Here is a 63158-nt window from a genome sequence, read left to right as displayed (position 1 = left end):
TTTCTGATCCTTGTTCCCCACATCTAGCAGGGGGTTAACCCCTCTGAGAGGGGTTAAGCCTCGGGATGGGTTTGTGGGATGAGCAGGTAAAACTTAGGGATGGGTTTCTGGGATAGAGGATAAAGCTTGGGAATTGGGGCAGATGTGGGGCTGAGGCAGGTAAAGCCTGGAGATGGGGTGGGTTTGCGGGGCCTAGGGGGAGACCGCAAGGGAATGAGGGGAGGGGGTGGCATGGAGGGTTGATATGAACATTGCTCCTTCCTGCTTAAGAGCCTATCCCCAGGTGCAGTGTTTTCCTTGTCCTCATTTGCTCTCCACTCTAGGGGTGAAAGTAACAAACTTTCTAACTCATACAAGTCATTGTGTGTGTGCTGTTCTTAAAACGGGTTACAGAAAGTACGGTTTGATGTTATTTATTAAGGACCGTCTTGCATTCACATGCATTGCGGCTCTTGAAGTCTTGATTTTGTAACTGCATTTGAACAAATGGCTCTTCTTGCTATTTTGGTTGCAGACCACTTCCCCTGACTGATGCCTTTGCTTAAAAGCTTTTGTTGAGAGACCCTGTCAAAGACATCTCTGAAAGTGCAAGGACGCTGAACCAACTGGCTCACCCTTTCTGTTCACATTCTTTCTCCCAACTGATGTGGTTCAGAATCATTTTCAGCTTTGTGAAATTGGGCATTTTAAAAGTACCAAGTATCTATACTACTGTTTTCCACTTTATTCTGTCATCACATAATATAAGCCAGTTACGATCACACATACTTATGCAATCACCAATTTTTTTTTCTGTGACCAATTCCTCTGTCATGATGAAATCTAATACAGAGTTCCCCCATGATGAATGCAACAATTTTTAACTTACAAAATTGTCATCTGTAATTTTTAGAATTTCTGAGGCTATTGTAATATGACAGCACATAAACCCTCCAGCATATGTCACTGGGATTGATGTCCGCCATAATAAGGCAGCATTGTTTCCTGTACACGTGACAGATAGGTGCTTAAGGAGCTATTTATCCTGGTAAGCCTGATTTGGTGATCTGTAGCAGACATCTGCTAGTACTCTATCACATTTTATCTTTTAGAATGCTGATCCATAAGCATTCAGGGTCATTTGCATCTGAGTTGTCAGTGACTTGGAAACAAATAATGCCATCTTTGACATAGATCACCACTCCCTTCTCCTTTGCCCGCTCAATCCTTCCTAAATAGGTTATAACCATTATTTTAAGATCTCAATCACGCAAATCATTCACCAGATTTCAGTAATATAAACTAGATCAACTTTATACTAATAAATGAGCAATTCCTCTGGTTTGTTACCCAGGTTTTTAACCACTGATTTATAGGCAATTAAAGACTTTTGCCTAACTGGATAACTTCAGGTGGTCCCAGAGGTCTCTGTCACGCTGGCAGAACAGGTGCCAGCTCTTACCATATCTGTAGGCACTAGCTGAGCGTTGACAAATTACTGGCTGGAATCCAACCAGCTCCCCTCTAGGTTAATATTGTTTAAGATAGGTGTTAGATGTGTAACGATATGTTCAAACTCTATAAAATGCTTATAAGTAGCTGCATTCATTAATCCTACTTACAATGCCTGTGTTCTGTGCTACAAGGTAAAATATTAGTTTGTTTTATAGCTGGAAAAAAAAAAACAAAAACAAAAACCTGTTCTGAAACTCAGAGTCTAGAGAGGAAGAGTCATTCCCTCTTGCACATCCAGGAGAACTGTCAAAATTAAGTGGACCATTGTAAGACAAAAGCTTTGTTGGTTACCCCATCTACCCCTGGAGAACTATGTGTAGGAGGCCTCATCAATTTGAATGCTGGAAGAAAGAAATAAGGATAGTGGACATGCCAATTTTTCACCTCTTTGCTGTCTGGACTCTTACAAGGGCTGGAGCTAAGGAAACTTTTTTTAAAAAAAGAAAAAGCAGAGAACTTGATGATCAGTCTGGCTTACTCCTGAAAAGACGTTCAGTGCTGACTGATCACTATATCTCTACAGCATAGCCTTTTGAAACCATTGACTGAACTTGTTCATGCACATACATCACCTGCTTTAGCCTCTAAACAACTAATTTCTTCTTCCTAGTGAATAAAACCTTAATTAGATTGGTTACCAGCATTGTCTTTGTTGCAAGAACTAAAGTACAAATTGATGTGGGATAAGTGACTGTTCTCCTGGAACTGGGAGCAACATGAATAGTTTCTGATTTTTGCTGTAGATGATCATTTACCCCCAAGTCCAGCTTATCTGGGGAGCAAGGTAGACTGGAATGCCAAAGGGGAGTGTGTGCGATTCCATGAGAAGACTGCTACAGACATAGAACAGGACTGAAAGGACCTTTGAAAGGTCCATAGGTCTGTTGTGGTATGGCCAATCTTATAGGTTTGTTCTAAGATAGTAGTCCCAGTAAGAAGCCCATAGCATTTTACTTTAGATTGAAGATGCTTTTATGTCTAGTCCCCTACACTCATGGCAGGACCAAGCACCATCCAGACCAGGGGTCAGCAACCAAAATAGCAAGAAGAGCCATTTTTTTCCAAGTTGGTAAAATACTCAATAATTCAAGAGCTGCAATGCGTGTGAATATGATACAGTGCTTAGTAAATACCATTAAACCCTACTTTTTGTGACCTCTATTTTAAGAGCAGAGCACACCCAATGATTTGTAATGCAATACATGTTTACTGCAGGATGGTCACAAACATTTTCTGGTTTCTCACATTTTATGTGCATGTTTGTACCGCTGTCTTGTTGACTTTCACTCTTGAACCCTCCCTCTCTCTGGAGGGTGCGAGGGCGAGTGATCCAACATTTCTAGGTCACATATCATTTGTTATTTAGATACGAGTTGCTCATTTTTGGGCTTTTAAACATTCACCATTTATCAAAAATAATCAGGAGGTTTTTTTTTAAACTTTGCAATTATAATGTCAGGAGCCACAAAGAAGTCCTTAAACTGCCGCATGTGGCTTTGGAGCCACAGGTTGCAGACCTCTGACCTAGACCATCTCTGACAGGTGTTTGTCTAACTTGCCCTTAGAAATAGCCAATGATGGAGATTCCACATCCTCTGTAGACAATTTATTCCGGTGCTTAACCACCCCAGCTGGGTCCAGACTGCGAAGAACTGCCAGCAAAATATATGCAAATTGCACAAAACAATTTGCATCTCTTTTGCTGACAGTTCTGTCGGGAGAGGTTTTCCTGACATTTGGCTCATCCACATGGGGTCAAAAGGTGGGAAGAGCCCCTCTGTTGGGACATCCCTTCTGCCTTGTGACATGAGGTGTACAGGGATGTTGGCAGAAAGCATCCACTTTTCCAACCATGGTCTTGGAAAAGCACGTTTTGTTTGGAAGTGGCAGATCTCTTCTGAGAGATCGCTGATCTCCCGGAAAAAGACTGCAGTCTAGAAGTAGCCCCTGACAGTTAGGAAGTTTTTTCCTAATATCTAACCTAAATCTCCCTTGCTTCAAGTTAAGCCCATTGCATCTTGTCCTATGACCAGAGTTTAAGGAAAATAACTTTTCTCCCTTCTCTGAATAATATTTTATGTACTTGAAAACTGTTATAACCCTTTCAGTCTTCTCTCTTCTAGGCTAAACAAGCAGTTCTTTCAGTTTTCCCTCATAGGTCATGTTTTTTAGAGCTTTAATCATTTTTGTTGCTCTTCTCTGGACATTTTCCAATTTGTCCACATCTTTCCTGATATGTGGCACTCAGAACTTGACACAATACTCCAACTGAGGACTAATCAGCAAGGAGTAGAGTGAAATAAATACTTTTGTTTTCAATACTCCTGCTAATTTTAACATTGCAGAATGATGTGTGCATTTTTTTTGCAACAGGATCACACTGTTGATTCATATTTATAGCTTGTAGTGCACCATGACCCTTAGGTCCCTTTCCACAGTACTTGTGCCTAGATAGTCATTTCCCAGTTTGCATGTGATAAACTGATTGTTCTCTCCTAAAAGGAGTACTTTGCATTTGTCCTTATTGAATTTCGCCTTGTTTACCCCAGACCATTTCTGCAGTTTGTCCAGAACATTTTGAATTTTAATCCTATCTTCCAATGCACTTACAATCCTCCTCACCCTCAAAAAGTCTGTGGATGATACCATGCTGGCAAGGGTGGGGGAGGATTGCAAGTGCTGTGGAAGATAGGATTAAAATTCAAAATTACAGAATATACTACCAGTTTGGGATGTCTGTCCTGGTTTTGATAGTCTTCCCTGAGGTTGGCACTCACCAGTCTGAACCACTCCAGGCACTGTGATGGTTTTCTTGAAGGATGAAGTTAGTTTGTGTCCATGTTGATTACACTCATGCCCCTTTGAGACTCCAGACTGGAATGGGATTTGTGTCTCTGAAGAATCCTCTTGCCTAAACCATAACACACATCAGTAACTTCAACAGTGGTACCAATGCATTGCATCAAATTCTTTCATCAAGTCTATCCAGACCTGTTTGGCTGGTGCCATGTCATCTGAACTAATAAATTCCAGCAGAATATGCCAAATGTCAAATTAAAGCAATATGATTAGAGGCTCGACTTGGGGGAAAAAGCACTCCCTCATCTGCAACTGGCCACGTGTTTCATAAAGTTTTTTACATTCCTTTGATGAATCCATTGGTCTGTTGAGGAATGGCAAATCTTATAGGTTTGTTTTCAGATAGTGTTCCCAGTAGCAATATCATAGCATTTTACTTCAGACTGAAGATGCTTTTTTAAATATATTTATACCACAATGCTTGCATGATCAGGGACCCCCAGATTTCATGATCCAGTAAAGAGGGTGCAGAGAACCTAACTGTAACTTGCATGCCTTTGGCAAGTCAATTCTTGAAGTAAAGTGCATCTGCAGTAAACATGAAAGCGGTGCTTCACAATGCAGCTTGCAAAGGAGACAGCTTACTCACCTCCCCCACCTTTTTTTTTTTATTACAAGATAAAAGCTTTTCTTTTTACAAAAGGATGCACCTTTAGTATCTGCTTATTGGGAGTCAACTGGAGCTGTGGACACACAGCACCTCTGAAAATTAAATCCTCATTTAGAAATAGCAAGGGGTTCCTCTTCTAACCAGATAAGCTTAGCTACTGATACAATAATATTCACCCAACTTTCAACGAAGAATGATCAAACCACAGATTGCAAGATAAAGGGAGTTCTAAGACATAATTAATGGCCACCTTAAATGTATTAGACGAGAGCGAGCCTGCAGAAGCCAAAAGGTCCCGGCCTGCATGGGACCCACGGCTTCCACAGTTTGTACCCCTGTCAGGCTGCCTACTATCCACTACATTTAATGCCATTTTGATGTGGCTCTAAGCCTCTTTACAACTTACCAGCACAGATTCAGCTGAGGAAGGTCTGGACCAAAGGTAAAACTCCAAACAGTTCTGGGGGAGCTTATAAGGTCCTGAACACTCCAGAACTTCTACACTGAAGGATCACATGATGTTGAGGATCTAAAATGGGTCACCTGCAAGGGGAGATGAATTTGACTCAGCGGCATTAAGTTAAAGCCTATCATGCCCACTGGCATGTAGGGCAGCAACAAAAGTCCTCCACTTGTCTGTCTTTGGCCATTTTCTCCAGTGTGTCCCAGTTGTAGTTCATTCTCTTTATGTCTGCCTCAACATTATACCACCATGTTGTCTTGGGCCTCCCACGTTTCTGTTGTCCTTCAGGCATCCAGCAGCATTAAAACCATCATTTTCCAAGTAATTTGGAAGTACATGTGCAGTTTATGAGTGTGGTTTCAAAATCCCTCAGAACTAGTCTGTGTCTGCTCCATTGACACCCATGGTAAAACTCCCATTAACTGTAATAGGAGCAGAGTTCAGCTAAAATTGTTGAGCGGATCTGAAAACTCTCTCTCCAATAACTTCATTTACGTGCTGCCAACATTCAAACGGATTTTCACTTTAAAAGTAAACCCATTTAAATGTTTGCAACCTAAAATATTTCCTTGAAAAAAACTTCCCCATGTACAAGACTCCTGTTCTTTTCATTAGCGAATCAATATGCCATGAAGCTACAGGGAAACACAACTGTTATGTCATAGTTTTCTTTTTTTTATTATAGATTTTTTTTATCCACATGAATGATAAAGAAACTACAACAGAGTTAAATACCTTTTTTGATAACAGTGATTATATTCTTAATTACACTCAATATTAAATTGTAAAATATTTCCAGAAGAGTACAATCTTAATTCATACAGCAGGCAAAGTACCAGAAGAGGAGGAGGAGGGCCGGGAGGAAGAGGGTGTTAGAATTTCCAGTCTGCTTTTAAAAAAGCACTGTGTATGGCTAATGCTTTTCCTTCCATTCATCCAAAGTGATCCTGGCCCATCAGATAAGACACGCATTTCTTTCCATAAAACAATCACTATTCAAAAGCAAAAGATGAACTTGCAGATGCTTCTAGTGTTTGTGGCGTTGAAAGGTTCAGCAGTTCCTTTCACAGCTTCTCCATGTGACTCTGTCAAGTTCAGGTGTCCTTCTAAAAACACCAAGACTTAAACTTTGGTACCACCAATAGATCCAGAACAGGCATTTTTTGATTTTTTTTGTTTGTTCTTACTAATAAATGGCTGCTACATTCTATTTTACATGGTTGTCCATGATGCTTTGAGGTCACTTGTCCTTGGGCTCACAGGAACCTGAATTTTTGTTTGCATTTTAAATTCCCAAGCCCTTCCATTTCTCAGTCTTTGTACAAATCAGATTTTCTGAGTGGTGGGTTGTATCTTACAAGATAACGGCTACAGAGGATCCTGTGCTTCTGATACGAAGAGAGAGAGAAAGAGAACACATGAGGATTTAGCGATGGTAGCACTTTATTTCTTTACTCAGTTTTACAAAATGTATGTACCCCTTTTATTTCCCAAAATTAAATTCAAAGGGAACACGTAAAACAGTACTTCTTCATTTAGGGTGTCATCTAGTGGTTAAACCAGGTGACTGGAGTCAGGACTCCTGCATTCTTTTCTTGCTTCCCTATGTGACTCTGGGCAAGCCCCCACCCTTCTTATGCCTCAATTAATGCCACCCATGAATGGGGACAGAAATAAGTTGCCCACCTCACAGGTATTTTGTGAGAAATAGCTAGTTCATGTCTCCCAAGCATTTAGAGCTCCTCTCATTAAAGGTGAAGCACAAAGAGTTATTAACAAAAGTGTGCTCAATACTACAAGGTACAAGCATCATTCCACTTCCAGGCAGCTGAAGGAAGCAGTGGTAACAAGCACACAAAGGTTTGCTCTAAGAGACATGGAGCAACCTCTAAAGACCATGGTGTGGTTCTCTGAAAAGAGGCTGAACATTGTAAGAAGCTTCTTCCTTGGGGTGCTCACAATAGGAAGGAGATGATACTTCAAGGGCCACTCACATCAGACACATCAGGCATTAACTGAGCAGCCAGCAGGTGCTCATCAATATCAAGTCTCTTCACCTCCCCGTGTATTTTTGCATGTGTGCATTTCTTTTTCAGGCAGCTCCTTTTCACTTGCCACACAGAGAATGAGGAATTACTTCTAACAATATGGCTGTTGCGCTTCTCTGCTTCGCTGATTTAGCTTAGCATTTAAGTAACCACTAATCTTTCAAAAGCACTAGGGCCTACTTAGAGAAATCCCTGTTGTCTGTAGGGATATCACTGAAAACAGAAACAGCACGAGAAATGCATCAATCCTTTGTGCTTTCTGCACGTCAGTTGTGAGGCTGATTCTGATGTCACCACTATCTCACTGGAGCCAAGAACCTCTGCGCCCTGAATGTCTCCATGTGAAACCTCACCTCTAGCACAAGAACATTAGAGGGCTAATGCCATGCTCAGGCAAATGCTTTTCTTTTACATCAACCCTTTATTGAATTACACCAGTAGAAGTCTCTTTCCCCCGGTCCTCAGGGATTTTTAGTATTAATTTAATATGTTTTAGTTGTATTTTAAGTTGGTATTTTATACAGAGTCTACTGGAAGGCAGTGAGCATGGTGACAAAAGTGGTAGAAGAACCTATGATGAGTATATGAGAATGATTTGAATATCAGGTTGAGCAGTATATCTATTTGATTGTTTGGGGGCAGGGTGTCTGTTTAGCTACTCTCTGATTATGTCTAAGCTTTTTTATTTTAAATCAGTTTTTGCCCAGCAAAACACAGACAAGCTTTAATAATCTATGGTATCAAACCCTTGTTCAAATGCTCCAGACTTGCTCCAAAATTCCTGTCCATTGAGGATTACCATGATTGCTGTGTGTAAATAGAAACTCTCCCTTTTCTAATCTCCCTATTCTTCTCCAGGGATTTATTCAGCGGTGCCACAGTCCAGCATTTGTGACATGATAACTCACCACCAAGTCAAGATGCTTTCTCTCCACCCACCCTCTCCAACCTTCTTGGCTTTGCCAAACAAACAGCAGAAACAAAAGACGCTAGGGGATTCTGCCACCTGGCAATAAAACTTCCAAAGCCCTCTCATCTTCCCAGGGCTATGGGAATGTTATTGGTCCTACACTGCCTTTGCTTCAGCTCCACAAAGAGACTTAGGTGGCCTGAAAACCACTGAAATTCCCAAAGCCCGAGTTATCTGCCCAAGATCTTGATAGGATGCTTGGGAAGAGGCAGGTCCCAATAATAGAGCTCCCAGAAGCTAGCATACCAGATTGGCAGTTGCCTCAGCTAGCCAATGAGAGCTTCTGGTGAGAGGGCTGTGTCTTAAGTTCCGCCCTTCTCTGCTGCCGAAGTCTGGACTGCAGGAGGTGGTTCTTTCTGCTTCCTACCCACATCTGGGCACTTCTCCTCTGCAGCCCGATGGCGTCGGCACCTTGGCCTTTTCACAACAAATGGCCATAGCGCATGGAGGAGGCAGCCTCCCACCCATCACTGTTAGCCCAGTGCTCACAGTATTCATCTGAGCGGTGGGGCCCTTGGCTCAGTTTTCCCCATCTGCCTGTGAGGACAAGGAATTTGAACAGGGGTTTCTTGCAACCCACTAGGCTACAGAGCGATTCTCAGTCTGTCTAGAGGAGAGACAGAGTCCCACATCAGAATACTCCAAACTCCAGTGGACAGGACACTCAACTGGGAGGTGGGAAACGCCTCATTAAATCTTGTCTCCTTAGCACCCAGATGGGGAAAGGACCACATCCTAGGTGTGTACTGGACTAGAGGTTATAATGGAGCCTCCCACATTTTGTGTGGCATTAGACATGCTCAGAGCACACCTACCAGTACCTGCAGGTGATAATGAATATGGCCCTGTTTTCCCCTGGCTTGAGGACCACACCAGGGCTTCGGCCTGGTAGCCTGGAAACTGCCTAAGGTAGTAGCATGTATGCCCAGGGGCAAAAGTTTAGGCACCGAGTGAGTTTAGGCAGCCACAGGGTTGGGTGGCAACTGAGTGGGGCTTCTGAGGATCTGGTCCTTTGGACTCCAAAGTCCTTTTTACCTTGCCTATGGAACGTACAAGACTGCCAATTAGAGACAACACTGCAGAACCCAGCTGTGGCTTTGGAAAATCATAAACTTGGTCAACATTGTGCTCAACATCAGAAAGAGATGGTGGCATTAAAATAGCCAGGTGCAAGGCATCAGTGAAAATGTGAATGAGTAAAAAAAAAAAAAAAATACTGATAAGTTTGGGAAGTCCTTAAAGACCATGCGTCACCTCACACTATATCCATTTCCTTCCCCTCCTGGGCATTTCTAACACGCTGTCCTCGGCAAAACCCAATTCCTGGCCACATACTACATGCACAACAGGTGAACCCTCTGTAAATACCATCAGAGTGCCGACTAGACAGTCAGAGCTTTCAGGCTAGTACTGGTAGCATCACTTCTGCGTAACACAATGGATCTCTTCATACTTGCATGGGCAGGAATCATAAATATGGATCAGTTGCCAAAATACATGTTTCTTTATAACATGTTCACCTTTTAGCTTTTGCTCAGGTGTGCGCCAAGCTTTTCTTTCCTGATCAAGCTTGCTGCATAGGGAATCTGCAACAAAAGAGACAAAGCCATTGTGGTAAGCCAAGAATCTAATAATAAAGGTGTCAAAGCTGGATTCTTCAAAACAACGGTGTCTTTGGAAGTGAATGTATTTTGCCTCACTGTAGGCAGAGATGAAATGAAAGCAATATACAAGTCTTACCCCAAACCAATGTAGTATTTAAGCTCTCAGAGGGTGGGATTTTTTTTTAAAAGTTAGGGAGTATTCCAGAAAATCAGCCAACCAACTTTGGAGCAAAAATCAGCTGCTGTGTAATAAAGTGGCCAAAAGTATTTACAGCTGTACAACTGGAACAAACAAGAGTAAGGGTCTCATTTTCAACTCACATCAGCATTTGACTTTACATGTTAATCTTTAATTTATACCACTGAGAAGTGCTATGCTGGAATCAGTAACATAAGAAAATTGAAGGAGAACATAAAAGAGATATACATACAATGAGAAAAACCTTGTCGCTGGGAATGATTTGCACAATAGGCTTTGGAACACAGCAAAACTCAGCCAGGACTAACTTTTTGTCACGTTTGGAAATTCAAACTCTTGGGCTACATGTACACTACAGCGATCTGTTGACAGAAGCTTCTGTCAGAACTTCTGTGGACAGATTGCAGCTAGACATGAAAGCAGATCGCTCTGTCAATCTGTTCTGTAGTCAGAGCAGCCAGACTGCCCAGCCGCTGTCTCGATAGAATGGCTAACCAGTAGCATAGCAGACAGGGCTGCCCCGTGTCCCGGAAGCCCTGTCAACAGAGGGTCTCCCGGAGCATCCACACTGGCTTTCTGTCAACAGATTTCGGTCAAGAATGGCCTTCTGCCTACTGGCGGAATGGCAGAATGATGTCAATGAAAGTGCCACCTTCTGTCAATTTACTGTTGACAGAATGCATTTGTAATGTGGATGCTCCACGAGTTTTAACGACAAAAACTCCCTAATATAGACGTAGCCTGAGAGATTTACTATTGTTTGACATTAGCTGATATGTTTTCAAGTGCCTTCGTAATGTTTGCGGATTGTACCAGGTGAAGACACCAACACACAACTGCCCACAAGTGACCCGCTTTTGTTTCAGTTACACCAGTGTAAATAAGGAGTAACTTCAAATAAATGAGCTATATCAGTCAGGCCTGTTGCCTGAAGTTGCATGAGCAAAAAGGCAACTACCTGTGCAAACGTATGAGAGAAGTCAACGATCCGCTTTGCAGAGGCAACTGTGTATTTGACACCTGAAGATGTGGATTTACATATCAATCCATGCATTTTGTAGGCTTAAACTGTGAAGTTATTTTTGAAAACCTGCCCCTCAGTTGTCCCAAGTTGTATTAGTTTAGGATCCTCATCTGGTATTACATAGAACCACCAGCATCCAAGGGTATCCGTATATATTATACTCAGGCTATTAGCGTACTTGCTTAAGTTACCATAAACTTGTTCTAATCCATCTTCAGATGTGCCCTGTAACCATATATGGGAGTAAATGAGCTGCCTGGTATTTCCCAGGACAAGTCTAAATAAAAGCTTTTACCACTCAAGAGCTAACCCTGTAAACTCTGAGGAAGGGAGGCCAGTCTGAATGAAAATGGCTCGATGCTATCAAAAGGTGCCCAGGAGCTACAGCACTATATCAGAGAGAACAAAAGCACAAACCCTTTAGCTCTGGTCCCAAGAAGTATCCCCCTCCCTGCTCAGGTGCAAGCAGCATGAGACTGAAGGGCACACCTACAAAAGGGGGAAAAGGAAAAGTGAAAGAGGTGGCAGAAAAAGCTGATGTGTTTTAAAGCCTAGCCGCTTAAATGGTTGGCCCTGCTTCCATCTCCTTTGAGAGCAAGAGTCAACCGCTGAGGTATCCAGCTCAGAGAGAGTCTTCCAATGGCCCTGCATGGTTTGAAACTAGTGATCTCCAGCATGTGGTGTAAGGCTTCCTCTGTTTATGCAGGCTGGCAAATTGGCAGCCTTTCAAGGCAGGGATTATAAACATATATTTTACTGGGCTACTCATTTGGGTGACTCACAGGCAATAGTGTTAATGTGAGACGTCAAAATACTTATACAATTAGCGTTTCACAAGTAGTTTAACTGCACTGTTCTCACGAGGAGGTGTAGAAATCTTGGCCATACATGCATTTGCCAGCAGGAACACCCACTTGGATGGCTGGCAGTAATATAGGAGATCTGCCAAGGTTTTACAATATAAGAGGTTCATATTAACTGTTCTGAGAACAGTTCTCTGATACATTTGGCATGACAAGGTTTTCCTCCATGTGTGTAAACCTGTCCATCGTCATTTTTTTAAAAATGTAATAAAAGGCCAGGGGAGAAACTCCCATTTTGTTAGAACATAAGAATGGTCATAATGGTTCAGACCAAAGGTCCATATAGCCCAGTATCCTGTCTGCTGAGAGTGGCCAATGCCAGGTGCCCCAAATGAAGAAAACAAGCAATCACTAAGTGATCCATTCCGTCATTGAGTTCCAGCTTCTGGCAATCAGATCATCAACTGTTCAGCTATAGATCAGTAGCCAACTTCTTCGAAGCACCTCTTTGGGAGATTCTACTTCAAGACTCCACAGCTGCAGTGGAACCAGCAGAGTTCTCTGACAACAGGCTTCCCTTTTTATGCTTTTGTGGTGGTGATCACCATCGTGACAAGAAGAACAGGAATGATCCTTAAAGAGATATGAACATCCCGTGTGTTCCTTATATCCTACGTCACAAGAATGTGCACTGGTATCAGCAAAGGTCAAGACTTTTCTGTTCACTTTCCACGGAGGGCAGCTCCACCACTGTGTCTGAATACTATGTGAAATACACGGGGGTCACAGTACTGACTTGAAACTGCCACCTGTGTGGTTCAAAGTTGGAATCCTCATTCATCCAATACTTTTGTTTTAACTCTGTATCTCAATAATTTGCTTAACTAAACTGCTCCAGGGTTAGGTGGCAGACATAAAGTTAGCCAACAGTCAGCCAACGCAAAGAATATTCATGGCGAGAAAGAGATATGTAGTTTAATGCATACAGCAAATATGGTTTCGAAAAGCCAGATTTTCCAACCAACCAACCAACCTCAATTTAGGCATGTGGTATTTTTGCCTAAAACCAGGTATCCAACCCCAAACCCATTCAATCACAAACCTCCATTAACCACACACTAATTAGAGCATAAATGTAATGCAAGTGGGCTTGCATTGGAAGGGCGTGATTTCCAGTATCTTCTACTTTGTGCAATCATTTATCCACTAGGGGGAGTGAGTGTCAAGCTCGTCCATCATGACCGGGCAGCAAATGTGCACTGATATCAGTGCAGATTGATTGCATAAAGTGCAAAAAAGTGACAGTGAGGTAGGATGTGGGTATATTCTCTCAAATATAAGTAACAGAACACAAAATTACATGCGTAAGTGATTATGTGCACATGCACAAGCAGTGGCTCATTTGAGGGCCCTTTGGAAATGTGGCTCTGGATACTTAAGACAACCATTTTTCAGCCAAGCGAATTAGTGCTGATCACCCTCTTGCAAAATTACCGAAAGGAAACTTATTTGGTTTGTCTCTTTTTAGTTTTACTTTTTTGCAACTACTGCCTCCACAAGGACATCCTTTTACAGACTGGATTTACCAACTCATGGGGCAGGAGGACTGATCCAGCTTATTAACCGAGCACATTCCGGGACAGAGTCAGGTACAGGGTTAAAAAGTGGGCACTGGCAACCAAAGGACTAGGGAAAAAGAGGTACCTGCCCACCCAGCAGAGCAGCTTGCTGTGGTTTTCAGGGTCATATATGCTGATGTCAGTAACCAAAGGGAGTTTTACAGCTTTATAACCCAAGCAAAGCCAGACAAACTCTGGGGGAGAGAGCTGGATTCTATTTCAGCTCGTTAACTAAGCTCAGCGGTGAGGCTATGTTCTGTTCTTGTTTATACTTGTGTCTCTCCAAAGAAGCTGCATGAATGCAGAATTCGTTGGCAATGGAGTTGCACAGTGTCACCAAACACAGAATTTGGCCTGTGGTATCTTCCTTACTGGCGATAAAGGCAGGATGGAGAGAACTGAGCCTGCAGGACAAGCAGGCGTGTGGGGAGAGAGGAGAAACATCTTTTCATTTGTAATGAGAGAAACCTGACCTGGAAATCAGCAAGAAACTACTGCAGGGCTCCCCAACAACACTTTTTACATAGTCAGATGGGTTTCAACAGACTTAAGTACCAGCAGAGGACAGAGCTGGGCTTAAGGACTCTAGAGCCACTCTCTAAGGCTTATTTCCACCTCTAATATCCTTGACAAGGTCAATCTAGTCTAAACCATTAAGCAAAGAAACAAACTGGTACTGCTAATGACACACAGATTTGTATTTCTGCTGCTAGTCAAAGAATCCCGAATGGCAGAGACAAAAGCAGACAGGTACTAATTGGCCTCATTCATATACAATGAGATACACTCACACTAATACTGACCACCCTTGCCATTCAAAGGGCCTATCCTTCATATAACATAAACTGGGAGCAGATCTGCTGGTGAGGGGATAAGAGGGGCTGGGAGTTCTCAGCCACTGTCAATACAGTGGCAGTGGCCAGAGCCCTGGGCACCTCTGAACCGCTGCCTGAACTGCCTGAGCACCTCTCTGCCCACCTCTGAAGGTTGGAGGGGCGGAATGAGTCGCAGTCTGGGCGGTGTTAAGGGCTGACCGTCCCTGGCCATGCCTCTTCTTGGGTCACAGAGCTAGGCCATCCCTACACCTTGTCCCAGGGTCCATGGTGGTTGTTGGCCCTGCTGATTGTGAGGTATTTTAAAATTACAATAGCACAGGACCCAATGGGGAGTGTGGTCTCCTGCCCTCAAAAATCCAGTAGTTTGGCAGATTTTTTTTTTTTGTTACTTGTGATCATGTAAAAACCTGCAGGACTGAGAGATAGACATCAATTCCACAGTCAAACAGAATTAGTCAGTTCTTCAAAGAGGCCAGAAACAGAGACAACTCCAAAATACAGCCCTGGAAAAGATGCCCCCAAACTCTGAGGAAATACCAGCTGGATCCATTTGTGCATCTGAACTTTGTGACTAGCCCAAGTTGAGTAAATAGAGAGAAGAGGATTTGCTAGAGTGACTTTGAAATAAAAAACGAATAGAAAATGAGGTGACTCTGAAAGCATTTCTACATTACACTGTAGGGTGCAGAAGGGCCTATCAGTAACCCAACTGAACTCCTGGAGAGCTGAATTATAAATATGTCAACAGAGTCACTTCTTCCATTGCCCTGAGCTGATTAAAATGTCACCTATGACCTCATCTTTTCCACACATGGGAAGGCCGTATGAAAGGTTTTCTCCCCACCTGCAAGATGTATTTGACAGATAAAACATCCAAGGTTATGCAAGACCACACTTGATCAGAAAACACTTGGAAAAAAGGAGAGAGTCAAACCAAAACAAAAATGGACACAGTTGATGAAAATCACTGTGTGTTCTCTCCGTCTTCGGATCGTTGAATGTTACCGACTGTTTATTGCTGCACAGGCTTTATCCAGCTGGGGCACAAATTAATGCAACTGCTCAGAAGAATATATAGAGTTGTTGGTTTTGGAGTCTCAGGCAGTTGCTCAGATTCTCGCAGGTTAGATTTTTGAAGTCAGAAGATGCCCATCAGTTTGCTCAACTCAGACCACAATCAGGCCTACAATAAGCCAGAGCATCTCAATGGGGGTAGTATCCATTTACATTAGATCTGAATGTACCCCATCCTTTCTAATCAGGTGATTTTAATTGTCCTGGGCCCTTGAGGTAAAGCATGGTGATCACTTGGCTGAAGCCAGAGTATTTTATGTTAAGCATGTATTCTTTCTGCAAACACAACTACTTCACTGGGTCAGTTTCTGGTGAAGAAAGAGGAATCCAATATTTTAAAATCCGGTTTCTCATTAGAGGCGATGATCAGTTTCTTCTCAGCAGACAGAGCAATCAGACTGGAACATTTCCCACTAGCCAGAGCACAGACTGAAGGAACACACTGCTTATCAACTCTTCTTGTCAACCATTGTTATAGCTCACAGTGGAGTCAAACTGCTGTAAAAAAAAAAAAAAAAAAAAAAGGCCACACTGGGCCTAATTCTGCCATGAGTTATCTCCACTAAAGTCAATACTCATTGCACCTTGAAAATGAGTGCTGAATTGGGCCCACAATTTTCCCAGCAATTAGTAATTTTATTCCTGACTGTCAGGAAGTCATAAAATAATTTTTACAAGTCCACAGTGGGGGAAAAATATTAAATTAAATTTATTGATTGAACATTATTTCAACTGAAGTTTGAAATGGAGAACTTTAAAACTACAATAGTAACAGAGACATAGCCGTGCTAGTCTATATACTATCAAAAATAAAAAAAAGCAGTCCAGTAGCACTTTAAAGACTAACAAACTAATTTATTAGGTGATGAGCTTTCGTGGAACAGACCCACTTCTTCAGATCATAGCCATACCAGAACAGACTCAATATTTATGGCACAGAGAACCAAAAATAGTAATCAAGGTTGACAAATCAGAAAAATATTATCAAGGTGAGCAAATCAGAGAGTAGAGGGGCAGAAGGCGGGGGGGGGAGTCAAGAATTAGATAAAGCCAATTCTAATCTATTTCTTGACTCCCCCCCCCCCGCCTTCTGCCCCTCTACTCTCTGATTTGCTCACCTTGATAATATTTTTCTGATTTGTCAACCTTGATTACTATTTTTGGTTCTCTGTGCCATAAATATTGAGTCTGTTCTGGTATGGCTATGATCTGAAGAAGTGGGTCTGTTCCACGAAAGCTCATCACCTAATAAATTATTTTGTCAGTCTTTAAAGTGCTACTGGACTGCTTTTTTGTTTTAAAACTACAAGTATCAGAGAGGTATCCGAGTTGGTCTGTATCTTCAAAAACAGCAAGAAGTCCTGGGGCACCTTATAGACTAACCGACAGTTTGGAGCATAAGCTTTGGTGGGCAGAGACCCGCTTCATCAGATGCAAGTGTCCTTATTGCCACGAAGCGCAGTAATCATGCAGAAACAGCAGAGGGCACTTCGAGACTGACATATGGCTTTAAGAACTCTGTCTTTCCAGCTAATCCGGTGTTGTTGGGTTAGCAATTTATTTCACATGTTGTGCACTGCAGTTTCAAACTGTAATTCAAGAAGAGTGATAAAGGAATGTGTATTCAACGTAACTATCACCTGCACACGAGATACAGCTTCAAATACGGTTTCCACATTCATCTAATGAAGTGGGTTTTGCCCATATAAGATCACCACCTAATACATCTGTTAGTCTCTAAGATGCCCAGGACTGCCCGCTATTTGTGAGGTTACAGACCAATACGGCTACACCTGTGAGACTCGTTTCCACGTTAAGTATGAAGATACAACTGTCATAATAAATAGCCTCTGAAAATTAGAATCAATTCCTTGACAACTTTCCCAAAAATGATGCTTCAGACTAAACTTTCTCATGCTTAGTTTCAGTCCAGTGGTGACTTTTCCTGTCCTCAAAATGCTATTTTTGCACTTAAACTCAACCTCAACTTATTTTTAAGATTCCAAATGAACATTGGCTTAGTCACGAATGACCAGACCTGAACAGCTTTGACTTAAAACAGTGGTTCTGAATCAGGGGCACATGTAGCCTTGGGGGTACGCAGATGTCTTTCAGTGGGTACATCAACTTATCTAGATATTTGCTAGTTTTACAAGAGGCTAAAGAAAAAGCACTACCAAAGTCAGTACAAACTAAAATTTCACACAATGCCCTGTTTATACTGCTCCATATACTATACACTGAAATGTAAGTACAATATTTGTATTCCAATTGCTTTATAATTATATAGTAGAAATGAGAAAAAAAAATTTCAGTAATGGCATGCTATGGCACTTCTGTATTTTTAGGTCAGATAGAATTATCAATCGCAATTAACTCACACGATTAACTCAAAAACTGTGATTAATTGCAGCCTTTAATTGCACTGTTAAACAACAGACTACCAATTGAAGTATTTTTAAATATTCTGGATGTTTTTTCTACATTTTCAAATATATTGATTTCAACTACAACACAGAACAGAAAGTGTACAGTTCTCATATTCTATTACATTTTATTGCAAATATTTGCACAGTAAAAATGAGACAAGAAATAGTATTTTTCAATTCACCTTATAAGCACTGTAGGGCAATCTCTTTATTATAAAAGTGCAACTATAAATGTAGATTTTTTGAGTTTTTTTGGTTACACAACTGCACTCAAAAACAAAACCATGTAAACTTTAGGGTAGGGATGGGCAACCACATCTCGTGAGTGAGCCACATGAGTGGCCCTCCTTCACCTCAGCGGGCTGCAGCAGTCCGCTGCCCCCTGAGGTTCCACCATATTTCTAGGTGGCATCCAGAAACAAAGGTGGCGTGAATTACCATGACCACATTTCTAATCCTGTTCATAAAAAACTCACTAAAACAAAAAACCACAAAGCACTGAACCTTGTGATTTTTGCATTTGCTATAAATTAAGGAAACTGCCATATCTGTTTGGCTTGAGGGAGAAAAAAAATCCAGAAGAGCTACTTCTGGACAGAATTCAGATTCCTTATGACCTACCAGCATTATAGAAGTGATTCATTCATACTCTGGTTTGGAGGTGGAGCTTTTTAGCTGCCTATCAACGACCAAAGTAATGTGCTGCAAGTACATTCAGAACAAAGGGGCCCTGGGGTGGAGGCTAGTTGGGTCCTAAACTTGCAAGCATTTATACATTTGTTGAAATTTTATTGCAAGAGTGGTCCCATTGAACTGAATGGAGCTACTCAAGACTTAAAGATAAGAGCATCCGCTTTAGCATTAGCCAGACTGGGGCACTGAGCTCCAGCTATTGTTAATAAAACTATATATGAGTCTGACACATTTTCTGCCAGACATCAATGTCAGTCTTGTGGTAAATGCCGGCGTATTTAGCAAAAGCAATGAGAAGTCCTGTGGCACCTTATAAACTAACAGATCTTTGGGAGCATAAACTTTTGTGGACAAAGACCCACTTCGTCAGATGCAGGTCTTTGCCCACGAAAGCTTATGTTCCAAAAGATCTGTTGGTCTATGAGGTACAACAGGACTTCTCATTGTTTTTGCAGGTACAGACTACCACAGCTACCCCTCTGATACTTGCATTTAGCAAATTAACCTTCCAAAATATGTGTGTGGGGGCAGGAGAAAAAGGGATGGAAAATAGCAGCAGTAATCCTAAAACATGAAAATAATCTCAGATATGATCAGGTTTTCTCTGACTAGAGTTTAGGCTCCAAAATAAGTGGCTATGCTTTTGGAGATATCGAGTACCCTCAGCTTCCACTGCTCTGAAGTTACTCTGAAGTTAGCTGGAAAGCCACTCCCATAGATATCTAACAACAGATGCACAAGTTTGATCAATTTGGTCTTCAGCTTCACTTTAGTGTTCCAACACATCTTTTCGCAACTGACAGTAACCAAAGGTTGGGCAAACTCAGATACAAGGAAAACAGATTATCTACTGCAAAACTATCCAAATGACCACAGATATGTGGGAAGCCCATCTCACGCAAGTGTTGAGCAACACTAGACTGATGACCAGCTGAAGAAGCTTTGGAACTTACAAGATGAATATTGACCAAACCCCTTTATTTACGAGATACTTTTTCCTCTCTGAAATATTACAGATGGTTCTGTGATTGAAGCAACATCTAAGCAGAATTATGTATATTAAGGATGGAGCAACCTCAACTTCTCATTTGTCTCAGTTTAAATCAGAACTTTGGGGCCAAAGTTTTGAGCATTACGTACAAGGACCCAAAGTTAGATTTGCAGACACCCACACTGATAAACAACACATCTTTTCTTTTACATGAATAAGTTAAGGTTTAACAGTTACACATGCAAACATTTTGCTGTGTTTTCAAAATCTGACCCTTAACACTGTTGATCACTTTTTGCAAATGGGTGAAATTCATCCTTGTGCAAACAGACACATACATAGATTAAAACTTGGGCCTGGTGCGAACCCTTTGCAGAGGTATGAATTTTCCCAGTGTGCATCTATGCTAAGGGAGCATTGCACTGCTCGCACAATATGCAGGCATTTAATTGCTTAGTGTTTACTAGGATAGTGTAGGTAACTCCTCAGTTTCACTGAAGATGTACATCTCTGTTAGTCAACACATGGAAAATAGTTCCATTTAGTTGAACCACGCAGACATCTGCTGATTGTATCTCTAAGTAAACGTCTAGTAATTAGACTTCAAACCAGCTGAGAGAACTGCACACTCAAGCCCAGTATACAGAAGTTAATATGGACTCAGTAGTAGTACACTTGTATGGCTTAAACTTTGAGGAATATATTTATCTCTGTAAATAAGAGAGTACTGGGATGGCTCTTAACATTTCATGGTGAGAAGGACGACTTACAATTTGTAATTGCTGCACCATTTCTTCTCTGTAGGCCAGCTCCCGTTTCATCTGATCTTGAAAATTATCTGTGTGGGTTGGGGGAAAAAAGTGCAGGTGCATGAATTAAAACCATCCACTGTACCACAGAATTTGCACAAATGAAGTCAAATTGCCATTGAAGAACTTGTTAAACACAGCACAATCCTTTGATAAAAAATTACTCCCCTCCAGTGGTGGGCAGTTTTGATAGACACTTTCTATCTGGGATAGGGTACTAGGATGACAACAGAAATATTTTAGATGGATCAAGTTTTGTTTCACCAAAGAATGAGTTTTTAAATGCTAAGTTTAGGTGCTCTGTGTAGCTTACCGATGGTCCAGTCAGTGTTAATTGGACAGAAGAAATTGGACACCCCAAGTAATTCTTTCAATGGGCCAGATTCTGCAGCCACAGCTTGGCAGAACATCCACAGACTTGAATGGGAAGAGCAACATGTTGCAAAGCATCAAATTCTGCTCTCAGTTTCCCTGGTATAAATCAACTGACTGCAATGGAGAGATTCAGTGCGTGAGAACAGAATTTGGCCCACAGGCTATAGGACTGGACTTACGGCCTGTCCCTATGACAACTTAGCACGCGGCATGTTGGGGGGTGCTATAATTCATTAGCTGACTGTAGCACTCTTTGACCTATTAAGACCACTACAGAACATGTAGTGCATGGCAGCAGAGTCCACATAGTGCATGGCAGATTAGTGCTATAGTCATACTCCAACTTGCAATGTTCTAAACCATGGTATAGATAAGCCTAGGGTCTTTATAAAAGGGGCACAGTTAGCTCGTATGTTATATATGTGTGCTTTAGAAAGGTCTGGTCTTTGATTTTACTATATAAAACGGGGACTGTTTGTACAGTACATGTAAATCTGCAAACAGGTTTTACAGCCCGTGGCATCTAATGTTTATAGCATAAGTACTTTTCTATTTTAAACTAGAGTAAGATTGACCACTGCTTTGTGGTATACTGAAACCACCTATTTTTCATGCTGTTGTGCACAGATGCCACTTCCTTGGTCAGAAGGACGCATTATTTTCTTTCATTGGAATTGTATTTCATGCGGTTTAATTGCAGTGTTTATTTACATGGCAATGATGGAGTATTAATTTTACTCCAGAACAAAAGGATAAATGTGAGACCTGAATGGCAAGGTTCCAAGATGCCAGTTTTACAATCCCATGAACGTAAATGCTTTCAAGTACAAGAACTGAAGTACATGAATTGCTTTAATATCACCTAGCTCCAAACCCAGTAGCTGAATCTGTACTGCATATTATGTCATCTTTATTTTATGGCATAGTCCACATAACATCAGGGTTGTCTTTGTGTTAATTTATGAAGAAGTGCACATGTTTTTGATGTCCACACTAAAGATGGGAGACTTACTTTGCATCTCTTTGACTTTCAGTATTGCCCCAATATCATGCCTTAGGGGGGTAAAATTCTACTCTATCTACTTGAAGGTGGAAAAAATTACATTCTCCCTTTCTTTCTCTGTGATGGGTAAAGGCCTTGCTTTTTAAATGTTTGGACTCTCTGAATATCAAATCTTGTTTCATTGATTTTGTGGAAGGACTTTTTGCAGAACTAAAAAACTAGAATGGTTTACAACTGAAGAAATCAGAGTGTTTAGAGCTTTTTGCCCAAGTAATTGTCAGTGCTTTTAGGTCAGATAAGTGATAACGAAAACCAAGCATCTACTAAAAAACCTTCCTCTCCCACCTGATTAAGTTTCAGCTTTTAGGCTCTTGCAAGGTCCTGTTTCAATAATTCTCTGTCAAAGCACAGAAGCCTATGGCCAGAGGGACACAGACAAGACCTGATATGCAAGTTAAAAGCAAACAGACTGCAAACAAAAATGCAAACAAGTGTGCAGGCCTTCCTTAACCATTATGAAGAACCAAAAAAAGGCACAAAGTTTTGTTTTTCTTTTCAGGCCTTCTTCATCACCGAGCCTGGTGCCATCGCTCTTCAGTGGGACTAATGGCAGCAGACAATTGCATGTTCGAATACCTGCATGTGACATGCCAAACGCACAGTGGGCCATAGAAGGGAGGAGCTAGACTGAAGTGCCGAGCACTGTGCTGCCTGGCATTACAAGCAGCAGAGTGGCCTATTTTGTCATCCAGTCTGTCCCTGGCCAATGCAGGATTTTTCTTTGCAGCATATTTTCCAGTGTTTCATTCAGTCTATTCTGAAAGGCCTCAAGCAATTGGTCTTTCAACATACTCAAGGGGAGACAAATACCACCACGTTTTTATGATGTTCCTCGCCATCCTGTGTTCATATGGCATAAGTCATCGCCTCTTAATGGCCCAGATCCACTGCAATAGCTAAGGAACACACAAGGAACACCTCAGGATGGAAAAGTGCAGCCGTAGCTGTTGTGTGGCCTAAATTTAGGCTGGGCCAGTTCCCTGAGCATAATATGGAACAGCCTGAAGGCCACTAGCTACAAAAGCCTCAGGGGGGTTTATGCAACAGATGTGCATTCCAGGGCAGAGCAAAGCCCCAGCCATTCCCTCTTGGCCAGCTGCAGAGAAAACAGGTATGGGATAAGCCCTGATATGCTGTAGAATCCCCCGGCATGGGGTATGGCTAGCTATACTGACTTTATGGTCAGACTAAGGGAGTGGGGGCAGGTCTCGGGGGACCCCTAATGTTTTTAACAGATAGAGGAAATTTACCAAAGCCACTGTGACAAAAATCTTGTTTATGCTTGTCCAAAATATACAACACTTCAAGTCTGTGCCTAAAGGGCCTGATCTACTGCCCTTGGTAGAATTTCCATTTACTGTAGTGGGGTCAGCTCAAGTGTCTAATGACATACACCCCTGTAACAGCATTTCCATGCTTTTATAAGCAGATAATAAACAATAACAACATTCTACAAACAGTGAAAAACACAGAAACATGTCTTACTGAATACTGGGAAAGAAGCGTTTCCTTTTAACACTTGGAATTCCTGTTCTAATCTCCTCCGTAAATCTATTTGTTCAAACAAAACCTTCTGAAGTTCTTCTAACAAAAGAGAAAAGAAGAGCTGTTTTACTTATGTGTATAAATAACTCAAGAGAACTGCTATGTGCAGCAATTCATTATTATAAAAAAAAATATTGTAGTAGTTTAAAAAAAAAGGCATCACATAGACCTAGGATAGATTTTGTGCAGAAATCCATGAATATAAATCAATGTAATATATTATTTTAAAGTATTGTATTACAGTGTCATGTATTGATTGATACATATGCATTAATCTCAATTATATCCACCCAAAGGTCCATATATTATTCATATGTTACTTGTCAAGCTTAAAATATGGCACTGAACAAAAAATACTTCCCTATTATCCTTCTATTCTATTAAAACAAAAAGCACTTTAATAACATCAAAGCTGTTTTTCACCTTTCCCCATGTTTTCTACATCCTTCTTCAGTGAATGAGGTGAATTGGTTTCTTGTGTGTGTTCACCTTAAGGAAGGAAAGGAAAAGTTATCGATTTATATATGTTGCTCTTATTGGACATTGTTCTTACATCCTTTTTGAAAGTCTGGACAGAAGGTTTCAGCATTCAGACCTCACTTCTGCAGTGTAAGGCTAACCACCATTGATGTTAAAGGGAGTTCTACCTTTGCAAAAGCTGCAGAATTGGTTCCATATCAAAGTCACCAGAATTCCGAAGGTATATCTTCTATTATCTCGAGTGCTAACTTGCATTCTCTGCTTAGATGTCCAAGGCTTTAGAAATGGTCAGCACAAAATGTCATGGCTTTCAAATCCTTTTTATAAATAGAACGTTTCACGTATACAAGCTCCTAATTTCATGTGGTAACTACTTGGCATGCACATTCCTCAAAGCAGGTGCATAGGAAAGTTAAGTGACAGTGCTCCTTCCCAAACCTAGCGGGGCAGGGTGTGGGTCAGACAGATCTGCAGACTACACTGCTGCTAAGCTTTAAGGTCAGGAGACATGATAATTGGAAGGGGAAATAAGAGCGAAAGTAACATTCAAATCTTGCTGTCCTTCCTCCATGATATATCAAAGTCCCAAACCTTCCTCTGTCTCCCTTGACAGCTAAAGAAATTGCATCCATGCCTGAAATATATCACCTCCCTCTTTTCTAGCTTCACAGATATCCTCTTCACTCCTCCCCTGCTCTTCCAAGATGTAATCACTAACAATAACTTCCTCCCCAGGTATGCCCATATCAACCCAACTATATATGGTTCCTCTCAGTCTTCTCTTTTCCAAACTAGACAAACCTAGTTCTTTCAGTCTTGCCTCTCAGGTCATGTTTGCTATACAAAGACTGAGAAGGGACATAACAGCTTGGAAGTACATAAAAGGGTGTTACAAGGAGAAGGGATAAAAATTATTCTCTTTAACCTCTGAGGGTAGGACAAGAAGCAATGGGCTTAAATTGCAGCATGGGAGGTTTAGGTTGGACATTAGGGGAAAACTTCCTTTCAGAGTTATTAAACACTGGGATAAATTGCCTTGGGAGGTTGTAGATATCTCCAATGATGGAGATTACAACAGAACATCTATGAGGGAAGATATAACCATCTCCCCCATTTTTGTTGCTCTTCTTTGGACCTTCTGCATTCTCTCCACAATCTTTTCTGAAATGCAAAACCCAGAGCTGGACACAGCTGAGGCCTAAGTGGCACAGAGTAGAGCAGAAAAAATTACTTCTTGTGTCTTGCTTATAAAACTCATGTTAATGCATCCCAGAATGTTGGGGGGCGGGAAGGGGGGAGAAGGTTGCAAGTGTCACACTGTTGACTCATATTTAACCTGTGGTCTACTATGTCCCCTAGATTCCTTTCTACAATACTCCTTCCTAGACAGTCACTTTCCATTTTTTATGGGCGAAGCAGATTGTTCTTTCCTAAGAAATCCTCTTGAGGACTTACTTATTGTATGATGCCTACATAAAAGTAACCCAATAGACAGGCAGTATATTATTTTGATTTATTTTGCCTATCACAAAGGAGTGTCCACTTCCCGGCTCTAAATGGCTAGAAACAGTCCAATTCTACAGACAAAACTCTTTTTCAAGCAGCCTCTTTGCTTGCATGAGGACTCCAACAGTAGGTCTCAATTTACAGTGAAGCCTGGACCAATCTGAGCAGAGACAGTACGTTTGAAGCATACTGGATAATTGGCCTTTGGCAATTAACTTGTATAAATAAGAATCCCTTTGTTTTGTTTTCTTATAAAATCTTTTTGTTTTTAAAAGTGATTAATTTAGGAATCAGCATTAAGAATGGTTTCATTTAATAAATTAAAAATAAATATGGGAAAACTACAGATTGAATACTCTTTCTGGAATTAAAAGACAAGAGTGTGAAAGTAGCACTAAGTTTAAGGTATGTGCGGGGGAGCACATGCTCCCCTGTCAATGCTAATTACTGGGTATCAGATTACACACTTCAGAACAGGGACAGAACTTGTGCAAAGGGGCCTAGTACATTCTGGGAGTCAGCACACACTCATCTATTCAGGAAAAAGAAACATCTCTATTTACAGCACTGTCACTGGCTTAGGAGCATATCTGCCATTCCTTTCTGTAGTATTGATATTTAACTCTTTGCAAGCACTGCATGGGTCATATTCTTCACGACTGCAGTCTGAAGAACTCACTTTGACTTTAATACCAGCTCCAAAAGTAGAGATCTTCAAGGACTGTGGATGTGGGAGTTAGACACCTAAGCACATCTGAAAATCCCATTAGGTGCTTCTCCACATTTTCAGATGCCTAACTACCTCTACAAATCTGGCCCTGCAGAACCTCACTGAAAGTCAACGTGATTTAGGCTCCTAAGCCTTCAAGACATTTTTGAAAAAGGAGCTCAGGTTCATTCTGACTCTAATTTCTATTATTCTCCATGGATTTACATCTGATTAATATACTCCCACAGGTTTGTGCAAAATGGCCAACCTTTTCCTAAGAAGAGTGGAATTTTTTTAAAAGCACCTAAGACACTTAGGAGAAATTCTTACTGAGTTGTGGTTGACCTCAATGGACTGGCACCTACCTGACCCAGGAGTAAATGTATCGTTAATGTCAACTTTGATTCCATGGGATATTTGCCCCAGGTAATTTTGAAAATCCCACCCATATTCTCTTAAGTATGGATTTAAGAACTTAACTTCAGGGTTCTATTTTTGAAACTCTGGACCCAGGCTTATTACTGTAGCACCTAAGGCCACAATCCTACAATGAGTCTTCCTAAAGGAATCCAATTTTATGGTTCTGGGTTCTAATAAATAAAACATGCTGTATTTATTATCTGGAACAAGGCTCCTAATGCTTACCCATTTGAAATCTGTGATAAAGCCATATGGTTCAAACAACTTCCCGGAACCTAGTCTCTTTAAAATATTACACTTATGCTGAATAGCATAACTTTAAACCTTTAAAATGTCTCAGGCTTCTTTTATACACATGTTTTAATATTCTGTGCGAAGACAAATAGACCAGGGCTTAAATTATAAGCAGAAAGCTAGTTACACAACTAGGCAGGAGGCTAGATGATACAGTGACATTCACATCTGCCTCCCTCAGTCCCCCAAAGTGAAATCTAGTTTAGATCATACTGTAAATGAAAGAATTTTGATGTTCCACACTTAGAACCTAATTTGCCCACATTATAAAAAAATAAGGTTTAACTGACCATATCTTCTTAACAGAGATCTAGAACTGAATGGCAGATTGCAGAGCAGAGTGTCAGGGTATGTTTACAAAGCACATTACTAAATGTGGCTGACTCTAAGCGATACATTCAGATTTTGCAGGACTCCATTACAATAAATTGAAAAGCAGGGATAAACACAGGGTCAAATTCTGGCTGCCTGTACACTTACAGATGCCATTAAAACACTGCACAAGGCAGGGGAGAAGGGGATGATCTGATTCTGTCTCCCTTAAAATACCAAGATCCTGATCTAGAGAACCAATATTACAGAAGACATGAAGAAGCACAGTCAAAGTTGACATCTTCAATATGCCAGTGGGAATCTCCCCTCCAGATTCCTGCCCAGGATAAAAAAGATCCCAGAATTTCAAACTCATGGGTTTTTGTTCCTGGGGTTTTGTTCTTTTTGGTTTTGTTTTAAAGAAAGCAACACTGAGCCCAGTACTTGGTGGGTTGGGAAATTGGGAGTTTAGCCTGGCCTGCATAAATGGAGTGGAAGTATGATTAATATAACTCATAAGCTGGTTGCCCTGAAAATCTTAGCACATTTTCCTCAGATCTAGAAGAACAGATAACAGTGGCATTTCAGATGCTACTATGTGATAATCATTTGAAACTATGACCTGCTAATAAATAATCCTGTTGTTGATACCACTCTTATGCAACAGAGATTGGTGGCCCATTGTGCAAAGCACAATGACAGTCCCTGCCTTGAACAGCTTGGAATCTACACAAAGGGTGGGGGGGGACAGAAGCATTGCCTTCCATACAGAAATAGGAAACTGAGGCAAAGAGCATCTAAGTGCCCAAGAACACACAGGAAGCCTGTGGCATGGCCAGGTAATTCCAAATCCAATCTCACAACCAGATGTCTATCTTGCTTCTGTTTTTAACACACAATGCATCTCAGTGATTTCATGTGCTCCCAGTACTAATGGTTTCAATGCAGCAAAACCTTTCAAGATGCCTGACCCACATAATATAAATGCAGGTATTATTTCTACCTTCTTGCTTGTTGTGTTCCCATAGTCTGTTTTTGCTCCTTTGTATCAAAATTAATCAGTTTCTCCTTTTTGTGTATGTTAAAATTTGCTAAATTTTATGTGGTTATTTGAATTCAAAGAAAAACTTTTAAACCCTTCCTAAGACTGAAAAAAATAATGCAAGTCTCACATAGTGGACTAGATTCAGATTTCCGTTACACCTACAAAAATTATAAGTAACTCCACTTCAATCAACGGAGTGCTATACAGAGATTCTCAAACTTTTATATTGTTGACCCCTTTCACACAGCAAGGGCGACACCCATTTTAAACTAAACACATTTTTTTTCTATTTATTGTACATGATGGAAGTGAAGTGGGGTTTGGGGATGGAGGCAGACAGTTCACAACCCTCATGTAATAACCCTGCAGCCCCCTGTTCTTGAGCAACCCACAGTTTAAAAACCCCCGCACTAGATTAACTTGGATATTACAGCTCAGCATGGACAAATTATTTTCCGGTGGAAGTTTTGGTCATATGGAATGACTGGACTGACAGTATTTGTAAGGAATTTACAGTCCAAATTCTGCTCTCAGTTATACCACTGCAATTCCAGAAAAAATCCATGGAAATCAAAGTCATTTTGGTGCAACTTTTGGACATGGAGAAGTTAGGAATTTTCTGGACTATGCATTTTGAGTATAGTTCTAGGTGCATAAATATCGCTTCTTGTAGTTGTCTCCTGATTTTTTTATTAATTTTTTCTACAATGTGGTTATTTCATATAGAGAGTAATCAAAATTAAAATGCAAACTTTTTGGCGTAAGAAACTATTATGTTCTAGAAAGATTGGACTTCCCCCCCCTTGAATTTTCGTAACTCTTAGAGATTTGAGTCAGAAAACACAAAAGAAATTATTTTAAAAATATAAGAAAGAACAAACCACGCTCCAATTGAAAATAGCAGCAGATCTACTATTGTTTATGACTGAAACAAAATGGGAAACCAACATTTTGGAAGACATTAGTTTGTTTTAAACAGACCAATTCTGCACACACCTGGGCACACAGTAGTACCAATGAAGTCAGGTGAAGAAAGTTAATAATTTGCTTATATAATTTGCCAAAAGAATCTTCAGAAAAGGCTATTCTTAAAAATATGAGTTGTACAGCACTAAACTCACTACACAGTTGCCAACTATTTAAAAAAATCTTGAATATTGCTGTGTAATTAGGAATGTGTTCATATGATTAACTAATTTTAAAGTAAAACTGAAATGTCCCCTCTTACATATATTTAGGAGATTTACCAGGAAACATTTACTGTTCACTTCCAGAAATCAATGCACATTTAAAACCAGTATGCATGAAAATCTTATTAATACATATGAAACATATTGTATATCTATCTACCTTTCATATCTATGTGATCTTCTACATTTATTATACAAGCTCATTTATCTCTATATATTTATATAGATTTAGTTACTGTGGGGTCAGCATTTCCATTATACACTGAGTTTATATAATAGGATTTTTCTTTCTGGGGTGATGTGAAATACACACGATTCCTCTATCTAGAAAAAAAAAATATTGAACCAAAGTAAAATGAATAAAAATTTAAAAATCAGGCTCCTAAAACACTTCTCAAAATAAGAGACCATACAAATTGGATGATTATATTTTTTCAGGTGGGGGGGAAGTTGTATGCTTGCGTAACTTGGAATTAATAGCGGGCTTTTTAAATTACTGACTTTTTCTTAAAAGTAAAACAGAATTGTTGACAGAATTGGTTATTTTGTTACATAAATATTAATTGAGAGAGTGAAAGATTAGTTATAAAAATTAGGGAATACAGCAGACTTGTGACATGAGTGGATACAAGTTACATTATGTATCTACACTGTTGTTCTACAAGTTACAGCCATGACTTGTTTTCTTAACAAGTCCACCTCATTGAGCCTGTCTTTCCTCAGAATTCAGGTGGTTTTAACTGTCATTCTGAGGAAAATACTGCCGTAGTATGATGTCTGATCCACAGGTATAATTGGTAAATATAGTCCTTCGAGCTTTTCATCCTCCACAGCCACAGAAGCTGTGCCCTTTTTCCAAGCAAGATTAAGTACACTGTACTACCCCATTTTCAAACAAAATGACAGATCAGCATCTGATTCTTGGGAAAGCTCAACAAGCAAGCACAGAAGCGGGACAGTGCTCGGGAAAGGCCTTCCCCAGTTGCTTGGTTAAACTTTAAAAGGTTAGTGTAACATTGGTAGCTCTCTGTGACTGCAAGCCGCATAGCAGACTGGAGGAAGAGCCACATGGCATAGTGAGTAACTCCTGCCACCTCCACAAGGGGGGAGGGATAGCTCAGTGGTTTGCATGTTGGCTTGCTAAACTTTGGCCTGTGAGTTCAATCCTTGTGGAGACTAATTAAAGCAGATAGATGTCAGGGAGGGTGCTTGGTCCTGCCAAGAGGGCAGGAGGCTGGACTAGATGACCTCCAGAGGTCCCTTCCAGTTCTAGGTGTGTGTGTAAGTAGAGAGGCTTCCTATGAGGAAGAGAAAGGCATTTTTGTAGCTCTTCAACCCTTACCCTTGCAGGTGTCTGGGGGTGGGATGGGAGGAGGAAAAGATTTAAAGGTGACCTGAAAAGGATCTTTTCTTTAATAATTGAGCTTGACTTGTGTGGGCATCTATGTACAAAGAGGACCTGAACCTTTTAAAAAGGGGCTCCCCCCACACTCTTGTTTTTTAACTTAAAAAAAATAATCTAGGAATGTTAAGTCTGGTCTCCCCTGTTTCCCATTGGTACCTTCTGGGAGGGAATGGCAAAGGTGCACTGCTTAAAGGAAAGGGAGGACATGCTGAATATTTAATGAACCTCTTTTCTCTTTAGTGTGAATTAAAAGACAAATATGTTTCAAAACACTAAAACTTCCCTTCGCCCCACTCCCCGCCAGAAATGTAACCAATATAAGGAAAAATCCCCTCTCCTTTTTATAGTACCGCTATCACTATGCAAGGCCTTCAAATAAACTTGTGTCTATTTCAACTAAAGGTGAGTTTTAAAGCCAAATTAGTTAAACAGGTGAAAACCCTTGTGTAGACACTTACTATATACTTAGAAGGGCCTATTTTGGTTTTGCTTAATCCTCTAAAAAAGCAGATTAAAACCCTGTCTAGACTACAGAAAATATAACGCCATAGCTCTAGGGCTGTAGCTTTGCTGGTGTAACCTTGTGAAGTTGATGGAGACTATCATGATGGATGGGGTTGTCTCACCACTGTAAGAACTCCACCTCTCCGAGTTATGGAAACAGTCTCCCACTGAACTAGCTGTGTCTACACAGAGGGCTTGGGCGGCATAACTACGCTGCTCTGGACAATATGTTTTTTATACCCCAAATACCAGGGCTTTTAAGTTTTAAGCGTAGACCGGGCCTAAGATGAACTGAAACAGACCACTGTTACATGGAAATAAGAGCATCTACAGAGGGTGTAAGAAGGGCAGGGTCAGCTGCTGCATCTTTGCACAAAATAAACTGGTTTAGACTCTACTGATTGTGTATCCACCCTGCTCCACCAACTCCTGTACGTGCCCGTGCAAAAGGGCTATTCACAGTATCCTTTGTACTTGAGACCTGCTCCTCAGGACCTGAGAGAAGCAGAGGTCTCCCTTCCCTGAGGTCTGTGTGTGACTGGGATCAGCTAGCCCATTTCCTCTCTCTCCACCTTTCCTTCCTGTCTCTAACTTTTGGGGTTGGTAGGCTGTTTACCTCACGCAGCCTGCCAGTCTGATCATGTAATCACCTCACTCAACTTTCTCCAGGGAGCAAAGTGGTGTCCAAATGATAAGCATGCAGCTCACTTGTTCACTCCCTGCACTCTTAGGCTACATCTAGACTGTCACATTTGCATATATTTTGCTGCCAGTTCTGTAGGGAGAAGCTTTTTCTGACATTTGGCCGGTCCACACAGAGCCAAGTGTCAGAACGTCCCTCCTTCCCCCATTGAGACATTCCTTCTGTCTTGTGGAATGAGGTGTACATGAATGTTAACAGAATGCTCCCAACCAGCAGATCTCTTTCGAGAGATCTGCAGTCTGGATGCACACTACTGACAAAACTTCTGTTGGCAGCAGTTTTGTCCGCAGAAGCCTGCAGTCTAGACATAGTGTTACAGAGGGCATGAGCCAAATAACTACATCAGATTTTAAGCACACAGGCAAACAGATGCAAGTTTGTGTGCAGACAAGGCCTTGGCTCATGCGAAGTCAGAAATTCATTAGCACTCCAATCAGCAGAGTAGCAAAGAACTGAATTTCCAATTTAAAGAAACCATGAAATTAAAAAGGAAAAAGAAAAGAAAAGAAAAGAAAAAGCATCTATACTTCAGAGCATCTTCCCTTGCAATAAACAAACAAAAATGGACACAAAGCCCCAAGATTTCCCCCCACTTTGTATGTCACTTAAGTGCTTTTCACTTCTGTAAAGCCATAATCCATCAGAGGCTTTCCAAATGCTCGTAACCAATGGCTAAATGTCAAAACAAAAAAGCAGTCAAGTAGCTCTTTAAAGACTAACAAAACAAGGTATTATTACGTGAGCTTTTGTGGGACAGACCCACTTCTTCAGACCATAGTCTGTTCTGGTATGGCTATGGTCTGAAGAAGTGGGTCTGTCCCACAAAAGCTCACCTAATAATAAATTGTTTTGTTAGTCTTTAAAGTGCTACTTGACTGCTTTTTTGTTGTGATAGTATATAGACTAGCATGGCTTTCTCCCCATTACTAATGACTAAATATGTTTCACATTGCCCCTGCTATACAGATGGGGACAGTTATTTCAGGAATACTAAGGGTTGGTCTACACTGAAGAGTTATATTGGCATAAGTATGTCTCTATGGGGTGTAAAAAATCCACCCGACTGATGTAGTTAAGCCAAACAAAGTCCCCATGTAAACAGCACTAGGTTGAAGGTAGAATTCTATGTCAGCAAGAGAACTCTGCTGCTGTCTTATTTCAAGTGTAGACAAACCTGCAGGTAAGCCAGTCGAACCCCTAGTGTTGTCCGCCTCTCAGGGATGTGGATTTTCAATACCAAAGGGAGAGCCTCTCCCATCGCAATAGCGTCAACGCTGAAGCCCTACACCTGTGCTCCTGCAACGTTTTAAATTTAGCTATATCCTAACTGATTTGGCCACAGTGTCACAGCCAAACTGTGTTGGGACCAGGAAAATAATCCATATTTCCTGACTCAGTCCTGCACTTTACCCCCTTAACCATTCTTTCTTTTCTCACAAGGCTCCCTGGACCTCAGTGCTTCCAGGCAATTTATTCGTAAGCCTGGTCAGCTGGAGTCATGCTCCCCTATCCATGGCTGTGCAAGGCAATTGTTGCCTGAGGGCTGTAGTTACTACTGCAGTCTAGTCCCTGCCTCTGCATCTCACCCCTGTCTGGAACTGTCTATTGTCTTATTTTAAAGACTTCAGCAGCAGGCTGATTCTCCCTCTTGGATAGTTCAGCCTGTCATGAAGTCAGCATCCACAGCCTGTCAAAATGCATATGTCTCAGAGGCCATTGATACTTTATGCTGGATACAGACCTATGTACAGAAACAACAGACTGCAGGGATGGAGCCACCAGTATCTACTAGATAAATAAATATGCATTTTAAAAAGAGAGAGAGATTTTTAACTGGCAGACTACAAAACCTCTAAAGAAACCATTCTGTTGCTTTGACATATATATAAGAAAAATCCCTGAAAAAAATCCTGTTGAAGCAGGCATTTACTTCAGACACTTGAACCCCTTCTAAAGGAGGCATGTCACATTTTGATTTTAATAAGTATGCAAATCAGGATTCAAGGAAAATCATAAAGCACACATGTAAGCACCATCTGAAATTAGGACACACAAAAATAGGTCTCTCAAAAGCTAAAAGCTTAAATATTAATTTGCCTTTTAAAAAAGGAACAACCTTAACAGGACTCAGTTGTACTTCTGTGCAGATAAAGTCTATTCTATAATTTTTGTTTAATGTTTAAAACAAAGGCATGGATTTTAAAAAATCTGTAGGACTACAGAGCGTGTGGGGAATGTAGAATGTACTACCAAAACCAAATCTACAAGAAACATTATTAGGTCCTCAAGAATCATGAGATTAAAAAAAAAGTTTTGATCTGAAGCCAAAAGAAAGAATAAATAGGGACATATTTTCATTTGCCTTTTCATATTTGAGCCCTTCTTAAGATATATTTTCAAGCTTTACTCTGCAAGCACAAGGGCAAGAAATTTACTTTCTTAATGGAAGCTGAGATTCTTCATGCAACCACAGGATTCCAGGAGCTGGGCTTACCAAGCACCAAATATTTATAATATCAAGAAACTTGGCAACACAGCTCTGAGTCTGGTAAAAATTTGAAGAGAAAGAAGCCAGTTATTTCAAACTGTAGGCCACAATCAGTTCTGTAAACACAGATCCATTTGCTTACATAAAGTCCCACTGAACAATTTTGCAGGATCAGGTCCCAAATGTGGAATTTTGTCTTTTCCCTTCCCCATGACAGAATTCTGACTTCTCTGTTTTTTGTCACCAGCTTGTGTGAAAATGTTAACATTATTTAAATTTGGGGCCAGGTTCTGAAGCCACTGGGGCCTAATTATGCAAATAAAGGCACAGGGTTGGGCCCATAATTTGTTGCATTTAACATACATCATGTTAGTTTGTATTCTTCGTTACTCTGGTACAAATCTGCAGTAGTTTCATGGAGTTCAATTGAGTTACTCTAGATTTACAGAAAACGAAAACAGGATTGGCTCATTGAGCATAACTTCGATTTTTTTCTGAAGGCATTGCCAAAATCTGAAGCAGTCTGAAAACTTTCCCTGGGGAAATACACGTTTCCGTAAAAATATGTAGTATTTGTAGTGGAACACAAATTTTGGTGTAGGAATTTTGGCCTTTCTAGTTTCTGCTCTGTACGCTAAAGGAAGGTCAGAGTGGTAAATTATCTGGCTTTCCCAAAGAACTGGACCAGTTATGTAAGTCAGTCGCAGGTAGCTTTTGAAATAGCCATGGGAATTTGAATAATTTAGAACTCTTTCCTGGACACTGCTTGATTGAAAAGAAGAAAGAATTTTCACTCTTTGTTGACTGTACAGTTCAGACTGCTTTCAGTCTCAATCTATTTCAGCCTTGCAGACAGTCCTGATTAATTTGCATGCTTGATTAGGTGCATGCATGTGCAACACCCAAACTGTGTTTCTCTAATATGGAAGATATGGAGCTACTTTACAGCTAGTTTTATGAGATTGAATTGTTAACTATAATCTGAACATAAGCCAAAATATTTCTAATCTATTTCTTCCATATTTGAAAGCTGCCATTTTAAGTTTTAATTGCTTTTTATATAAAGTCAATTGAAGACTTAGAAATTTCTGAGAAGTCGTTTGACAACACTGAATCCAACAGAATGACATTTTAAATATATTATAAATACCTTGACTTTGTGCTCGATTATTAGGGTTCAATCCTGCCAACATTTCCTATCATACATAGTCCCACAGAAAATAATGGGACTGTGTGTGGTAAGATAGCACAGCTCCTAGCTCTTGGATATTTTTGAGTTCTGTGACAGCAGTTGTTCCTCTCCCAGTCCCAACTCTTTTAACCAAAATGTTGCCTTTCATTTCTCAGTATCTTTATAACTCTTAAAAGATTTCAAATATCCAATGTTCTGTACATTGTGAACTAAAATGTGCATCTATAAAGATAGGACTATCACAGTATAGCAGTATTAGTGAATGCAAAGCATTCAGATGTTTGCACAAAAGACTGCAAAATAAATAGCTAAGTAAAAATAACCATGTTACAATAATTTGTTTAAAAATTGGCATAGATCATATCACTCAGAAAAGTGAAAATTAACTTAAAAAATGGCCACAGTGAGGAATACATACGTGTCCTATGTTCTTACTAATTCATTCAAGATTACTTCTTACTATCTTGGAAGTATAATCAATGGAGAATATTTTTAGGAACCCAAACTAACCAGGTGACATTTATTCACTGACCCACAATACAATATCGATCTCTTCATCATTCATATAATCTAAAATACCATTGCTTTCCTTTCCCCCCTTCGCATAATACATCTGTGGTGCTTTTTATTGTTGTTAAAACAATCTTTCAAATGCAATAAATTTACAAACACAGTAAATTCAGAAATGTTTCTGATCTTTTCCAATTGTTCTCTGCTATTATATAAGATTTCTTTGAGATCCTATTTTCTTCATTTCCACTCCTTGTACAACTCTCTCTCCCCACCCCTTCCCGCTTGCTCTCTCTGTCTCATTTGACAGGCAAATTTGCAGACATTGCCTGAGGATAACAACCTCGTTTGACAGTCAATTAACCGTGAATAGTCAAAGCCAAGGCAGTTTGCATTACATAAATGGAAAATTAGATTCCTTTCTCCCAAGAAACAAAACCCTCTCCTTAAGACACTGCAATAGACAACTTAGTATCAAAACTTCTAATCACGTCTTTCCCAAACCCCTTGGAGACATTTAGCAATCAGTAAAAGGTGGTTTCATTTAATTTGTATAATGTAATTTTTGTAAATGTATTATACATTTTGTGTAGAGATCATTATCATGGAGATAATATAAATGTTGGCATAGATGTCATAAAACACCTTTAATGTCTTTCTGACAGATATTAAAAGCAATAAGCTGTGATCCTTTTTAATGGAAGGTTTCAAAGAGAACATTTCAATTATTGTCATTTTATGTTTTTCCAGACTGTTTCATTGTGTAACCTGATATATTTCTGCAAATTTCTGCTGAAATATGCCCAGCAATTAATAATCTTATTGCTATTAAAGTCATTGTTTTCCCCTTATTAGCATTTTTCTTAGTTATATCTATTTGGAATTTTTTTTATCTTTACTCTTGCACTAAATATTCAGACATTTGATTATGAATTTAAGTTTCTGTCTGCTTATCCTCTACATTTTTCTGAGCCTACCTGCTATATCTCGCCAGAAGTCTCCTCCTGATGGCTCTGAGTCTGTGATGAAAAAATTATGCTCTTTGTTCTTATCTAAAATTAAAACAAATGCAACATTTAAAATGCTTTTAGCAGCAGGAAATAGCATACCCAAGACAATAGCAGACTCCAACAAAAATAGATATCTAATATTCAAACACATACTCATGTGTTTTGGATGTGAATGAATGTATTGTTAAATTGCCATCATAGAGACTATTAGAATGTTTTTTTTTCTTAATTGAAATCATGGAAGTGATTTATTTTTGTTTAAGTCATGTGATAGAGATACAATCCACAACACTGCGGTTTATTAAGCCTTTTGGCAGCGAGATCGATTTTAGAACAAGAAAATATATTTATCCTTACCTGAAAAGTTGCTGTCTTCTTCTGTAGCCAATATTACTTGGTTACCTTCCTTGGTTTTCTGATTCTACAAGAATTAAAAAAAAAAAACACCGAACACACAAAATCAATACTTAGAGACAATCATATGCAGATAGATAACACAAATCCCAAGCTGGCAGGAAAAGGGCATCAACAGAAGTGACTATTGTGGAATTCCCCTAGATATCTTTGATTATTGCCTCTTTGAAAATTGTATATGTCTTGTACATGTCCTATACGTTACAGGTCCTAGATACAACTTCTACTTTGAGCATGTGATTTTTTGTTTTGTTCTGTTTTTTGTTTTCTTTTTTTTTGGGGGGGAGGGGGGAGAAGGGAAAGGACAGGTGATAGAGATTGGAAGTGTGCAGTTCTTCCTTGAGCTAATTTGCCATCAGTAGCTTTAGTAGGATGGGCGCCATCAGAAAATATGCTCTGCTCTGTTCTGCACTGAAAAGAACATACCTTAAGGAGCCATTCTGTACTGGCAGGGAGTAAGACAAGATGACCTAATGCCTTCTACACCTCTTGACTCCTCCTACTAACATTTAAACACAGAATGAAGCCCCAAACCTCCCCTATTTTCTACTCTGATTTATGCCTACATTGTTCTGTATTTTTAAAACACAACTAAGGCCTTCCAGTGAACCTTTTGTAGGAAACAAAATTGTCCTTCTGGGAAGGGTGTAACATTTAGATTAGACACCTCACTCTTGCCTCTATGCAGGAGAACAATTTCTCCCCTTTATAAACCCAAATGTACGGTGAGGAAGAGAAATAACTCTCCAAATTTGGTCTGAAATCAAGAACAATTGGGCCCATTTGTATGAACCACACTGAATATTTTATTTCTGTGGGGAATGCCAGCGATCCATCTTCCTTTATGCATATGGAACCGATTCAGCCTAAAGGTGCATTTCAATAATAATAATTAGCTTGAAGGAGCCTAAAGGGGATATTTACATCTTTGTAGGAGGGCTGCTCCTCCAGTGATGGATGGTGCATTGGGCTGCTGCTGCTGCTGCTGCTGCTGCTGCTACTCCCCCCTTTCAGGGGGCCAGGGGGAGGAGGATGCAGCTCTGCACTGGTGTCCCCGAGTTTCTCCTCTTGCTGCTGCTGCCGGGAGGAGCTGCTGGGGAAGAGGCCAACAGCAGCAGCCCGGTCCCGGCTGCCTCCTCCTTTCTCCGTCAGCCCCCTGCTCTGGAGGTACCGGCTGCTCCCACCTAGGCCGTCCAACCTTTCGTCCCCTTCCTCCTCCTCCTCCGGCGGCTTGTGCCCCTCCACGTCCACCTCCTGCTCTTCCTCCTCGTCCTCCTCCTCCTCTTCCTCGCTGCTGTCCTCGCTGGGGTAGCTGCAGCTGGTGCCGCCGGGGGAGAGCAGGCGGTGAGGGGGCTGGGGCGGCGGGGGGCGCTCGCAGCCCGGCTCCTCCTGCAGCAGCAGCGGCGGCGGGGAGGCCGGCTGCGGGGGGCCGCCGCTGGCCCCGTGCAGCTTGGCCAGGCTCTCCGAGTCCTCCTTGCCCCCCACCGGCCGGAAGGCGCTGGAGTGGTGGTAGCCGCCGGCCCCCTTGCGGCCCGCCGGCCCCTCCAGCAGGTGTGGGGGGCGAGCCGGCCCCGGGCCCCGGCCCCCGCCGCCCGCTTCCGCCGCGGGGGAAGCGGCGTCCCCGCCGCCAGGGGGCGCGTCGAAGAGCGGGTCCCTGGCGCCGCCGGCAGGGGGAGCGGCCGCGGCCGGGGGCGTGCCCAGCCCGGCGGCCGCCGCCTCGCCGCTCGGCTCCGCCAGGTCCAGGAAGGCCTGGCGCAGCAGGCCGGGGCTGTCGCCCAGGGAGCAGCCGAGGGCGCTGGGCGGCTGCGGCGGCGGCGGCTGCAGGTAGGTGGGCACGGGCAGGCCGGCGGGGGCGCGGGGCGGCCAGAACATGCAGAAGGGCGGGTAGAAGGCGGCCTCCTTGCGGCCGGGCCAGAAGAGGCCCGAGAGGCCGCCGGCCGCCTTGTGCGCCTCGCCCGCGCCGCCCTCCTCCTTCTTGTGGCACAGGCCGAAGGCGGCGGCGGCGGCCGGGAAGCCGTAGGGGTGCGGGAAGAGGCCGCCGCAGCCGGGCAGCTTGTGCAGCACGCCGCCGAAGGCGCCCTTGCTGGGCACCGGGATCAGCGGGTAGCTCCGCGGGCCCTTCCCGCCGCCGCCGCCCTCCAGCTCCTCCTCCTCCTCGAAGCGCGACCGCTTCTGCTGCAGCTCGGGCGGCGCCCCCAGCAGGTGCGGGCTCAGCAGCCCGCCGCCCACTACGGCGGCCGCCGCCTTGACCGAGCCCAGCGGGTGGCACTGGGCGGCCGCCGCGGCGCCGGGCTGGGGCGGGGCGGGCGGCAGGGCGCGCTTCCGGCTGCCGCCGTTGAACATGGCCTTGACGTCCTCCCAGGCGAAGACCAGCTCGTCCTGGGGGCTCTTGTCCGTCAGCTTGAGGTGGCGGCGCCAGGAGTTGAAGTTGGCGGCGTCGGGCTGCGTGTACTTGGCCTCGGGCGTGCGGTGCGAGTGGAAGATGAACTTGTTGGGCGAGAAGTACATGCTGCAGTAGCTGCACTTGATGCACTTGGCGCGGGAGCTGTTGTAGCGGGCGGGGATGAAGCTGCCCCGGCAGCCCCAGGCGCACTCGTGCGACACGTCGAAGGCGAAGTTGTCCGGCAGCTTGGGCGGCCGGTTCTCGCCCAGGAAGGACTTGCAGAGCCGCTCCGCCTCGCGCTTGGTGATCATGCCGCAGCGGCGGGAGGAGATGGGCATGGCCCCGGCGCGCCGCAGGATCTCCAGCTGCACCGGGGTGCACTGCACGCACGTGATGCCCAGCGCCACGCGCCGGTTGTGGATCTCGTTGTAGCTGAAGTTCTTGAGCAGGGTGTTGGAGATCTGCGCCAGGCACAGCCGCTCCTGGCCGTCGATCACCAAGGACACGATGGGGATCCCGTACAGAATCACCTGGCCCACTTGGTTCGGCTTCATGCCGGCGCGCGGCTGGCTCATGGAGTCCGGGGCGTAGGTGTTGGAGGGGGAGGACAGCAGGATGTCCGTGGGTCCCGGCAGGGGGCTGCTGGCCATCTCGTCAGCGCTCGGCCTCTGGCGTCTTCCGGGGGCCCGCTGGAAGAGAAAAGAACACGGGTCTGGATGGGGTCCTGGAGGGAGGAGAGGCCAAGATCCCTCCGGGCAGCCTCCTGTACGAGGGAACTGCACCGCGGCCCAACCCACAACCCCACCGAGGTGCCGCTTGTGCTAGGGCTGAGGCCACGCTTGGGTCTATTGACCAGCGAATCGGCCGGAGGAAAGTTAACCCTTTTGTGAGAGCCGGGGAGGCAGCAAGGTCCCCAGACCCGGCAGCCTCATCATGCTCACTTATCTCACTCCAGCAAGCGCTGCAAGCCGACAGAGGTGACAGCAAAAAACGGGAGCAGGCAAGTAACGTCTCTTACTGGCCCAACTTTTGTGATAGAGATTACCTCCCTCCCCTGGTTTCTCTCCTACCCTGAGGCTAGCAGGGCTTCCCCACCGGCTCTAGGAATGGAGGTGTAGCCCCCTTAGTCTGTTCAGCAAAAAGAAGACTCCTTCCTTTTACACCTTAACATTGCATTCTGCGTTCCTACTGTGCCCAGAACAGATACAGCCTCCACTGGGAGACCTGAATGGCAAAGAATCCTAAAAAACACATTCAGCACCCCTCGCTTGTCCTGAGAACCGGCTTTGTCACCAAATTGAATCGAAAGTTTACATCATTTTCTAAAATGTAACGACATCCGCATCACCTATCTGTCTGGTATGTTTGCCTTGGAAAACACTGTCCTCGATCGCTAAAAAGGAAACACTGGCAAGCTCCTAGCAGAAAACGGAAACGGTATGGTTAATTTCGGAGTAGCCAAGGTTCAGCTATGTTGTCTACTGTTTGATCAACGGGATGAATCTGGATCGTAATTCCTTAGACTTAAATATTCCTATGTAGGTGTTTCTGATTTCAAATAATCTTAAAATTTCTGTTACTGCGTTGACAGTAGAAAAGCAATGGGTGTGGAAAGGATGGTACAGCAAGTGGTTTAAGGATTAGCCAAGGTTTCAAGGAAGCCGCCCCATTCCCATCTACCATCAGCAGATAATATATAATTGATCACTTCCACTGTCTTTGGAGGTTCCTTCTATCGTCCAAAGGTTCATCAGGCCGCCCTTTCAAAGGTCTGTGCTTTCACAACTTCTCATTTCATCTCAGCTTAGGAGGCGACTCAGTTCTTTAACTGCACCGGTTAAGAACGGTTTCAAGGCGGATAGCGAAACAAGGCTTTGCACTGAATCTTCTCAAACTAACCAAAAGCGGCTGTGGGCAAAGCAGTTTTCTCGTTTACCTCCGTTTTTTAAGCCATTCGCTTCCCGCAGAAAGCCCTGGGTAGTGACTGGGCTAAGCAAACGCTAAGTCAGTTCTTTATCACTGTTCTTCTCCCACCATCTCAGCGTTAATATTTATATTCCATAAACTGCTGCTCATACTTTCCTCTGAGCCCGAAGATCATAACACAAGCTTAATTCTGCCTTTGTTTCATAGGCCATTGTTACTCTTTGGCAAGATTCCTTTCTCTGATTCCCGGCTTCTGTTGCGACTTCAGGACTGCCGAACAAACCAAGACATTCACACAAGACTGCAACAGAGCTGGTTCCCTCGGATGGATCAGATACAGTCTCTCCAATGGACCTAGCAGGCAATTAATTTGAGACAACAAGTGTACCTGGTTTACCTCCACAAACTCTTCAAAGAGCTGCCTCATCGACCTGTTAGGAGTCTGATCCTCTCAGCTGCTCTGCTGGCTTTTAGGCGGCAGTAGACGCGGACCTGAACGAGGTTAAATCCAGCTAGACTTTCCTGCTGCGATTTTTCGAAGCGTGTGCGGATCAGGGGTTGTTTAAACCGGTGGAGACGATTTAGAAATATCCCCCCATCCCCATCTGCCCCTTTCTCTCCTCCCCTTCTCAAGGAGGTGGGGGGAAGCCAGCACTGGGGGCGGCTGAGAGAGGTCAGTAGGACATTTAAAAAGCAAATGAGAAAAGTGGAAGTTTAGGTCAAAAAAACCGCTGTGAATACCCCTAGCATCCTCCTCCTGCCTTGCCCGTGTAGTACACAACCGGCCTGCCCCTCCCTCCACCCGCGCCCTGAACTTTATGCAGCAAACCTGAGCGGGCAGCGAGGGCGAAGTATTTACCTCCTAAATGGGGGCGTCCTTAACAGAGGCGTCCTCCTGAGCGTCTTCCCGGGGGGACTCAACAAGGAGGGGTGAGGGTGGGGAAGAGACGTCCAAGCATGGCCCCGAATCCAGCCGCCGCGGGGGTCTGGCCAAGGTCTAGCAGGGCTGAGGACGGCGCTTGGAGGCGGCGAGCCGCTTCAGTCCCCTCTGCCCGCTGCGCCCAGCCGCAGGTGAAGCGCCGGCTGCAGCTCCCGTCCCTCTGCCGCCGAGCTCCGGGCGGACCGAAAGGACGACATCCAGTGGGCACGGTGACGTCACCGGCTCCTAGGCACTCCGCGGCCGGGGGCTGCTGCGCCGCGCCCGGGAGCCCGCGCGGCAGGCGGAGGCTTGGCTGCAGCGCCCTAACCTCCCCGGCGCCAGCGGGGGGTCCGTGGGGCGGCGCAGCCGCGCGTGGCGAGCCGCAGGGCCCCGGAGCCAGGCGGGATTCACGGGAAGGGGCTGCCGTCACCCGGCCACGCCACAGCCCAACCCTGCAAGGCAGTCCTCGCCTCCACTGCGGCAGCGCCGGCAGCAGCCGGCTCCCTCCGCCGGCCCCAACAGGTGGAGGGTGTGGGGCCGCCTCCCCCGCTCCCCCTAGCCCGGGGGAGGCGGGTTTCAGATTGCATCAGAGGGTCGGTCCCTTGTGCCCGAATGGCAGCACCAAGCCCGGTGGAAGCGAGGGCTCCCCTTCTCCCCCCGCTTTCTGCACGGATTTGGCAGGAGCCGTGCCAAACCCACGCCTCCGTGCAGCCTCTGCACCTGCCGGGGCTGGGCTGGTGGAAAACCGGCGGGCGGGCGCGCGCCTCTTCCCCCACCCTCACCCCTCCTGGGGCGGGAGGCCTCGCGCCTGGTCTGAAAAGGGGAATCGCGAGCGGGAAGAATCTGAGATTGCAAGTGCTGTGCAAAGAGTAAATAACCCTCTTTCGGGCCAGGCAGCAGCATCTCCTGAACCTCCTTAGAGCCCAGCCTGGCCAAACTCTGGTGGGAACGTCGGGTTCGGAGTTATTGTTCCTATGACCCAGAGCCTCGGGGCCCCCTTGTAGCGGGGGGTACAAGCAAACTCCAGGGTGGGTTTGCCTACAGAGCACAGGAGGTTAATGCGTCCGCGGGTTTGCGCCTTCCCTGGACAGAAGTTGGGAGGGAGTGTCGCATTTGCAGGCGAGGGCGGAGCGCAGAAAGTTGAAATGACTTTGAGCTGGTAACCAAAGCTGTTGAAACGGAGCGGTTTAAGCCTTAGCCCCGCCGAGCCATTGTGGGGAGGGACTGAAGGGGGTGGCGGGCGGAGGATCCGCGCTCCAGTTTTGGAAACAATGCGTTCGACGGGGGTGAGGGAAGGTTCCCAACAGACGGCTCGGATCGGCGACCGTTCAGGCGCAAGGGCTGAAGGTCAGGCACAAGGGGCCCTTACACATGGGGCGCCCCCCAGCAAACGGGCTGATCTAACGCGAGCGGCTCCCGCGCAGCGCCGCCGGACTTGCCAAGTCTCCGGGCGCAAGTGTCCGGCGGAGCCTTGTTTTGCGCACGCGACCAAGAGGTAGCAAAGGAAACCAGAGAGTAAAGTTTGCACCTCTGCTGGGCAAGCGGTTACTGAGCGCTTCGAACTTGCTGAGAAAAACTGCCGCTATCGCAGGGGACATATTCGCTCTCGCTGCTCCGGATTTATCCGTGGCCCGGCGGTGAACAACCTCCACGCTTTGGAAACATTGCCCCCCTTTGTGGCCGGTGGTGTCCCGGGGAGACGTGGCTCTCCCTCGGCTCGCGCCCTGACCTCCTTCCGAACGGCAGCTGGGACCCCGCGAAGCTGCGCGGGAGGGAGGAGGTTGGCGGGGCTAACCCAGCCTTGCATGCCCGGGCGTTCCCACCTTGCGCTCCTTTTCCACTTCTGCACCGAAGTGGCGCAAAGGCCGGGCGCGACCCGCTTCTCTCTGGCGCCGTCTCGGTGCGGGCGGGCCGGGTTTCCGCCTCGTGTGGCTGACAGCGGCCTGAGAGGGGACGGGCCGAGCCCTTTGGAAGGGTGTCCGGTCCTTTCTGGTAGCGACCGAGCCCGCAGACTTGACGGCAAAACCAGAGCGGAGCTGGCAAGCAGAGCCAGCTGGGTCCCGCGCGCCCCGCAGGACGGTCCCGTGTCCGGGGATTTCTAAGTGCTCCTGGGGGCTCTTGGGCTGACTTGTGGCGGGGCGATCATGTGCACCAGGGTAAACCTCCCCGGGGTGGTGTTAGTCGCTAACGCGCGTTGCAAACGCGGAAGCCGCAGGTTTCCTGTTCCACCCCGCGCATCACTTCCCAGCAGCTAGTCCCGAAAGCCAGACCACGCGTCAGGCGCAGCCCGGGCAGCGGGACTGCGACGGCGCTGTCAGCCGTCATTCAACCCCGCACCCAGAACCCGGCCGGCTCCCCTGCCGCTCGGCACGGTGCATTTTACTCCATGCTCCCCGGACGGCCTGACGGGAATGTCGCACTTCAAAACTCCCCTCCGCCAGCTCATTGATGCCAATAGTTAGATCTAGTGCCCCGCCACGGAGAAATTTCCGCTCCTGTCTTCGCTGCATTGGTGTTCGAGCCCTGCCTGGCACAGGTGGGGAGGGCGGGTTGTGTGCGCCTCCAGGCCGGCCTCGGTCTGCCTTGCTTAATTCTCTCTCTCTGAAACCCAGGGTGTGTTTTGAGCTCGAGAGAGGACTCGCCATGCAACAGATTTAAAACCACCGCCTCGCAGAACAAAAGTAAGGGGAGACCCAGGCGAAGCCTTTCAGCCTCTGGGGGAAGAGAGCCGGATCGGAGGAGGTTAGGATTTGTGACAGTTTCTTAGCCCGACGTGTCCATTTCGGGGACTGGAGTTATTTCAAATGACACTCGAGTGGGAACCTGCCCGCAGAACTCCGCCTGTTTCCTGGCGTGCTCAACAGCTCTGGGGAGTAATTTAAACTGTTTCACCCGCGTTAACGTCAGACGAAGGGTGTGTCCGGCACTGGGAGGGGATCTAATGGCAGCGCCACGGAGCTAGGCGCCTGTTCAGCCCCTCCCGTGCCGAGGTTTTGCAGCACATACACGTTCATTTCAGCGCCTGGGGATACCCAGCCCCAGCTCCCATTAAGGCTAATGGGCGTTAGGCCTGTAAATCCCAACAATCAACAGGGAAATCTCGTGCGTAATGTGTCAGATCCGCCACCGTTTAGACGCCTGATTGCGCAGAGTCGCGGCTTCCACCCGGGGTTCCTTCACTCTTGCTGGTTCCTAGTTAGCCCGCTGCTTAAAGACCTCTCGCCTGCTCTGTGCTGGGTGCTGTTCTGCAGTAGCAGGGAAACAGTCCCATAGAAAGGCATGTAAACGAGCGCCGGGTCCGGCTGCACCAGCGCGTGTGTCTGAGCGCAGGCGGGCAGCTTTTCAGCTTGGTGAACTAACCAGCCTCCTGCAGGGGCTAGCCGGCAGCCGGGAATACATATTGCAGAGTCTAATCCCGAAAGAGCCTCAGCCAGTTTTTCGAGTTAGCATCTCATCGTTTAGATAAGATGCTTAAAGCTCTGCAGATGGCAAGAGCTGGTCTGAAGTCTATAGGTAAAGGTAACACTGCACCGGATAACGCCAGTGCAGGCATGTCTGGTCTGGCTTCCGTTGGAGGCGTATCCTGTTGACACGGAGCCGCGGATTCACTTGGTAATTCACACCAGTGTGTAAATGAGAAGTAACTGTTCTCCAAGCAGCGGCGTGACGCCAGCGCTCAACTGGCCTCAGTGCAAGGAGGCTTGCCCAGTCATGCTTGTTTCAGGAGGGCCAAGGGTCCTGCTAGCCGCACGGAGCCTTGCAGCCATCATCCGGATTTGGTTGTGGAAACCCGGGAGAACACGGCCCGTGCTGGAGCTGCCCTGGCGGAGGAACCTGGCTGTTGTGGAATGGCCCCGAAGAGCAGTGTTCACACCCCAGCCAGGCCTAGCCCCCACGTGGGCACGAAGAACTCCAGGGTAGGGTTTACACTGGCCGACAGGTTCGTTTTCTCTCCTAAGCGTCTCCGGCAGCTCATGCTCTGGCCAAGCCGGCTGTACACACCGAGATCCGCCCTGAGGAGCTCTACATTCTGGCCTCACTTGTACTGGTGTAAATCCGGAGCGGGGCGTGTCTGCGTTTACACGGTGGAACAGAGTCAGATCTGGAGTCATTCGCTGTCAGTTGCGGTCTGGGCTGGCTTAGTTTCGAAGGCAGGAGCAGGGCTCACCTCCTGAAGACGGAGTTGAAAGGCAACTTCTATCGGATATGGACAGAAAACTTCCCTATTTCGCTTCTCCCCCTTCCTCTTATCCGGCTCAATTATTTGTATGTTGCGATCGGTCCTTTAAGTGATCCAAACAGGGAAGAGCCATTCCTGGTGTGAAAGGTGGCCTCGCCCTGTCCAGAGGCTTTTAAGTCCCGGCTTGACAGAGCTCTGGCGGGGATGATTTAGTTGGGTGGATCCTGCTTGAAGCAGGCTGCTAGACTCCATGACCTCCTGAGGTCCCTTCCAGCCCTAGGATTCCATGAAAGCCACTGCCGAGACAGGAGAGGAACCATGGATCCAGCCCAGCCCTTCATGTAAACTCATCTGCCCTCCCTGAGCAGCTGTTATTCACTCCAACAGCACTTACCCCCCCCTCCCCCGACAGGCCAGGAGGAACTAGGCTCCCTTGCTGCATTTAAAACTCACTGAGAAAACCAACCCTCCGCGCAAATTCATTCTCCTCTCAGGGAATCTTGCGCCTACAAGGAACCAGCGCGCAAGGCGTAATTTCAGCGGCGAATAAATTGATGGACTGACGCAGGATGTTTAAAAATACGGGCATGATTTTTGTTTACCCGGAAGTCCTTTTAATTAAGCCCTCCCCCAATTGTTAAGATTTTAATCGGAAAGCAAAGCGGGCATGTGGAATTGAGATGGTCCCAGCTGGAGAACCCCGCAGCTCATTAGATCACATCACTTTCAGGCTTTTGTCTCTGCTCCTGAATAACCTAGCCAGCCACAACAAATAACCTAGCCAGCCACAACAAAAGGGCAGAAATCGAGGGAGAGTTGGCGCTGGTAAAAGACGCGGCTGAAAGATGCAGCTGTAATCAGAGTTATGGGGAAGGAGGCTCACCACGGACTCGTTCTTCTGACACTTCAAAGGCAGTGGGGGAGGTTAAGAAAATTGATATTTCTGGAGCTGGTCATAGTTTTCTGTAGCAGGGAGAGCCAGACACTGCTAATTGCACGGATAGGAGAGGGCGGGTTTGTTGCTGTTGTTTTTGAGGCTGCTCTTAACTCCACAGTTAAATATGCTTCATGTCATCGAGGACTGTCATTATTCAAGATATTTGCAAACCTTTGTAAGCATATCCGAATAGCTCCACTGTAGGCATATTAAAGTGGTAGCAGAGCAATCATCAGTAAACCTGCTGTGTGGGAACTGCATTAAAGATGCAATCTGTTATCTTAACGCTTCTTATGAGAAACTACACCTTCGGAACAGGTTTTTTCTAAGTATCTCTTCTTTATCCTTTTTGGGGCCATTATACCTTAAAAGCTCAAGTGTCCTTATTTCTATAGCTTTAGCCTGCCTGTAGAAGTTCTTAGGAGTGGGGAAAAAGCAACTGCAGAGGGGGAGCGAATGGACCTCCAGAAAATAAAGTTTGTCTGTTTTTTTTTAAGTGTAAATTGAATCACTCTTGGAAAACCTGAAACCAGAAGCATTTGTTTCAAGGTTTTCAAAACTGAAACAAAATTGTTACAATTGAAAGTGAGGCCTTAACCAACTGGGTGTCGAGGGAAAGCAAGATCAAACTTTTGAAGAAAGCATGGTGTGAGCCTCTGACAACTCACTCTGCTGCTAAATAATTAAATTTTGCATCCTTTAGAACCAAGTAACCTTGGGTGTCTTAGAAGCAAATTGTACAAACAGGCAATTAAGAAGAGCACTGAGAGTTGCAGAGGAGATATAATGAACCAACTTTAATTACTATCTTGAAATTAAAAATGTAATATACAGATTTAAATTTATTTTCACCTAAATCGTGTATAAAATTATATGGCTTTTTTCCAGGCTAAGAAACGAATTGCCGCCAAGCCTGTTACTAAAAAGTCTGAAACACTTTCCAAACCCAGTTCCCAGACACATAGTAATAATGATACATTTATCATTACTGATGACCACCCACTGTTTTATTATTGCTTTGTTACAACTATTACAATCAAGAGATTTCTTTATTTACTGTTAACATTCACTTAAAGCTGAATGTTAACGACTCGTCTGAATTCACCGAAGAGTTTTCTGTTATATTTCAGGAGTACTTACGTTTTCTGTCTCAGAAATGGAAAATCATAGCAGGCTAGCAGGCGGAGGGTGAACGGGATGCTTCTGTGTTTGTTATTTAAAAGGACGTTTTCAAGGATTTATCGGCTCAGATTTTCAACGGTCGCAAAAGGGTTAACAAGGCGCATACTTGACTAGCTAATTATATAAGTATTTTATTACAGGAGATTCATTCATTATTGATAAATGTTTGCAGTAACTTCCTGCTTAGTGGAGTTGTATTTGATGAGGAACAGACAACCTTTGGGTATGCTGTTTGTTTAGCTTTTTTGTTTAAACTGTTCTCCCTAACTTTATAGTTCACCTTATCTGCTTACAGCTCTGTTCAGTCACAGTTTGACCTAGACCCAGCAGATGGAAGTCCTTTACTATTCCATCACCCTATTCGCTCCTCAGTCAGATTATTCTGTTAAAAAGTTATTTGCCACAGGGGCATTTCCCCCACGGGGTCTAGGTCACCCCTGGACTGGGCGGGTTTGGGAGGAAGTTGATCAGAAGCCTCAAGGACATCTGTGCAACAAGCGTTCAGCTCCCTTAGTGAAGCGAGCGGGCTGTGTCAATATCCACTCCTCAGGCACTGCTGCAGCCATAGTGTCAGGATTCAAAGCATCCCACGTGGTTTTATGCAGTGTCGTGCCAAGGATGGAGTGGCAGACGGGTATTTCTTAAAGCACAAGGTAAAATCTGCTCCGTGCAACAGGCTTCGCTTTTTGCAAGGGTAGATTTACACGTCAGAAACTAAGGTTCCCTTACCCACCCACCCACCCAGGCTTTTGACTGGCTGAGTTATGCCTCTGCGTCCCCTCCCCCCCCACACACACACTTTGAATCTGTATTTAAAGTGGAGAAAGGCCTGAAAAAAGGAAACCACGCTGCCCACCAGAGAGGCAGGTCGCCTTTTATTTTCAAGCAAAGGCTCCCAGGGGCGCAAGCCGCCCCTTCGAGTGAGCGATTCCGGCGGCGGTTTCACGTGCAAAACCGGACGGGGATAATTGCTTTACAAAGCGCAACAGCCCCGGCTCGGGCTCCGTTCTCACCCGGCCTTAGGCGGCTTACCCTAAGCGGGACCTGCCGTCCGTTGCCCTGTCAGGAGCGCGAAGCAGGCGGGAGACGCGGTGCTGTGGCTGGGAGGGAACCCAGCGCAGCGGGGGCTTGGGCCGGGCAGGCTCTCCAAGCGCGCGGCTGAGACGCGGGACGGCCGAGGGTGCTGAAAGGACAGCTCCCGCCCCAGGCGCCAGCTGTCGTGTGTCCCCGCAGGACGGGCTGTGCTACCCGCGCCTGATCGTCGCAAGCAGCCACCCGGGAACCAGCCCGGTGTAGTCCTGCCCGTAAACCAAGCGGCTCCCCACAGAGCCCCTGCGCCTTAGCCCTGGGGAGCGCCCCCCTCCGCGCCGCGCCTGGCCCCCGTTATTAAGAGCCAGGGTTAATTATTCCCCGGGGGGAGATGCGGAGCGTTTTGCAAACTTTTCCCACCCGCCTCGGAGAGCGCCCCTGCCGCGCTCAGCCCCGCGCTCCCGGCACCGCGCAGGAGTTGGAGACGCGCCCAGGCTGCGCTGCGTCCCGGAGCCGCTGGGGAGCCCCTCGGCAAAGCGGCGCGGTTGGGTGGCGGGGGACCCCCGAGCGCTGCGATCGGGGCTCCGTCGCCTCCATCCCGGGGAGCCGCCGCTCAGCCGAGGGCCCCTCCAGCGGGCGACGCGCCCTGCGCCAAGGAGGGGTTTGTAGGGAGCCGGTTGCGAACCAGCCGCGTCTCCAGCCCCCGCTGCCACCTTCCAGCCCGACAGGGAGATCCAGGCGCCCGGCTTACCTGTCAGACGCCGCTGCCGGGGCAGGGGGCTCGGGCGGCTGTGACGGGCTCCTGGCAGGGGCGGTACCATCAGGCACCGGCGCTGGCTCTGGCAGAGGGGCCAGGCGTGTCCTCGCTCGCCGCCTCGCTCAGCTCCGGCTCTCCCCCTCCTGCCTCTGGGGATCGCCGCCGCCTTCCCACCGCCCGGCCGCGCGCGGCGAGCCGCAGCCCCGGGCCAGGCACATCGCCCTCCTGGGCGCGCTGCGGCCAGCCAGCGGGGCCCCAGCGCCCCCAGGCGGGAGCGGCTCGGGATGGCCCTCGGGGGCCGGCAACTCCTGCTTGGCCGGCCGATGGACTCGCCGCCCGCCGCGCAGGAGCCGCGGGGTTTGGTCAGAGCGGCTGGAAGAGAGACTGGGGGAGGGCCCAGCCCCCCCCCCGCCTCCCCGCCTGGCCCCATCTCCCCCAAGCCCCTAACTCCATCATCCGCCCCCTCCCCAGGCGCTTTCGCTCCCTCCTGCCCCTAACCCAACCCCCGCCCTCCACCTGCCCCCCCGCCCCCTGGCCGCCCTCTTCCCCACTTCCCCGCCCCCCGGCAGGGAGCGAAGGAGGCAAAGGCACCCACTCATTCTCCGCCGCGCCGGCCAGGCTCGGGGGGCTGGGAACCTCCGCCCCGCCCCCCCAACGCCCGGGGGTGTCTTTCCCCCTGGAAAGCGCACCCCGCCCCCACTCATCACTCTTGGGGGAGCCCCGGCCCCCCCCGAATAACGCCTCCCCCCATTTCCCGTGGCAAAGTCTCCCAAACTTCCCCGCCTCCCGCGTGGGAAACAGCCCCTGCACCGGCCGGGGGTTTCCCACGCCGCGCCCCCAATAAACAGCGCCCGGAGAGGCGCGTCGGGAGGCGGCGGCTGGAAAACAAAAAGCCCGAGCCCTAATGAGTTCAATTACAATGTGGTAAACACAGCGCCTCTACGCTTTAATTAAGCCGGCTGTCCAATTGGAAGTCATTAGTAATTCATTAAGAGAACAGCTCGGAGCTGGCTGGCAGCCTGGGCAGCTCCCCGCGCACCCAAAGGCAGGCGGTGGGTCAATATTTGTGCCGGGACTTAGAGCCCCCTTACCGGGGCAGAAGGGGGGTGGCGCCCCGCCCCTGAACTCCGCTCTGCCCCGAGATAAAGAGCGGACGGGGCAAAATCAGGCCTCGCGTCTGCACCGCTCCCCCTCGGGGCGGCTTCGGGACGCTCCCGCAAAGCCGGAGGGAGGCAGCGTGGAGGGCAGGCTGCGCCCTTCCCAGGAGCAGGGTCAGAAGAGCCACCCGTCCCGGGGCGCGCTGGCTTTTGCCCCTCCGGGGAGCTCTAGCCAAAGCCCCCACGCCCTGGGGCGCGAGCTGGAGGCGTGTCGCTTCTCCCTGTTCCCCCTCGCTTGTGCTGGGCCTGGGTTATTTCCTTGGACCCCTTCCCGGGCGACTCTGCAGCTCGTGGGTTGGAAATCCGCGGGGGTCCCGTTGCGAGCAGGCGCTCCGCTTTGGAGGGGGCGGATCGCCCAGCGGTGCAGGTGCCACCCCTCTTCCTGGGAGCCCGGGGGACCTGGGAGCCGGGCTGCAGGAGCTAAGCCGCTCCGCACGGCGGGGGAAATGGGAGGAAACAGGGAGGGAGGCGTGGGACATCCAGGGGGCTGAGCCCAGGGCTGCTGCTGCCGGAGGACCTCGACAGATCACCGCTTCGCAGTCCGAGCGCAAGGGGCGGCTGGCTCGCTCCCAGCGGGGCAGGCATTGCCCGGCAGGCGGGGAGACGCTGTGACAGCGCGCCCCGGCGCCGCTCGGGAAGGGGGAGATGAAGCTGCGGGCTGCAGGGCCCGATCCTGCACCCCAGACCCCCGGTGACGTGGCTGGGAGCCTGGGGGAGGGGGGGCGATCGTAGCCGGGAGATCCGCGTCCGGGTTGTCACGAGCGGAGCAAACCGGCTTCTGCCACCGCTCCCCCGCCGCCGTGGGCTGCAATCACCTGCTCCTGGAAGCGTGCGGTGCCCGGGCGGGTGCAGACAGCAGCTTCGTGCAGCGCCCCAGGCGCGGCCTTTGCGGCGGGTCCAAAGTAGCCCGGCCCATCCCCTCTAGGACGCTGCTGTCTCCAGCGAGAGCAGCGGCTCTGGCCCGAGCCGATCCCCGCACCCGCCCGGACGGGAGCGGGTTAGAACATCAGCAGCCGGCGGGTCCATTTCAGGCGGCCTCTTGTGCGCTGGAGGGGTTCAACCCCGCGGTCCTTCCTGTGGGGCTGGAGGGGACCGGATCCCGGTCTGACAACGAATAAAGCGGGCGGCTTTTATTTGCCCTATAACCTGCCCCCGTGCGTGCTCCTATCAGCACTTGCAAAAACCACAGGAGTCCCGGGGACACCAGCTTCGGTGGGCGAAGGCCCCTCTGCAGCTGAGCGAGCGGATCTTTGCCCACCGACACTGATGCTCCAAATGATGTCAGTCTATCGGGCGCCCCAGGACTTGTGGGTGTCCTTGCGCAGCCGGACGAAACGGGCTCCCCTCGGATACTTCCCGGCGCTTGTGTGAACGCCCTGGGGACAAGAGGCCGAGGCGCTGCAAAGAAGGGCCGCGGTGAAGCAGCCAGATGGAGCCCCGGGCGGGTCCCGCGCCTGCTCCAGCCCCAGGCAGCCTGGCCGCGCGCGCTCTCCGGGTTCCGCTCCGAATGGAATCCGGAGTGGGCCACTGCGGTTCCTTAGCGCTCCCGCAGCGCGCTCCCTCCCCGCGCCGCTCCGCAGCAGGCAGGCGACCCGCGCCACGTCCCAAGTCCGCCCCGAGTGTTCTGTTGGTGGGGGCTGTGGCAGCGGCCCTGGTGTCCTGGCAGCCTAGCACGCGGGCCGTTTATAGGGGACCGTTGCGTGTTTCAGCAGCAGGATGTTGGACTTGAAATCCTACAACACTAGACCTGGAAGGGACCTCGAGAGGTCGCCGAGTCCAGTCCCCTGCTCTTATGGCAGGACTAACCCCCATCTGGCAGTGGTTCCCAAACCTCCCCGCATCAAGCCCCTCTCTTGATTTCTGAGAAACCCTCCTTCCCCCACCTCTTCTTTCCCACCCTCCAACCCACCTTTTAACCCACTTCAATCCCTAAATTAAAGTAGACACTAAATCCTAATAGGAAAGTGTTATTTAAAATTAAAAATAAGCACAAATAGTTTTTCTTGGCCCCAAAAGTTAATAAAAATGTAATTTAACATCAGGCGCAGCAGAAACAAATGAATTTATTGTGAAAGATGATTCTGCATTTTCTTCCTAAGTTGGGAAATCCTAGGAGGCCCACTATGGGCAGGCCAGGCTAGCGGCACAGGCCCTGTCTTGTGGATGCCCGGCACAGCCCAAGCTGGCCACCTGCCCGAGCCTTGCGCTGCTGGGGCTGCCCGCCCGAGCTGTGGGCAAGCCACCTGAGCCACCCACCCAAGTCCTGCGCTGCTGAGGCTGCCTGCACGAGCCATAGGCAAGCCACCTGAGCTGCCCGGCTGAGCTCTATGCACTGCAGGGGCCAGCTGTCCAGCTGCCAAAGCCGTCAGCCTGAGCCCCCACATTGCTGGGACCAGCTGCCCATCCACCGGTAGCCCAAACTACCCGCCTGTCTGACACAGGCCCACTGCCGGAGCCACCAGCCCGAGCCCTGTGCTGCTGGACCCAGCTGCCCAAGCCTTCACGCTCCCAGGTCTAGCCACCCAAGCCACCTGCCTGAGCCCTGGCACTTCCAGAGACACCTGTCCAAGACCCAGCACTGCCAGGGCCAGCTGCCCAAGCTGTGAGCCAGCCATCCCAGCCACCCGTAAGCCGCCCCTTCCCCAAAGCCAGGCATTGCCCGCCCCCCATCTAACCCCATCCTCCCTACCCCCCCACACTCACTCACCTTTGCAAGAGGCAGCTAGCTCCATGTGGGCCTTTGCCAGCTGTCTGCTTTTTATAGCATCTGCGCCGGGGCACCCATATGAAATGGCCGGGCTGAGAGCCGGAAGCAAGGGCTGGCTCTTTCTTGGGATGGGTGGAATAATAAGGGGGGGTCTGGGTCACCTCACGCCCTCCCCCCCTACTTTTTTCATGCCCTCCGGGGGGGCACATTTTCTCAGTTTGGGAAACCATGATCTAGAGTTTAGACCATCCCCCATAGGAGTCTATCTAACCTGCTCTTAAATAGCTCCAGTGATGGAGATTCCACAAAGTCCTTAGGTAATTTATTCCAGTCTTTAACCACCGGGACAGTTAGGACATTTTCCTAATGTCCAACCTAAACCTCCCTTGCTGCAGTTTAAGCCCATTGCTTCTTGTTCTTGGAGTCATGTTTGCTTCCAGGTAGCAACCCCCTCTCTGGGGGTGTGACGCATGACTTCACGTGCCCCGTGTGACCGTTGTTGGTCTCTGGTGGGGAGACACAGTCGACTAAGTTATTTGGAAAGGACTGTGCTGTCTAAAAAGTTTGCTCTCCCCAGTCTAGCCCAACAGCAGGGCCCAGCCCTGGGTGCTTCAGAGGCAGGTGTAAGAAATCCTGTAGGAGGCCATTCTGGGAAGACCTGCCTATAGGGAACGTTCCAATAGTTTGGCTCCTAAATCGCTCAGTGGCTGGTGAAAATCCTACCCAGAGAGACACTGGGAGAATTTTTCTAGCGGGGGTTCTGAAAACCACTGAACCAAACTGCAACCCCTGTATATAATGGAAAAACCTTCAGGCCAGGGGATGTTGCAGCCCCCTGGTTCTATGCTACCCTTTGTTTGAAAATGCTCACAACCTCTCTAACCACCGTGGTCCATTGGTTTGGTGAGGGGAGAGGGAAGGTCCTATCTCCATTCCTGAAAAGGGATCTCAGTCACTCTGGTTTGTAGTTTGGCTGAGATGGGCCTCAACGTATCCCATCAGTTAGACCACTCCCTGGGCTTTTTTAAATCATTTATTCAAAATGCAGGAGTGAATGGTCTCTGCTTCTCTCATTGCAGCCAATGATATGAAAAATGGTTTTGTGGTCTTAGGCTAGGATGGATATTGTTCGTCAAGCAGCACTGAGAAGGATTCTGGGCATGTTACAAAGAGTGGACTCCTTGGCCCAGCAATAATTAGACTAGTGTGAGCTATCCAAGAACTAGAGCTGGAGATCTCTTGCCTAGAGGACCACGATTGAAAGCCCATTGAAGCCAATGGAAAGACTCTTATTGGGTACAGAATCAGGCTGTGTGAGAAAAAATTATCCCCCCACATTTGTAGCTCACTGTCTCTCTATCTTGGAATTAATTCCTGCTTTGGTCTGAAATGACCAGAATCTGCAGACCTTCAGCCCCTCTCTTTGAACCGTGGCACCGGGAGAGGACTAAGATGTCTGTTTTCCCACCAAGGGATTGAAAGAACTGGGGGTGCTGATTTGCGAAAATGTACCTGGTGCATTGTGAGAGGCTGGCTGCTGCTCTTGTTTTAGGGCAATGGATAGTATTGTTAACTGGTGGCTGGGCACCTAGAACCTGGATAGAGGCCTGCATAATAAACACATCTTGCTTGTCTTGCTTGTGTGAATGGTTTCATTCACTTCAAAGAGGCTACGGAGGTACATATGGTGAGCAGGATTTGGCTCCCAGAAAATAATGACACCTCTGATGTATCCTGGAAGTAATCCACAGGAAAAGGGTCTGGTCTGGTAGCATGATTATGCAAACAGGCATCAGGATACCCTGAGATCTACACCCACCTCTACCACTGACGTGCTTTGTGACCTTGGAGAAAGGTCTAGGCAAATCTTTTCAAAACTGGGTGCTTAAAAAAGTTAGTTTCTTAAATAAAAATGGCTTGATCTTTGAGAAGTTATAGGAATTTCATATTGCAAGCTATTTATCTGTCTAGCTGTCCTGAGTACCATCTCTTTCCATGCCTGAGTTTCCATATCTGTAAAATAAGACAATTATACCTATTGGAAACTCACCGTAATATTAACTACTTATAAGGCATATTGACGATGGAAATTGCTAATTATTTTTGTGAGAAATATTCATATTAATGGTTCTTAAAGTGTATCCCAGCCATTGAGCTTTATATGTGTCTTTGGGTACTGAAACACATTTCTTGGTAGTCTCTCAATAGTGAGCAGGACATCTTCATGTCACCCTCCTATTTGCGAGTTAGTTGATGGCTGGTCAGGCCAACTCTGGAGCTGCAGGTCTTATCGCAGAAGGGGCAGGTGTTGGTAGCTGTTGGAGGTGGTTGGAGCAGTTTGATGCTCTTTTCTTCTTCTCCGCCTTTCCTTGTCTGCACTGTGGACCTCTCATATTGTGCTACCGCCTCATGGATTCCTGGTCTCTGCTGGGGACGGTCCCGGGCAGGGTTCTCACAAGCGTTAACACTGATGCTACACTTTTCATGTATTTCTCCAGCACGTCCTTAAATCACTTCCTTTGGCCTTCAGTGCTCCTCCACCCTTCCTTCAACTCTGAAAACAGAATTAGTTTTGGGAGGTGCTGATCAGACAGCCGAACCACGTGACCCGTCTAACAAAGTTGTTGTTGGTGAATGATAATTGCCTCAATGCGGGTCATGTTTGACTCTTCCAGGATATTAGTGTTCATGTGCCTATCTCCCAAGAGATATTTAGGATTCTCCAGAGGCAGCGGTAATGATATTGTTCAAATTCCTTCAAATGATGCTTGTATGATGTCCAGGTTTCACATGCATATAGTAGTGTTGGAATAACAACTGCATGGTATGTAAGGAGCTTTGTCTTGGCATAGATGTTGCAGTTTTTGAAGACCCTTTGTCTCAGATGGGCAAAAGCAGAGCTTGCAGAACTCAGACAATGCTGGATTTCTGTGTCAATGTTGACTTTAGCAGAAAGAAGACTTCCAAGTTATGGCAAATGCTCCACATTTTCCAGCAGTTCCCTGCTGACTTCAACAGAAGGTACATGAGAGTGTCCCATTGGCAAGGGTTGGTGGAGCACCTTGGTTTTTTTAACATTAAATATGAGGTTGATATTCTTGTATGCTTTTGTGAAGGCACTTAAGAGGGTCTGAATGCTCTGGGAGAAAGAGTAGCAGCCATGTTGTCATCCGCGTACTGGATAGCATATTGGATCACCTAGGGTTTGGATATACTGCCCTGGCAATGTAGAAGCAGAACATAGTGGGAGAAACATACACTTTTCTTTTTCTTTCTTTTCTATTTAGTGTCTTGACATGTGGTACAATTGAAAATAAAACATACATAGGCAGAAAGTACCATTAATATGCTATAGAGAAAGAGACACCCAAGTACGTAAAAAAGTGAGATAGGAGGAGCCAGCACTATTCTAAGGACTATTTCGTGTCTGTTGAAGTTAATGGAAAGACTCTAACTGACTTTGGTGGAGCTGGATAAGATCCATGTATCCATGCAATTCCTCTGAGCCTTTCTAGTGAATATTGGAAACGTGTGTTAATAGATAATATAGTGATAGGCGCTCTATACAACCAAGATAGATAGAACCATTTACTCTCATGCAACTCAATGGCTCACTCTGATTGATGGGTGATTGATTTAGTACACTCAGGCTGTCTCTTTAGTAGAGTGATTGAGATTTAGGGGTCAATTGTGGCAGAAAGCCGCAGCCCCACATTGAGGGTGATGCAGAGGAGCATTGACCCAGTGGGAGGGCTGGAAGCATTATGGACCGGGCAGTTATAATGCCCCCTGGCAATCCCATTGCCCTCCTGCTTCCAGAGGAGCACTGTGGCATGACACCTGCTTTACTAGCTTGATGCCGTTGCAGTGTTTGCTTTGCGTTGGGTCAGGCCCAGCAGGGCTCGACAGCTTCCGAGAGCATGCGGGCAAGTTAGGAAGATGCCTGACTCTGCTCCCCAGAAGGGCTGGGGCCAAGGGAGGAAGGGGTGGGGCAAAGGGCAGCCCTTAGTGGTGCTGCACCCCCAATTACTTCAGCGCCACAGGCAGCGACACAGTAGCACTGATGCAATATTTCAAAGCAGCCCAGAGCTACTGCCAAAATAACAGAGCTGGTAGCTGCTGCTCCAGGCCCCTTTGAAATGGCGGGTCCCAGGGCAACTGCCCCTTTTCCTTCCCCCGTCAGTGGGCCCAGTCAACCCAAGATCTGGTTCCACTTTTCTTCCTCTTCCCCTTCCCCAGCTGCTTTGCAAAGACAATGCCAGCACTGACTCCCTGCAGTTCTGTCCTCTGAATGCAAAGACGTTTGCCAGGCCTGGTACGGGTGCAGGGAGAATAGGGTATTATGTATTATATGTGTTCCTGAAGCATGGTCATGTGAAGCATGGTCACGTTCCTGATCCTATGCTAGGCTCTGCACAAACACAAAACAAAAAGACAAGCCCTGCCCCAAGGGGCTTACAATCTAAGTAAGAGACATGAGATAGATATAGATGAATGAGGAAACAATAAGACAATATTGACCCATGTGACAGGCAGGGGTCTCTGTACTCTAGCAGCCTGTGTTTTAACACTTCTCCTGCCCATGTGCACTTATGCAAGGCTGGGCATCAGATATCTTTGGAAAAAAACCTGTTGAGCATATAAAAATCCTAGTAATTTTTGGGGTGAATTGGTAATAACCATCTTCTGTCTTTATCCTCTATTCAGTGAAACTGGAATTGCATGCACATTTCTTTTCAATGAAATTAGTATACCCACCCATCGTAAGCTCATGATTTGAAGATCCATCTGTCCATCCAGCCATCTCTTTTGTACGATTAATATATTGGTACCCTTTAAAATGTATATACACCAAAATCTGTCTAGAATCTCTTTGTCAAATTTCAGACTAATGCACATTTTTATGGCCGAGGCTTAAAAAAACGCAGCTTCCCTCCCACTCATCAGAACATCAAGCCTTAAAAGGAAATGTGTAATAAATTCTGGGGCATCCACAGCTGTTGTAAAAAATCCCAGGCTGGTCTCTAGCTTTGAGTAGAAAAGAAGAGTTCTCTTTCAGCGCTCCTGCTTTAGGCACTTTGCTAACTTCCAAACTGTGATATATCATACATTTGCATTATTCATGAAATAATCTGACTTTCACAGTTTTAATACCACATTATTAACTCTAAAAGAAGCACTTCTCTGCATTGCTGATTGGACAGTACACATACCAAGTCTAGCTGGTTAGTTTGGCAGGAGAGATGTATTTAATATTGCAGAAATGTTTGTGCTGAAAAAGGTTCTTTGCAGTGATGAGGTATGTGTGGATGGAAAGAGCTCTTCAAAGTGATGACAGGTCTCTGTATTCTAATATTGCCACTCCTATTGCAATTACGGTTGTTTTTACTACCACCTTACTACTATGCTTAGTTCTATTAGTACAGATTGGACCTCCCTATTCCAGCACTCTGTTGTTTTGCAATATCCATGTTCCAGCACGATTTCAGTTAGCTGGGTGTCCACTTGTGGGTGTGGCCAAGTTTTCTTTGATTCTGTAAAGCTTGTTTACAGCCAGCAGTCCTCACTCTCACTGTTCTGTGCTGTTATTTAGCTCAGGTTTACCCCTACATATCTTCTGAGAGCCCACTGAGCAGTGTAAGTGTTGGTAATGTGCTAGACAATATTGACCTCTCGTGGTCCAGCAAATTCTCTTGTTCAGCACCAGTCAGGTCCTCAGGGTGCCTGAGTAGAAAGGTTCAACCTGTACTGTACTGCTCTACTGACACCCCCACTACTACTACATTATTATAACCACTGCCAAGCTGCTTCTACTACAATGACTATTACCAGACCTCATAAGATAATTACTATTACTACTACTGGCTCTGGGCAGATACTTCTAACTGCTCTTACCACTACCAAAATTACTATCATCCCCACATTACTTTTATCAACATACTCAGGGGTGCTACTATATTACTATCACTACTTTCCATGGCTTCTGTAATTACTACTACTACTATCCCCATGTGCTACTACTATAATTGCCATAGCAACGACTAAGGAGGCCCTATGCTACTACTTTTACAGTTACTGTTTCCACCTTGTTGTTACTACTACTGCTTTCACCTTGTGCTACTGCTATTCCTACAATTAATGCTACTACTTCTCTATTACTACTACCACTGCTGCAGCTAGAATTAACAGTATCTTTCTACTACTAACCGTATCACCTATGGGACGCTGCCACAGCTGCTACTAGCACCTTTCTACTATTACTGTGCATGTGCTACTACACTACTACCATCCTTTTACTACTATTGGCTATGCTCTGCTATAAGTACTATTGCCACTTTTCTACAATGATTACCTAGGTGCTGATACTACCGTTATTTCCACCCCTCTACCATTGCCACCTTTGTGCTGCTTCTGTTATGAGTACCAGGCTATGCTGCTTCCTCTTGTCTATTCAGATGCCTTAGCTATATATATGTATATAAGTGGACATGCCTGTGCTAGGGAATTAAACATTAAGGATGAAATACTGGCCTCAGCAGTGCCACATAGAGAGGAATAATCACTTCCCCAATTTGCTCAAAAAAGGCATCTACGTACCCCTTTGGGGCAAGCATCTTGCTTGTCTGTTCCTTCCTGCAGCAGTGCGGCCAGAAAAATTCTTTACAGTCCTGCTGTTGTTGCCACATGACTGACCCTCTAGTTTGGAGGCCATGCACCCCCACCCCCAAGAGTGCATTACATCATTGGGAACCCCCGCTTGGCTCGTTAGAGCTGCTAGCTTTTATGGCTTTTCCCATTATGGTTACCTTGATTCCAGAAAGTTTGAAACTCATTCAGAATTCAGTCCAGCTTTATCGACAGCTATCGTTTTGCCAAACAGTTAAACTGAAACAGGCAGCATGAATTTCAGTTTAATCAATATTCATTTAGAACTGGACACCCACATGTAAGTGTACTTTCTCCCTGGCAATGAGTACAAAGGCTAAACAATCAATCCACACTTGTATTTAAACTCCCCAACTGTTCATTCAAAATCCCCTTCCTGAGGCAAAAGGGAAGTTTTGAATAAGGCAACACATGATTTCTGTTATGCTGTTGTTAATAATTAATTATTCACTTAATAACACAGTACGAGTCTGATCTAAAGCTCGTTGATGTCGACAGAAATCTTTCTAGTGTGCTTAGTGGGCACTGGAACAGACACTAAGTGCACACACATTGTTATTTCACGTGGCTTTAGCTTCGAATTGCACATTGTCATTGGAGGGTCTATGGTGCATTCTATTTAATGCAGACTGGATCAACCGCAGTCCTGGTGTAAGAGGGTGCAAGTCCATCGAACTGTAATAGCATCCCCTTCGACAAGTGTTTGTAATGTATATTGTATAAAATGCGTTGACAATTCTGTTGACCTGAACATGCGTTATTAGAGATGATCACTTTGATATATAGACACATATTACATAATTTCTCCATGTTATGTCCAAGGCTATGTGTAAATGGCTCAGGATACAAACAGAGCATTCCAGCTTGTTTAAAACGTTTGTGCCCTTTTACTGAGTGCTGTTAACATCTTAAAGCCAGTGTGTGCAAAATCACATGATAGGACAGTGTTTCTCAACCATTGGGGATACACTGAGATCTGTGTACATCACTGGTACAACAACTCATCTAGATATTTGCCTAGGTTTACAACAGGCTACATAAAAACACTAACAGAGTCCATACTATCTATAAATTCATTCAGATAATGACTCGTTTCTACTGCTTCATATGCCTTACACTGAAAAGTAAGTACAATGTTTCTATTCCAATTCATTTATTTGATAACAAAATGGTAGGAAGTCAGCAAGTTTTCAGTAGCAATCTTCTGTGATATTTTTGCATGCTTTTGTAAGTAGTTTCTAAGTGAGGTGTAACTTGTGATATGCAAAACAAATCTGACTCCTGTACAGTAATCTGGACAAGTTGAATGGCACTTGTTTCAAGACCTCAGCTTACTTTACAATCAAGTTTCTCAACCAGTGGTACATGTACCTATAGGGGTGTGTGAGAAAAGTCTGAGGGTGCTTATAATTTTTTTTTAAAAAAGGGGTACTTTATAAAAAGAAAGGGTTGAAAAACATTGACAGGGCACTACACCATGGAGACCAGAGAGCAAATACGGTTGTTAGTATTATTATTTTTTGCCTCCCTAATTAACAAGTTGGGCCTTTGCCAGCTCTTTATATCTAGATGATACTGGTTGTTTCCACTGGGCTTAGGCAGACAGTCTTACTTTAAGAACCCTA

General features: G+C 45.9%; 1 protein-coding gene across 1 annotated transcript; it reads right to left on the bottom strand.

The window, feature by feature from the left end:
- Positions 1–9967: 9967 nt before the first annotated feature.
- Positions 9968–40723, bottom strand: SKOR2 (SKI family transcriptional corepressor 2). Its single transcript, XM_074994355.1, has 7 exons — positions 38615–40723; positions 37634–37697; positions 37244–37318; positions 23932–23997; positions 23449–23547; positions 20487–20554; positions 9968–10030 (listed from the first exon to the last, which is right to left on the bottom strand). The coding sequence occupies exons 1-7, from the start codon at positions 40721–40723 to the stop codon at positions 9968–9970; spliced, it is 2544 nt and encodes an 847-aa protein (XP_074850456.1).
- Positions 40724–63158: the final 22435 nt, after the last annotated feature.

Source organism: Carettochelys insculpta, chromosome 5 (assembly GCF_033958435.1).
Source record: "Carettochelys insculpta isolate YL-2023 chromosome 5, ASM3395843v1, whole genome shotgun sequence".
Taxonomy (NCBI): domain Eukaryota; kingdom Metazoa; phylum Chordata; order Testudines; family Carettochelyidae; genus Carettochelys; species Carettochelys insculpta.
This window is presented reverse-complemented; position numbering and strand designations above follow the sequence as displayed.

Coding starts and splice junctions, on each gene's coding strand:
- SKOR2 (XM_074994355.1), bottom strand. CDS start 40,723: ATGGCCAGCAGCCCCCTGCCGGGACCCACGGACATCCTGCTGTCCTCC. Junction 23,998..37,243: donor CTTCTGGCGAGATATAGCAG/GTAGGCTCAGAA, acceptor TCCTTCCTTAAG/GTGAACACACACAAGAAACC. Junction 10,031..20,486: donor TGGTGCAGCAATTACAAATT/GTAAGTCGTCCT, acceptor CTTTTGTTGCAG/ATTCCCTATGCAGCAAGCTT.